The sequence below is a fragment of the Oryza sativa genome, chromosome 3 (assembly GCF_034140825.1).
Source record: "Oryza sativa Japonica Group chromosome 3, ASM3414082v1".
NCBI classification, from domain to species: Eukaryota; Viridiplantae; Streptophyta; class Magnoliopsida; order Poales; family Poaceae; genus Oryza; species Oryza sativa.
Genome location: NC_089037.1, coordinates 27,514,511 through 27,586,114, shown reverse-complemented (window position 1 = coordinate 27,586,114; position 71,604 = coordinate 27,514,511). Strand labels below are relative to the sequence as shown.

Here is a 71,604-nt window from a genome sequence, read left to right as displayed (position 1 = left end):
GCCAGCAGAGCTTAATGCGTCTTAAAGCTGTGCCTGCTTTGGGCGTTAATATCGTTTTCGGGTGCGATTAGGAACTTATTCTGTGGGTGGGCTGTTGCTATCGCCACGTCGAAAGCTTTGCTGCCTCAAATCGTGTTTTAGGACTCGGTACTATTGACGCCTTTCAGATAATCCGAAAGAAAGAAATATGTCCTCTGGCCGAGAAAATATATACAGGTCTGTTTAGATTAATTTGCTGTGGCAAATTATTTTGGCAAAAATTTTGGTGGAAAAAGATTTGGCATTGAAGTTTTGCTAGTTGGTGTGTAAATACATGGTAGAGTTTTGCCGACTTTTGCTACTAGTGTTTAGATCCATTTTGACAAAAGGTGCTCTAAAACAGCAAAACTTTTACTATTTTAGAATAACTAAACAGGGGGGCATAGTGAAAATCACGTATGTAGTAAAAATTATCGTAAGATATAATAGACGTATGTGATTTATCTACATTACTATAAGTTCTACTGTGGTAAAATTTTTACCCATATTAACGTGAGCCAATTCTTATCATTCATTTTTTTTCATCTTACAATAATTTCCACTACATATTTTCTCCCTAGACCTTATTGGTTTGCGATGCTAACATGCATGGCCCACCTAGTCACCCGCTGTCTCGATGGGTTTGGCCCAATTAAAACAAGCCCATTTGGTATCCATTTCACCTCCTTTTCTCCCGAAGATTTTTCTTTCCATTTTGTTCTAGCGAAGAAAAAAATACTAAAAATAGATTAATCCATATCCAAATGTATAATAATATATTTGGATTCATAGTATTAGATTGCGTAAAATATAATACTAGATTGCTACTCCGGTTGTCCCGGAAAAAAACTCCTAGCTAGCATCCCAAGACAACAACAAGAGTAGAAAAGATCGAAACGTTCCTTATTAGTAGAAATTTAGAATTGGTGGATGAGGGATATGGACAGTGGTGGTGCCAAGATTTATGGAAGACTAGAGCTGGATAGAGCGGTACCATGTGATCGTGGGTTCATTCCCCACGGACGGTGCCAGCTGTTGTCGATTAGACAATATATAGCGTCTGCCGAAAGACAATATTCACTCAAATATTTGGAAAATATGAATGGTAAATGTATTGATTTCTTAATAATTGGATCCCCTATTACACATCCATTGGGGTCTATTTATAGTTTTATAGTCCAGGTTTATAATCCTAAGGTTGTTGGTTACTCGGGAATTGACTTGGCTTCTCTTATGATAGGGACGTTTATAGGGGTAATAATTGTCTTTTGTCCCAGTTTACAGGCCCATGGGCCCTAAAGGCCCCTCACTAGGCCGTTTATTAGGTTCGCAGGGCGAAAGCCTCTACGAAGAGCTCATCCTCCTTCGTCGTATGGTGTTCCTTTGTCCCATGCTTGGCGAAGGTCTTTTGCTCTGTTATTCCATGGGCGCTAAGCCACTAGTCGCTTGCCTTCATTACTTATGCGGGCTTCGCCCTTCAACGTCTGGCTTCGTGACTTGACAGGTGTTTCGGTAGTCTGATCAAAGGTACTCACAACATGCCTCCAACAGTTGGTTGAAGACATTCATGACATGTCCCTGACAGTTAGTTTTCTATAAGATTTATATGGTGATTTAATAAAATATAGTCGAGATTTTAGAGGCATGAAGCTATCCTAGGTCTACCTCTGACCCTGGGTATATGGAAGGGATATATTTTCTCGATTTATAAAGGTATGTACTCTCTCCATTTAAAAAACAGTTATGGATTTGAATCTGAAAAATGTGTAAAAGGATAGAAATCGGTCTATTTTAAGATGAAATTTAAACTGTACGAGTTTTTTTTTTTTAGGAAGCGTAAGCAGTTAAGCTGATGTGGATGCAGAGTTGCAGACAGTCACAAGCAGGCGGAGGTTGGTTTCTTGGTTTCAGTGGAGAGATTGACAGGTGGTAGGAGTAGAAAGGATAGGTGTGGTGTAGGAGTACGGGCGGAAGGCGGCGAGGACAGCAGGAACGAGGCCGGCCAAATTCCCCCAGGGGGGGGGGGACCGTGGTTTGGACTTTTTAAAGTACCTATCATAACTATCTATCATATCGGATGTTTAGATGCTACTCTCTTCATCCATAAAAGTTAAACATATTTTACATTTGAGTTTTTCTAAATAAGTTGATTTATAGTTCTTATGCATTCAAAACTTAAATAGAGAGATAAATTAAATATTTGATTAGAACGTAAGGAGTCATCTAAATACTTATTGATTGCATGCTTGCATTCACTTCTTGAGTTTGTAATATCCAAGATGATTTAATTTCTCCTTGGTCGTAATGATAAAAGTAATATGTGTAAATTTTGTGGATGGAGTAATTTGGAGTATTAAACATAGACTAATTATAAAACTCATTCTATAACTTTGGACTAATTCGTGAGACGAATCTATTGAGCCTAATTAATCCATGATTAGCCTATGTGATGCTACAGTAAACATTTGCTAATTATGAATTAATTGGGTTTAAAAAATTCGTCTCGCGAATTAGCTCTCATCTATGCAATTAGTTTTATCAATAATCTATATTTAATACTTTAAATTAGTGTTAAATATCCGATGTGAGACAGACTAAAATTTAATCCTTGTGTCCAAACACCACCTCAGTGCCCGTTGCTGTACGCCGTGAGCCATCAGATCACCGCCCCAAAACTATGAGCGCCTTTGCGCCTTTCGCCCGGGCCGGCGTACGCACGCCGACGCAGCTTTTGCACAACCACAACACTGCTGCTGACATGTTCTATGCTACTGTTCTACCTTGTGCTAAGCATGGGCCATTAGTTTAGCTCTACTACTTCAGTTACTATTACTACTGCTGTTAGTTTGTTACTGTACTAGTACTACTCCCCCCATGCTGTGCCTGTATGGTCAAAGAAAGGCTTGCTGGTTACCACAGGTGCCAGCATCATTCGCTTCAGAAATCAGTGTGTGTTTTTTCATAGAAATGGAATGTCAGGGAATCAGGGATACACCGTTCAAAGGGACCAAAACACACACACACACACACGCACGCACAAACACACAACACCGCTCCTCTGAGTTCTATCCTGCTCCCATTGAGCTGTGTGTCCATGGCTCTCATTGGAACTTTCAGCTAGCAATAAATTTACACAACAAGAAATGGAAAGGCCCCGTCCTCCCCAACGAGAGGCAAGGAGAGGACTGTCGTCTTGGTTTTGGTTGGAGGCTGGCACAACTCTCACACTCACAGTCACAGGCTTCACGAATCACGACCATGAGCTATACAGTACTGGTACTTGCACTAGGGCCCAGTTTAGTTTCTAAAAAGTTTTTCTCAAAAACATCTCATCGAATCTTTAGACACATGCATGAAACATTAAATATAAATAAAAACAAAAACTAATTGCACAGTTAGGTCGTGGCCCCCTGTATCTGTCTCTCAAAACACACAGAAACCACTAGGTGTGCTATGGTTTATTGGTTTAGAGCCTCTTTGAATCGTATGATTGAAAAAACAGAGGAATAGAAAAAATATAGAATTCTGATAGGAATACAAGTGTAAAACAGAGAACACAAAGAAAATACAGGAATGATCGTTTGATTGGACCGCAGGAAAAACACAAGAATCAGATAAAAAGAGATAGATTGAAGGGAAGTTTTCCAAGAGGTTAGAGTGGATGCTAAATTTTCTACGTTTTTCCTCTAGAATCGTGGGAATAGGAAAGTTTCCTACGTTTTTTCTTTTCTCTTCCTACAAATCAAAGACATGAATAGTGTAGGGTTTCAATTCCTTTGCTTTTCCTCTATTTATCCTCCAATTCAAAGGGGTTATGTTTAGTTTCTGAAATTGGGAAGAAGTTTGGGAAAAGTTGGTAGTTTGGAAAAAAAAGTTGGGAGTTTATGTAAGTAGGAAAGTTTTAAATGTGATGTAATGTGATGAAAGTTGGGAGTTTGGGAGAAGTTTGGTGCGAAGGCCTTAACAGGGTTAGTAAAAATGTAAAATGCAGGAGCAGAAGCCATGGAGGACCTTGTCCTGTGCTGTGCAAGAAGCTGGCTGTGCATAGAAAATTGGAGTAGCAGTAGCATAGCACCTGTGCTCCCTTGTGCTGTTCCTCTGAAGAGGGGCAGTGATGAGAGATTTTGGGGGGCCTCCACTACTCTATAGTCAAGCTTTGAACTCAAAATATTGCAAGGTGCATCGTGCATGGATACATATATACTACAGTAGTATTTGCCAGTACTCTCTACTAGGCGTACTACGGAGTACTATACTGTAGTATCCGTGAAGATAACATTTTTATGCTGTTCCTTGTAATCTACTCAAGTAGTTCAGTAAACAGGGGAACCAGCGCTTCTACCAAATCACCCTTGCTCTGAACTGTCGCGAAAGCTTGAAATTATCTGATGCATCGAGTAGACCATTGCAGCGTGTGCTGTACTCCGATGTAATGTTATCCATTCGGAGTACTACTATCAGTGTTCCGTACTGTGTCTTAAGCCTAACCATGAGAGTGTGTTTTGCTGCAGCTTTATATGGTCGCTGCCACTGCCACTATAGCTGATTCCCCTGATCCGTCTTCAGGTGCCATCCAATCAAACAAAGCCTATATGTTTAGATACAAAGTTTGAATCCAAACTTCAGTCCTTTTCCATCACATCAACCAGATTACACACACAACTTTCCAGTCACATCATCTTCAATTTCAACCAAAATTCAAACTTTATACTGAACTAAACACAGCCAAAGTTGAAGGTATGTTTGAAGAGTTTCACAGCTACGGTTTCTCCTAGAATTAGAGGGTGTTTTGGTGAAACACCCCCTTAAAATCTTGCTAAACAGTTTAATTTTTTTTCAAATTGAGAAGCTATGGTTGTACAATCTAAAACATAAATCAAAATTTAGAAGTTAAAGAAACCCAGATTTTATATATTTTCAAAAGTTGACTAACAACCAGTTACTTCCAAAATCTCCCGAGCCCCATTGGTTGCCCTAATAAACCAAAACTGAAACTAAAATTTGAATTTTCAATTCTCAACATGGTTTCTTTTCTAGCTTTGATTTTTAAGTTGTTAAGAACACACATATAAATATTTTACCTATACATTATTTTTTATTTTTTAATAAGCCGTTTTTGTTCTACTAGAGAATATATATGGGCGACAGATGAGATCCCCCTTCTCTCAAATGCCAGCTGACCTGCTTCAAGATTTGTACAGAAACCCTGATCCCCCGAATGTGTAACATCTGATGATACTAAGTTGGTTTTTTTATAGAACGGAAGGGAAGGAGTAACTTGTTCTGTTTACAGCGCCGTCAGTAGCCAATAAAACGCCAGCGACCGCGACGCATCGTGCCTTCTCCGTTGGTTTTACTCCTTCGCCTCGCACCGCACCGCATGCGGCGAGCGCGACACAGGACACACTCGGACGCTCGCTACTCCTCTCCGCTCCGGGCGGATGGATGGCTGCGCTACCCAACAAGTAACAGCCATCGTCCGTCCCTGGGGACCCCGACCGCAGAGCAGACGCCCTCCTCCTCCCTCTCCTCTCCCCACCCATGGTGTTATGAGGAGAAGAATACTATGATCCTCTTCTTGGCTTCTTCTTGCATCCCCTCCTCCTCACATGCCAACAACAACAACCCTTCCTCCTCCTCCATTCGCCACCCCTCCTGCTTCCATCCATGGACGCCACTCCCGTCTTCTTGATTGCTGATTAGTCAGCTGCCTGCGCTGCGTTCTCCTTGTGCTTGTGTGCGTGTGAGAGAGTGTTCGAGCGAAGGAGAGGAGGAGGGGAGGCAATGGCGGCGGCGAGGAGGCTGTCGGAGCTGCTGCAGGAGCAGCAGGAGCCGTTCCTCATCGAGGCCGCCAAGATCAGGCGGCTGCGGCGCGGCGGCGGCCGCGGTGGAGGTGGAGGTGGAGCGTGCTGCCCCGTGGCCGCGTGCAGGAGGCTGCTCAGGCTCTGCAACCACGGGTTCAAGAAGAGGCGAGGCTGCGGCGGCGTCGGCGGCGGCGGCGGTGTCGGCGGGGGCGGCGTCAGGGGGCTGAGGTCGGCGCTGAGCAAGGCGCTGTGCGGCAAGGCCGTGAGGAGGGTGCTCCGCTGGGACAGCCTTGGCTGCTTCCCCGGCGGCGTCGACCGCGAGTTCCGCCGGCTGCGGCGGTCCACCGGCGACAGCGGCGAGTGCGACCCCCGCGCCATGGACTTCAGCGGCCACAGCAACGACGAGCGGCCGCCGGGGAGGTGGAAGGCGCCCGGCATTGGCATGGACATGGACGTCGACGAGTCGTCGCGGCAGCTCAGCCCGGTCTCCGTCCTCGACCTGCACTCCGACGACGGCGACTCTCCTGTGCACTGCCGCTGTAAGTTCTCTGACCTCTACAGTGCCCTCTGCACTCTGCACTACTACGCTTTACCATTTTACCAACCCGTCAGTACTTTTGATTAGGCATTCAATGTGTCTTAACATTTCGATTTACCCCCCATGTTTATTACTCTTACCACCTTAATCAACATTTTCCCCTCTCTCTCTCCAGCAACAATGGTTAAAATTAACCTTTACTACAAATGCTACTTATTAACATGTTAACTGCACATTTAATGTGTCACCATTGCCATTAACCCGATGTTTATCAGTACTCCATCTTAAGATTCATCTTTCCCATCTTAACACTCCATTTCTATTATCACAGGGGAGGATGCAAAGCCCTCGACCTCAGGGAGCTCGCCACCATCCGAGGGCTTCATCGGCGCCACCTCACCATGCTTCACCTACAACATCCATGGCAAGATCATCCCAATGGAGGTAGAAGAAGACGAAGAAGAAGGCGACGAGGAGGAGGAGGAGATGGCCAGAGCCGGCAAGTCCATCGAGCAGCAGATCTCCTCGTGGGAGAGGATCGCAGAGGACATCTCCAACATCCCGAGAATGGTGGAGATGGACTTCTCCCAGTCGATACAACAATGGGGCGAGCTCAAGCTCGAGGCAGCCATGGAGATCGGCACGAGGATAGAGACCCTAATCTTTGATGAGATCAGGAGAGAAACCGTCTGTGACATGCTTGCTTCACACTGTACATTGGCAGCTGCAACATCTTGTTGACCACAGAAAAGAGAGAGAGAGAGAGAGATAGTAGTATGTGGACTGAGGAGGAGGAGAGGGGGGTGTGGTTAAAAAAAATGGAGGATCTGTATAATTTGAGAGGGTTCATGTGGAATTCATTTTTTTCCCTAACTCCAAAGTCTTGGTCCCATTGTTGTCCCGAGCTCCATGTTTTTCATTCTGCAAATATTATATATATATCTTTAGATGATGGCAAATATTAGTATATGGATTGAAAAAGGACGGATTTTTATTCTTTCTTAAAAGAGCAGCAGTTAAGAGGCCTAACAAACACTAAAAATATATCAAGAGATGTGTAGACTTTTACATGCCTGAAAACTCTCTGAACAAGAACACTACAGATGAGTGCTTGTCTTGACAAAGAAAGTGGGGCTTGTCTGTCCATTTACTCTCATTGTAAATTCACCAGGAAACACGCCATTATTCCAGGTAAACAGAAGGAGACAAATCTGTGGTCTCAAAAGTCACAGGACCAAAGCTTTGCATTGCATGGACATATAGACATATGGTCATATAGTATAAAAGCAAAGCTTAGCCTTTTTCATTAAGTGATCAGTTTTTGTCCATTTCACAAAACTAACAACCTAAACTGCACATTTGGAATCTGAACACTGCATTGAAAACAGGTGTGGCTTCCAATGGAGACTCTGTCTGTAGGGAAAGCCAAGTCCTCTGCTAAAGGACAGGGCATCATGTATAGGATACCCTTTGCTGCTACTAGTTGATGTCTTAATTAGTGGGGGTCAAAGAAGCAGCCAATGCTGCTGGCACTGACAGTACCTTCTTTGCATCTCCCCATGGCATAATATACTGCTAATTAGCTCTTAGATTAAGGAGACTGGTACTAGGTGCACCCTTGTACTGCTGCTTAACTAAAGGTTTAAGATGCAACTGAAATGATTCCGCATTTCCACTAGGGAGGAGCTAGAGAATTCTCTCACAAGATTAGACCAAAGAAAGTAGTAGTAGGCCACAACGTGTGGACTAGTGCTCACAATTACGCCACACTGGAAGAAAAAAACGTGACTTAAAATATGATGAAGAGATCGTGCGTGGTTGCTCCAGGTAAGGAGTACAATATGAAGAATACAAACTTAGGAGAGTTGAGTGGTATCAGGGTTTTGCTTTCACTGAAGTAATCTGAAATCGGCCGATCGAGCTTGTCTCTTGTTGATCAGGAGGAGGTTGGTAGGACAGAAACCTGAGAGAGATCGATCATAGCCAAAACAAATCGGCAGTTAGAGGGGAAGGGGGCAATGCAAGAGCCGCTCCGATCGCCGTCGCCGTCGCCATCGCCGTGCACATGCACACTGCACTGCTCGGCCCTGCGAAAAATTCAGAGAACCAAACAGAAAAAAAAAAAGAAAAATACGTTTGCATCTACCACCAGTCTCTGTCTTGTGCCATGAATCTCTCAGCAGCTATACGGGCAAGCGCAATGTTAGTTGCCGACTTCGGCAATGCTGTGGGCCAAGGGATTAAACGGTATTAAACCATCGCACCCTTCACATTGTTTATACGCGTTGGAGAGGAATAAGGTGGGCCCAGCTAAATAAAAAAATCACCGATAGTAAAATTCCCGTGACTGCTGCGTGACTCCTTCTCGCGAGTTATGTCAGAAACATTGTTTATCTCTTGTTCATCAGTAGTAGCTGTATGACCAGGTTTTAACTCTTTGCTACTCTCACAATGCTTTCTACTAGGTAGGAAGAGAGCATGTATTGCTTATTACCGGCTAAAAAGCGACAATGTGGATGCCGTACGAGAGTAAAATGCGTGTGCGTCGCGGAGGTAGCTGAGCAGAGTGAGGAGAAGCGGAGTGGAGTGTGAAGTGGGGCCCAGGTGGCAGCCAGCGTGGCGGGGGCCATGTGGGCACAATAAATGGCCCGGCGGTGAGGCAGATTGCGCGGTTGCGTCGCACAAGGCTGCTACTGAAGTGATGCCCCACCCAACCGCCGCTAGTGTCCGTCCTCGTCCTCTCTCTCTCTCTCTCTCCTGTGGCTGTGGGGCCCGTCCGCCCATGCACTATGCCTTGTACGTCCACGGTACAATTATGTGGTCTCTACACTCGTCCGGTTCTCCGGCCCCTTCCCTTCCCTTGTGGCCGCTTTGTCACTCTTTCTCCAAACTCCAAGTGGAATCCATCCAGTGGAACAATGGAAGGGATCGAGTTTAACTGCTTTGAGTGGTGATAGGGAAATCATACTTAATACTATACTATGTTGATAAACAGGGAGGATCGATAGAAAGAGATCATTTTGATTAGACAAATTTTACTACAGCACATCTAAAGTTTATAGTCTTCGCTAAAAGACACCGTAAAACGTGAAACAATTGGTAGACACCCCTAAAAAATTACTCTCTCCGTTTCAGGTTATAAGACGTTTTGACTTTGGTCAAAGCTAAACTACTTTAAATTTGACTAAGTTTATAAACAAATATATTAATATTTATAATACCAAATAAGTTTCATTACATAAATAATTAAATATATTTTCATAATAAATTTATCTTGGGTTGAAAATGTTTTTTTTCTACAGACTTAGTCAAACTTAAAGCAGTTTGACTTTGACCAAAGTCAAAACGTCTTATAACCTGAAATGGAAGGAGTAGTAATAGCTATGGGACACCGAGGCTATTATTATTTTTTGGTCCAAATAAAAAGAGAAACATTTAGAAAAAAAACAATTTTGCCTCTAGGGCCATATGCTTCTAACCTAACTGGGTCTGATTAAAAAATAGGGTTTGGAGAGGGGATCAGGGATGAAGATTGGCCTAATTCTTGTTGAAACCAAACCCAGTCGTCTTACAAGCATTTGGCCCCATCGGTACATTTGTCTTTTCCACATTGTTTCTCTCTTCATTTGAACCAAATATAATAAAATAATGGTTTCGTTGTCCCACCGCTATTACCATTTTTTGGGTGCCCGCCAGTCGTGTCATGTTTCTGTGCGATGTTATTTTAGCAAATACCACAAACTAAAGCTGCGTTTGGAAGTAAGGGTTGGGAACCCTCACTCCCCAGCACGAAAAACGGAGCAGCGATTAGCAAGTGATTAATTAAGTATTTGCTATTTTTTTAAAAAAATGGATTAATATGATTTTTTAAGCAACTTTCGTATAGAAACTTTTTTTAAAAAAATACACCGTTTAACAGTTTAAAAAGTGTGCGCGCGGAAAACAAGAGGAGGAGTTGGGAACATGTCCTTGCGAACTCAGCCGAAGTGTCAGTAGTAAATTTTGCATTATCCTGCATTACCACGAAGTGTGACTATACAGGCCTATAAAAATGGTGCATTCTTAGTAGAGCTAAAAAAAAAAGAAAATTGATTTCACCCACGTGAGTTGAATTGTTATCAAGTTTCTAAAGGTCACTCTATAAATAATGGAGGAGACTATACTTAACAACAGTAAATTGATTCCGAACAAAGCGGGCATCCATTAGCTGAACACCGGCCAAAAAGAGAAGCAGTGCACCCATAATTGAAGAGTATCCCGCACGCCCCGGATAATAATGTCTTAGGACCAAAATCATAATTGAATAACAATGTCCAGAGAGGAGAAAATCTCGTATGTCTTCTTCCCTGGGCATTTAAACATAAGCCAACAAAAATGTGTGTGTATATGCATAGATCAAAATGGTCCAAATCTATTTGTGAAGGATATGTAACGGCCAACGGGGCCGTTGCATGCAACAGCAGCATGTGCTCCAATAGTTTGCAACATGTACCAGCAGTTATTAGGTTTAGGCACCGCCTGTTGCCTTGTTGTCGTCGAACGGTACAGCGCTAGTACGTCCACACATTTTGTAGTTTGTCAAGGCAGGATTAAATTAAACCACTAAAATTGCAAAGGTTAATATTTTTAATGTGAAATGCTAAGTTAAGAGCCCTTTGATTGGTAGGGAAAATACATGACATTTATAATCCTTTCAAATAAGTAAGGATGGGGACCTGAACACTGCTGGAGAAACCATCTTTGATCGGTCGACCAAATTTCATAATAGTCCTGGTTGTATTAAAAATCGGGACTAAAAATATCTTTAGTCCCGGTTTTAAAGCTCCAGGGGTACTTTTCAATCTTTAGTACCGGGACTAAAGATCTATTTGTAGTCCCGGTTGATAACACCAACCGAAAAAAAAGATCGCCATAAACTTTACTCCCGGTTGGTGTTACCAACCGGGACTAAAGATCTATTTGTAGTCCCGGTTGGTAACACCAACCGGGAAAAAAGATCGACGCGGAGATCGGAGAGGCCTACGCGATCGGATCGAGGTATCTCCTCCTCTCCTCAACCTTATCTCCTCCTCTCCTTTTAACTCTCTCCTCAACCTTATCTATTCCTCTCCTTCTCCTCTCTACACAACAACGGTGGGGCGAGGAGATGCCAGGCCGGCGCGAGGGCGGCGGGGCACGGAGGGCGGCGCGTGGCCGCCGGCGGCGGCCTGCGGCGGTGGCCTGGCGGCCGGCACGAGGGCGGCGCGGCGCGCGGCGAGGCAGTGGCCGCCGGCGGCAGCCTACGGCTGGGGCCTGGCGGCCGGCGCGAGGGCAGCGCGGCGCGCGGCGAGGCGGTGGCCGCCGGCGGCGGCCGTTGAGGCGGCAGCCTGTGGCGGCAAGGCACGGATGGCCGGCCGGCCGGCACGTCGAGGCGGCGCCTAGCAGTTTTTTCTTTCTTTTTTTTTGAGAATCTGAGCTGAGATTGTTGTGAGATGTATTTTATTTGTGTGTGATATGAATATGTATTTTGTAGAAGTTGTGATGTAATTTTTTTTAAGATTTTGTGATGTATTTGAGATGATCAATTTGTGGATTTGAAGGAAATTTGAGGATGATTGTTTTGGGATTTTGGGGACGGGATAGGGTTAGGGTGAAATCAATATATTAAAAATAATGAAGAGAAGAAAATAATAAAAAAGCAACCGGATCTGCCTCTTTAGTACTAACCGGGACTAAAGATAAAAGTATCTTTAGTCCCGGTTGGTAACACCAATCGGGACTAAAAATCGATTTTTACTCCCGGTTATCTCACCCGGGACTAAATATAGCGATCTTTAGTCCCGGATTCGTAGTCCCGGTTGGAAAACCGGGACTATATAGGGGTTACGAACCAGGAGTAAAAACCACTTCTCCACCAGTGGAACAATCCTACCAAATTCCTATGAAATGACTTAAACAAATGAGAAAAGTTAGGCCTGGTTTAGTTCCCAAAATTTTTTTCACAAAAACATCACATCGAATCTTTGGATATATGCATGGAGCATTAAATATAGATAAAAACAAAAACTAATTGCACAGTTTGCATGAAAATCGCGAGGCGAATCTTTTGAGCTTAATTAGTCCATGATTAGCCATAAGTGATACAGTAATCCACATGTGCTAATGACGGCTTAATTATACTCGAAAGATTCGTCTCGCGGTTTTCAGGTGAGTTATGAAATTAGTTTTTTCATTCGTGTCCGAAACCATTTCTGACATCTGGTCAAACATCCGATGTGACACCTAAAAATTTTCTTTTCACGAACTAAACAAGCCATGTGAGGTACAACCGCGCGCTCACAGAAAAAACTTTTTGAGTCTTTAATTATCTCTCTAATTTCTATGTTTTTCTTATGATCTATCCGAATGTCCATTTCTTTGTTTTATCTATGTTTTATGATCCACTTGCATTCCTGTTTAAACCTTATAAATCTTATTTCTATCTGTGCGCTTTCTCAATCTCTCGTTTCAAACTTCAAAGTACCCTAACTTGCCGTGGATAGCCGCTGTATGCATGTTGGAATTTTGAGTACTTTTATTCAGGTAAACAACAGTGACCAAGTCAGGAGCTTAGCTGTTGCATGTACAACGTATGCATGCAGCTTTTCGGCCATTAATTCGACCGAGATGTTTGCTGGTTTGACACTGTGGTGATATAGCTAGATTGCTGGAAGAGAGACTGTTTATGATGTGGCCTTTGTCCTTGGTATATGTTTTTTTGGTGAAAGATTTGGTGGTACAAATTAAGACTCCATTTGGAAGGCATAAATTAATTTCATAAAGAAATAGTACGTGCAAGGCCTAGTTCTTAATAGATGACGGATGGAAATGAAACCGAGTTTAGATAACCGTTTCGATGGCGCAAATGAATAAAATAAATACTATATATTTTTTAAAAATGATTATATATATTTTTTAAAGATACTTTGGTGAAGAAAGTTTTTGTAAAAATCGCACGGTTTAGAAGATTGGGAAGCATATATACCCCCAATAATCCATAAGCCAAAAAGAACGGGACTAAATTGTTGTAGCAAACAACCTGACAAATTTTATTCTTCAATTTTTATTTTTATCTAATTTTCTAGGGAGTGGGTATATAGGGTTGTAGGAGGAACAATTAAAGAAAAGAATGAGTATTTAGAGAGACAAGGATCAAAATTACACATTTTTTTAGCGGACTAAATTACAGATACCTAATATAGGACAGAAACATATTGTTATGATGAAAATGCCTTTCACCCTACCCGATACTAGGTAACTTAGATTTCTCAACTAATCAACTAGTCATGGGGCACACACTACTGTTTGAGATAGTACTGGATGTTGCCTAATTGCCAGTTATATGATACTCGAAGACAAAGAGAAGGATTGAATGTGTGTGAATTATGCATCGAGCAGCTTGTGTGATTGGTGAAGGACATCCACTTGACCACTCCTAATTTCATTTCTTTATTCGAACACGGATCCTATATCTGAATATCTAAAAATCTAATAGCAATCAAACATATCACTCATCTGCAGTGAAGCAGCCAGCAAGCTGCAAGCCTGCCTGCCTCCATCCAATCTGCTTGGCTGCATTGCATTGCATGGTTCCAGGCTTCCAGCCAGAGCCTTGGATGCTCTCAGGCTAAAACACAATAGACACCATCTTGTCCTGTTGCGCCATCCGGCTGTGCACGTGCAGACACGAGAGCGACAAAGCAAACCAAGTGCCACGCCATAAACAAAAAAGCAAAGCTGTCGTGTAGTTTATAGCTGGCTCTCTCTCTGTGTGTGTTCAGCGGCCAACGACACTGCGTCGTCGTTCTGAATTTCTGATACTATCGCTGCTTGTACGTACTTCGTATTTCTGATGGCAACCGTGTCGCCGTCTGGTTCTATCTCTCTCTGTTTTCTTTTTTTTTCTTTTGAAGAGTTTGATTCTTAACTTAGCACTACGTACCAGTGCCTTTTTAATTAATTTCGTCGTCTGCACATGAGTAGATCCTCCATCTGTTTGTGTGTTGACCGAATTTAGTTTTATATTTGCACCGTGCCTTTTAAAAACAAAGCAAGACAAGGAGAAATGGAACCGAGTGGCTGTGTACTAGAGTATATATCTATCTGCACTTGCTTTTGTTTGTATACGCTAGCTCTTAGAAACTCCTTAATGAAACCTATAACTCGACTTAGGTGTGGGGTAGCGAGCTTTTCAGTTTGCAAGGCTTGCCGATCTGGTTGACCCGTGCTCAAGCAAGGTTGGTGATCGTGAAGTCGGAGCTGCGGTATCGGCGGGGCGCGACGTGCGGCAACGATAACATGATCCCTTTTCTGTTGTGCTTCGGCGTGGGTCGGGTCATTGACATGACTTGGCGTTTCTTAGTGAAGTCGGAGTCGCCCGATCACGTGAGTGATGGTGTGATGACGATAACGTCATGTCTTTGCCAATGTGGGAGTCTTGTTTTCTTCAAGTTTGCTGCAAGTTTGCTGCTTGGTCTTATCGTTCTTCTGTTGAGCAACGTTTGTTGTGTGTTTTGCTTGGTTGTCCTTTTCTGTTGCCGTGATTGTTTAGGCTAGTTGGAGAGTCTGTGTAGTTGTGGTTTTCGTTTAGTTTTTTCTAATTAAAATGGGATATTCTTCTTTGTATAAAACGTCGGCAATGCACTGGTAGAGGAACCATCTTTGATCGGTCTGGCAAAATCCACAATAGTCCCGGTTCCAAAAAGAACCAGAACTAAATATTGTTTTTAGTCCCGGTTATAAAAATTTTGAACCGGGACTAAAGATGATATTTAGTCCCGGTTCATCCCCTGTCAGATGCAAGTCAGGGGACCGAGGATCTTTAGTCTCGGTTGGTGTTAATAACCAGGACTAAAGATCACCACTTTAGTCACGGTTGGTATTACCAACCGTGACTAAAATTGAACACGTAGTATATAATCCCTATCTGTTATCCTCTCCTCCACAGTTACAACTTAGCGGATCGAATCTCTCCCTCTCTCCTCATATCTCACCTCTCTAACTCTCTTCCTCATCCCCTCTCCTCCACCTCCTCCCCTTCTCATCCGGCGGGCCGGTGGGCATCGGGGCCACGCGCGGCGGCGGGCGGCGGGGTGCAGGCCGACGGGGCCGCGCCCGGCGGCGGGTGGTGGGTTCCGTGGCGGCAGCCACGGCCGGCGGGGCCACGCCCGGCGGTCGTGGCGAGCGGCGACAGCGACATCGTATTTTCTTTTTTTTTAAATTTGTGATTCACTGAGATGTAAAAATTTGTGATTCATTATTTGGATCTGTGATGTATTTGAGTAATTTTTTAGGATTTTGTGATGTATTTGATTTGTGTGTATAAGTAACTTTATGATTTGTGATGTGGATTTGGTGATGTGAATTTGGGATGTTACTTTGATTTGGGGATTTGGGGATTTGCCTACTTGATTCGGGAGAAAATAAAAAGGAAAAAAAAAGAAAAGGGGACCATCTGGTACTGTCGTTATTGTCTCTTTAGTCCCGGTTGGTAACATCAACCGGCTGGATCCTTACTCCTGGTTGGAAAATCGGGAATAAAGGGGTTCCCAACTGAGAGTAAAGATGGTTTCTACACCAGTGATGGTATGACTGTTCGGAAAAAAAAAAAAAGAAACCTGTAACTCGAACAGAAGCCGTCGAGTTGTCTCTACATCTAAGTGGTTATCAAACCTAAAAAATCTACCAAATTTTGAAAAGGTTCTAAACTAAACACATTTAAGCCCGAAATGTGCCAATATTTGATAGCGTTCAAAGTGTCAACAAATAAACCAGCCCGAAAAAAATATTTTCACTACGTAAGAGTCCAGAGTGAGGCTCTCCGTCAGTGAGTTCAATTTTGGTCCCTAATCTGTTCTATACTGTATTTCCAATCACCAGAAAATAAATATCTTATGGAAGTATTAGTATCAGGACAGGCAAACTCGAACAATTTTGTTATATATTTGTCAACAAATTTTCTCCCAAAAATTTGACAGATATAATTACAGTACAATCATAGTGTAGCTACACTGTAACTTGCATGTAATTATACTGTAACTATAATGTAACTTGTATGTAACTTTAAAAAATCTCTCCGTAACATCTTATTTCAGTAAAATGGAGGTCGTGGGACAAATTCTTTCACATGTGTGTGCTACGATTTTTTTCCTCACCAGAACAAATCTTGTAATAGATCTAACGATTCAAAATTACGTGAAATTTACGTACAAGTTACACTGTAGTTATATGCAAGTTACAGTGTAATTACACTACGATTGTATTATAATTACATCTGTTAAATTATTAGGAGAAAATTTATCGACAAATGTATAGGTGGTCCCAATACGAATATGGATCCTCTCTCTTTCTCTCTACGTCGTGAACCAGTAGATGGGCTGGCGCGAATAGGCCTTTCAGCACGAAAGAACATACGGCCCAGAACACTGTGAGCCCATGATGAGTCCTGCGCGGAAGTGAGGGAGCTGGCTGAATCCGGGAGAAGCCCACCGTGCACCAGTCGACACGGCCCTGGTCTAAATGGGCTAAATCACGGGCAGATGCATCTCTACATATTTAAAAGGAGGAATAAATTCACTTAGGACCCTCGTCTTTGACGTTAAGTTTGACTCACGTCCTGAAACCACAATATAAAATATTACATACGAGGTCCCTTAACTTGTCAATGAATCCGATTTTCGTCCCTCAACCGAAAAACCAGACGCAACAGGTCCCTCAACTATCAAAACCGGTGCAGATTACATCCCTCGGCAGTTTTGAGAGTGGTTTTGGCTGACGTGGTGCCTACGTGGCTAATTTGACTCAGTCTTCATCTGACGTGGCATTGACGTGGCGCTTACGTGGCAATTCGATCCGGAAAAATAATAAAACCGGTAGGACCCACATGTCAGTTTCACACACAAATTAATAAAAAGAGAGAATCCACTCAGTACCATTGAGTTTTCTTCACTTCTACAATCTACCACTGACTTTGTTAAGTTGAATAATATGCCATTGTGTTTTCATGAACCTCTACTGCGTGCCATCGCCGTCCATGAGCCGTTAGTTGGCACCCGTTTGATGAAGTGAAAAATTTTTTAATGACTAAAATACCCTTTGACTAACATACACTAACACTTCTTGACTGAAAACCCTAGACGTGCACCCAAAACGATTTGCTCAGTATAAGGCGGCGCCGACTCCCATCGATGGAACGCCAGCCGCCCAAGTCCCCGACGCGCGGCCAAACGCCCGGCTCCCCATCGACGACACGCAGTCGAGCGCAGGGCTCCTCATCGACGCGCGGCGGCGGTCGGTCGCCGGGCTCCCCATCGACGCGCGGCCGGGCGCAGGGCTTCCCATTGACGCATAGCGCATACTCCAGCGCCGCCATGGCCGCGTGCGGCTGTTCCGATGTACCTGCGGATGGATTAGCTCGCCGAGTTTTCTGGATAACGGGAATCATCCATTTTAATAGCTCGATCGTTTTTACCTCCGGACTCCGGTGTATGCGACCGCGTCGCCATACGGTCCTGCGTCATCCTTCCGTCACCAGTTTCTTGCCGATGAGGAAGTGACATCACGCGTGTATATATATATATATATACGCTCCCGATATACGTGGCCGTATATATATACGCCGGGATATAGTAGGTGACCAACGTACGCAACTGCTGGCCATCGGCCCATATGCATGCAGCCCACACGAGCTGCTTGTATGTTTCTTCTCCCTTACAAAAAAAAAAACATGTATAATGAGTTAGGGGCAAATATGTCTTTTTACAGCTGACGGCGATGACACACAGTAGAGATTTAAGAAAACACGATGGTATATTATTTAACTTGATAAAGTTAGTGGTAGATTGTAGAAGTGGGGAAAACTCAGTGGTACTGAGTGGATTCTCCCTAATAAAAATGGTGGGGCCCCACGTATCATGCTCACCCCTCCTCTTCTTCTTCCTCCTCTCTCTCCCCAATCCCCATCTCTCCTCTCTTCGTCTCTCTCCTCTGCTCTCTCCAGGCGACGGAGAGGTAGCGGCACGTGGCGGCCAGCGGCCGGCGGGAGAGGAGGAAGCGGTGCGCAGCGGCGGAGGCAGGGCTCTGGCGGTTGTGGGCGGAAGAGGAATCGGCGACGGGAGGTGGCTCTGGCTGCGGCGGTCGCGGTCGCTGCACGTGCTCGACCCCTTCGCGGCCGCTGCCGCGGCCGCCGCTGCCGAGGCTCTGTCCGGGGAGGCCGCCATCGCCGCGGTCGGAGCGGCGGCGGAGGAGGCAACCCCGACGCTGATCGACGACTCCCCTCAGCAAGCTCAACAACCACCTTGATAAGATGCTGAAGTAAGATTTCTTATGTTATGGCAAAAACTGAAAATTGATTCCACAACGCTTGATGCATTCCTAAAAAAATGTATTTTCTGTTGTTGAAATCGATCATATTTTTAATAAATTTTTGGTTCTGGTATGTTATGTTCCTTTTGAACAGAGACATGGAGGAATCATGGCTGGGGCCATGGTAATGCCTTCTCTTGGGGTACGAATGTACGATTTAACTGACCAACACATTGAGGCAGCTCTGACAAACCTGATTGCTGGTCTGGAATCAGAATACAAATTTGAAGTAAATCCAGTGCTCATCAAGGTCATCCTTGGTGTTGCTATGTCAGTGGATGAAGTGCAGGACTGTGTTTCTCAACTTATATCGTGTAAAGGCTATTTTGGCCGAGGAGGGTGTTGTGGGAAAGACAGACTTAGAGCCTTCTCTTCTTGCTGTATTGAGTCTGAAGCTCTGGAGACAGTCGAATGCTTAATAAAAAGTACAATGAATGAGCTGAGTGAACCAGTTGATAGAGATCCAGTCATTTTTGTTCTCGAGGAACCTGCTGCGGCCACGGCCACGACCACGATGACACTTCCGCTCCCGAGATACCGCCACGTAGCGAGCCCTCCGCCTCCAGTCCACGCCGGGGTCGCGGGCTTGGGCGACGAGCAGCAATTGGAGCAGCTGGCGAGGGTGCTCTCCTCGCTGGGTACAAACGAGATGGCCTTCGCGGCGCCGCTCCTCGCCAACTCAGCGTTGCTCGCGGTGTGGACAGGGTCGATCACCGTCTTCGCGGCTCCCGACGTCTTCCTCCGCTCCTCTTGCACCATGTGCTCGCGCTGCCATGTCCTACTGGAGCACATCGCCCTGGGAGAGAGGAGGAAGAATAGGAAGGGTGAGTTCTACTGACATGTGGGGCTCACGTGGGTCCCCCATTTTTATTATTTATGTGTGAGACTGACACATGGGTCCCATGGGTTTTATTATTTTTTCGGATCGAATTGCCACGTAAGCGCCACGTCAATGCCACATCAGATGAAGACCGAGTTAAATTAGCCACGTAGGCACCACGTCAGCCAAAACCACTCTCAAAACCGCCGAGGGATCTAATCTGCACCGGTTTTGATAGTTGAGGGACCCGTTGTGTCTGGTTTTCCGGATGAGGGACGAAAATCGGATTCGTTGAAAAGTTAAGGGACCTCATATGAACTTATTCCTATTTCAAAGGAGGAATAAATTCACTTAGGACCCTCGTCTTTGACGTTAAGTTTGACTCACGTCCAGAAACCACAATATAAAATATTACACATTCCTCAAATTTCAAAACATGTGTAAGTTAGGTTCCAAAATGGTTTGGATGTCAGTTTTAGCTAATGTGGCACTTACGTACGTCGCTAGTTTGACTTGGTTCTTGTCTTATGTGGCGTTGATACGATAGTAGAAGCAAAATAAGAATATTTAAAAAATTAAATAAAATATGTGGGACCATATGTTAGTCAAATAAAAAGATAAAGAAATACTAGGATGCACATGTAAGTAGGTCCCATCCTCCACCTCACCCTCCTCTCTATCTTTTTCGGCCGATGACGCATCTTTCCACTTCTCCTTCTCACTCCTAACATTTCCTCCTCCCTCCTTGAGATCGCTCGGTGGTTGGACACTGCTGCTGCCTCCGTCGATCATGGAGGTCGAGCACCAACGATGGTTGTTCCCCTGCTAGGGACGAACTCAATGACGACGCAACTGCTAGGGACGAGGGTCTCGAAGACGATGTTGTCCTACTTGCCAGTGGTGTCTGTGACCTTGTCAAGGCCTACGATGTCCATCTGCTTGTTTCTCCTAGCGGCGGTCGGACCGTCCTTAGCCGTCTACCCCAGCACGAGGTTTACGCCCAACTATATCGTGGTTCTGGATTTCTCGGTAGGAACCGATGGTTTAGGGCAGGTTTCAAAAATTCCATATCGGTTCTATCAAAAACCAACTACAATATTATTTCGCCAATTTTTTTTTGATGTTTTTCAACTTTTTGTGAATTTGGCAATATTCGTACACATTTGACTAATTTTTATTAAGAACGAATAATTAAGGATCAAAATTTCGGAAATTTTGACCATGTCGATACCCTCGATAGAAATGGTGGAAACAGAAGATTGAACCCATGTTTAGGGTTGTTTCTTTAGGCGATTTGGCGAGCAAGGCAACATCCTGTTGCTCGCCGGTGTTGGATCTGACCGTGAGGAGGCAAAATATTGGTTGTTGAGAAGGGCCAGCTCGGCCTCACAGTCGATTTGTTTGCCTTGGGTTGAGGCTGCGGTGGCGATTGCTGAGACGCTTCTTGATTTGAGCTCATTCTTGAGTTTTTGCGTGGTGATGCTTTAATAATTTAATCCGTCGCCATTCAATTCTTCCGTATCTTTTTTTTTCCCTAAATCCGCGTTCTTACTGTCGTGGTTCTCTTGTGCTGTTTGAGATGATCAGCACCGCCTTGAACGACCGTTGCAGGCTTGTTGCATCAAGATTTGCTCATCTCGTTGTACGCAAAGTGCTTAAAATGTGGGCACCCTCACCCTATATAAACACACACATACACATAAGTATTAAAAAAACATATATATGAAACTAAAGTGGGAAAAATTAAACTTGCAACCACTTCTCAAGCCTTTCGTGCAACATCGACTACTACTACTATTAGGCTATGTTCTTTTCTCCAACAAAAGTTGGATAAGCTTCTAGATACTCGTGGCACGCTTTTCAAACTGCTAAACGGTATGTTTCGTACGAAAACTTTCTATATGAAAGTTGTTCTAAAATACTCCGTATCAGATTAATCCATTTTTTAAGTTTCTAATAATTAAAACTCAATTAATCACACGTTATTACCATCTCGTTTTGCGTGAAACATTTAATCTTTATCTTTATTTTTATATTTATCTTCAGAAGATTTAAACACCACCTTAGTATTTGGTGATTCACCAAAAGGATAAGAAAACAAGAGAGATTTTATAGCAGGTGAAGTCTTTGGTGATCGATTCACGAGCATACGAACATAACGAGCTTTAATTTGTTCCGGTCAAAAAAAATAAAAATAAAACGGTAATACTTTAATCTATTTACAGTAAACCATAAGGCCAGAAAAATGGCGTGATCAACTTGATTCAATCGTCGTTCAGGGCTTGAGGAGGCATCGTCTTAGCCAGCCTCACCACGCTCTGCACCACACCGCCGGGCCCCTTGCACGACAGCCCGAGCCCGAGCCCGGACCCAAGCCCAAGCCCGAGCCCGAGCAGCTTGCTCCCACCCTTGGGCGTCCCCCTGTTCCCGCGCTCGGTGCACGCCAGGAACGCCGCGAGGAACGGGTCCTCCTCCGGCCGCACGGCGGCAGCGGCGCCGCCGCCTCGCCGGCCGCCCCGACCCGCCGCCCCCGGCGGCGGACGCACTCGTATACTGTGCGGCACCGCCTCCTTCTTCGCCGGCGGCAGCTTCTCGGCTTCTCCCGCCGCCGTCGTGGCGGTGCCCTGCAGCAGCTTCGACACCCCCGGCTCGTGCTCCCACGCGAACGCCACCGCGCCGCCGCTCGCCGGCGCCGGCGCCGCCACTGCTCCCGCCGGCTTCATCTCACACGTACTCTCCGGGCTCTACCTAGCTAGAGATCTCAACCAGCTTATATATAATCGTGGATGGTTTTTGGAGACGGTGGTCAGAGCTAGCAGCCTAGCATGCATCTTTGTTGTTCTTGCTTCAGTTTTTATAGCAGCAGCAGCAGCAGATAAATCGATGGAGACGTCAGGTTGGGCAAAGGTAAGGGGGATCGTCGTTTGATCGCTCATCGCTGACGTGGACATGTAACAATGGTGGCTTAGGGCTATTTCTTTTCTCCAACTCTCGGCTTCCTCATTTTTCGTTATTATATGTTTTTTAAACTATTAAATGGTATAATTTTTACGAAAAAATTTAATATAAAAGTTGTTAAAAAATTAAATAAATACACTTTTCAATTTTATAATTATTAAAATATGCTAATGAGTTTTCTTATTTTGTGTGCGATAAAAGTTTCTCTCTAAAGATGGATATCGAACGCAGCCTTAGACTTGACCATCATCTCTTCTCTCTTCTTCTCTCTCACCTTGTCGTCAGTATTTTCCTTTGGGCATGGCAGCTGGAACGGACACACGCAAGCCCGGCCGGCAGCTAACTGCAAGTGGTTGCGATGCAGCTTCGTATCGTCGACGTATGAGTAGTTTTTTTCTCTCCGTGTACAGATACAGTCGATGGAATCTGTTTCGGATCATATCGTCATCATGTAGCTGGTAAATTTCTTTGTCATCGATCGACGACCCCTGCCTTGATTAACGGATGAATGAATTTAATTGTTTCCTAATTCCTATTTGTTACTACGTATAGGAGTGAATTTCACTTTGAGCACTGATGTTTTTCTTTGTACCATAATTTAACCATTTTTTTAAAAAAAATTCGAACGAGATAGTCTTATACTCCCTCCGTCCCATAATATAGGGGATTTTGGTAGGGATGTGATACATCTGTACTACGAATCTGGATAGAGAGCCTATTCATAGTACTAAGATATATCAAATCCCACCAAAATTTTTTATATTATAAGACGGAGGATGTATTTGTTTGTACTTTATACCACCCTAACTATTTCCTTAAGCATATGAATGACTTTGAGTATACATGCTCCTACTTGTAAATAAACTCTCAAAGTCACAGTTGTATGTACTACTCCTTTAATATATGATAAATTAGATGTAGATAAAATTGAAGTGTTAATATTGGTCTAAAATGCTACAAAGATAAAATTATCCGTTTCAAAGTGAAAATATTGAGTAAAAAATATAAAAAAAAACATCGATAATAAGTGGCGGACGTAGGATTTCAACGATGGAGCTACAGAGTTATAGACTACGGACTGTGTACGTAATACTAAGGAAACTACTTCCTTCGTTTCACAATGTAAGTCATTCTAGCATTTTCCACATTCATATTGATGTTAACGAATCTAGATAGATATATATGTCTAGATTTATTAACATTAATATGAATGTAGAAAATGCTAGAATGACTTACATTGTGAAACGGAAGGAGTACTTGGTATTCCAATGCATTTTAGAAAGCTTGGTAACAAAGACTGGAAGGTTATTGAACAAAGAATTGAGAAAAAAACTTAGTAGTTGGAAAGGTAAGTATATGTCTGTTGGTGGTAGATTGGTGTTGATTAATTCTGTACTTTTAAGTTTACCTATGTTTATGATTTCCTTTTTTGAGATACCGAAAGGGGTGCTTCAAAAAATTAATTATTATAGATCTCGTTTTTTTGGCAAGGAGATGATCATAAGAAAAAATACATACTTACTAGGTGGGATATCATCTGCCAGCCCAAAGATCAGGGTGGTTTAGGGTTCATAATTTGGAAATACAAATAAATGTCTTTTGAGCAAATGGTTGTTTAAGTTAATTAATAAACAAGGGGTTTGGCAAGACTTATTGAGGAGGAAATATCTTCATAATAAGTCTATTACCCAAGTTGATAAGAAGTAAGGTGACTCTCATTTTTGGTCTAGTCTCATGAAAGCTAAGGGTACTTTCTTAGACATGGGTTCCTGGATTGTGAATAATGGAGAACAAACTAGATTTTGGGAAGATAAATGGTTATGTAACTTAGCCTTTAAAGATAAGTATCCTTCTTTATATGCCATTGTCCGAAGGAAAGGTTTTTCAATTGCTAGTGTTTATGAGATCTGTTCAACTTAATGTTTCTTTTAGGAGAGCTTCAATTGGTCAGAATCTTATTTTTGACATGAGTTGTGTACTTCTATTGTACATATCCAGTTGAACCATTCTTCTGATTGTTTTAGATGGAACTTTAATCAGAATGGAAGGTTCTTGGTTAGGTCAATGTATCTTACTTTAATTAATAATGGCTATATTGAGATAAATAAAATAATTTGGAAGCTTAAGATGCCGCTTAAGATTAAAATCTTCATATGGTACTTACTTAAAGGGGTTGTATTAATCAAAGACAATTTAGCAAGACGGAATTGGAATGGGAGTTTAAGATGTTTTTTTTATGAAAAATGAGAATATTCAACATCTTTTCATGGATTGCCATTATGCAAAGTTTATATGGAGAGCAATGCAGTATTCTTTTGGTCTATGCCCTCCTAGTAGTATATCACATATTTTTTATGGTTGGCTTTTGAGGGTGGACAAGAAAAAGAGTAAGCTTATACTTGTGGGAGCCTCTGCAATATGTTGGGTTCTGTGGTTGAGCAGGAATAATTTGGTTTTTGACAAATCACCATCTATTACATATATGCAGGTAATTTTCAGAGCAGAATATTGGTTCCGGTGTTGGGCTCAGCTACAAAGGTGTGATGAAGATGGCGAGTTAATGAAGGTTGCATGCCGTAGGCTTGAGACGACAGTTATGTAACTTTTTGCCAATTATGGTTGGAGATTCACAAATAGACTTCGATAACGTGTTCTCCTTATCTTAGATGGGTTTTTTTTTTATTTTAAGTGCGTGTTCTCAATGTTTTGTTGAACTACACTCATTTTCAGTGTTCTCCTTATCTTAGATGGGTTTTTTTATTTTAAGTGCGTGTTCTCAATGTTTTGTTGAACTACACTCTTTTTCAGTGCAACTTTATAATAATTAATTGTAGCTCGTTTTGAGTAAAGGCCGAGATATTCTATTTTATTAGTAAAAAAAAAGTGGTTCGAAGTGAAATTCACCTAATAAACTCCATCGACTGCGTCGTAATCCAAAACGAGGTAATAAAAAGGTGACTAAAATCAAATCCGTTTTTCTTCATATGCTGATAACTTTAGCGATATCTCTGTCGTGTTCGGCGTACGAGCTGCCGTGATGACCGATGAAATTAATGTGGTTAATGTGTCTAATACACATGGCAGGCATGCATGCAGCTTATTGCCTGCAGCCTCGCGGTCAAGTGTTTGCACACGTGAAGGTACATATGTTATCACGACATTGACGCTAGGCTACAGCACAGGAGTCAATACCCCAAAAACACACACATGAAGAAACTTGACAAGCTTTTGGTCACATTAATTAATTAGAGCACAGACAAAACTGTCTAATACAGTGCTCGATCGATCGTCACAGGCCATGAAACAATGGAGAAGACACAGTGGTCAAATTAATGAAATGGAATTCCAATTGTCCCCTGGACATCTAGCTTCAGAATTTTTGCATCAGGAAGAACACAAATTGGCGATGGATGAACCGAACAGTTTGGCAAATTGTTTCTTCAGAGGTTGGCCGGGTTGAGAGCTGGAAGATTTGCTCTGCACAACAGGGACAGGTAGGCTGATTTATCGATCTGACAGTGACTTTGTTTGGCTACGCTAAACCTAACCTAGCTTAGTTCGATTGCAACAAGTATTAGCAGTGGTAAAATTCAGATTTGTTTCCACGCATAACCTGACATATCCGGAAGAACTGGTCAGATATCGATCCAAGGGCACGCAGACAAATCTTTCGCTTTTATGATTCATGAATGCGTTTTTGCCCTGCAAGATCGGCCGGGGAAATCCCCCCACGGTGAGAAATCCAATCAGATTACCATTGTGTTTATTTCGATCAGGGGGCGACCTGATGGCGACTCGATTCTTTAGACAGTTCTGACGAAAGTTCAGTAATCCTCATCTCTACCACTTTCTACTAATTTAAAAGCGTAGTCGTTCTCCTTTCGTCTCCTTCTCACCGTGCTCGGATGTCGTGTAACTATTGTAGGATCCAATACTTTCATCTTAGCCTACCCATCCAATCAATCTCCAATTATATTTGTATATAGCTTGTGTTTTATCTTTAATCCACCCATCCAACCAATCTCCACTCATATAGACTTGGACTATGGGTGAAATCGGTCACGGAAATTCCCGATCGACCGAGTGCCGTTTCCGTATATGGTGTACCGTTTCTGACCGTACCGTTTTTGGCTATTTTTAAATTTTGTTTTTTCACAATTCTTTCTGCATCGTATTAATGTCAATACCGAGTAGTTTAAATGATAAATATGGTCAATTACCGGCCGATTGAGCATCGTTTCCGAAGAGATGCTACCGATTCCGATCGTTTCCGACCGTTTTAACCCCTAACTTGGACAAATTTTCTAAGGGGAAAAAGTCCACTTTGACTCCCTTAAAAATAGGCCGAATCTAATTCATACCCCTCAACAAGAAAACCGGACAGGAACACTCCCCGAACTATTGAAACCAGCGCAATTTTACTCCCTGAGCGGTTTTGGATGGTGGTTTTGCTGATGTGGAGCTGACGTGGCAGGGTTGACCGGGTCTTCATCTCAGGTGGTGCTTGCGTAGCATTACAATTTACGAAAGAGTAAAGTTCATCACCGGTCTCTAAACTTGTACCGTTGTGTCATCCCGGTCCCTAAACTCGCAAATCGACCATTCAGGTCTTCAAACTTGTCCGACTGTGTCATCCCGGCCCCTAAACTTGCAGATCACTCGTTTAGGTCCTCCAACTTGTTCAGTTGTGTTACCCCGGTCCCTAAACAGGACGGTCTAAGAACTTTATATAAAAAATAATTCATAACTTTTTCATGTGAACTCTAATGAAGACAAACTTTATATCAAAATTGTAGCCCTTGACGCAACCTATAACTTTGTAGTTGAAAAGTTTTTGAATTAAAACTGTTTAGGGTCCCAAAATATTGTTGCATGTTTATAGATTTTGAAATTTTAATTTTAAAATTACATTTTGGGACAAAAAATGACTTAAAATAAAAAAAAATTCAACTACAAAGTTGTAGATCGCATCGAGGGCTACAAGTTTAATATAAAGTTTGTCTTCATTAGATTTCACATGAAAAAGTTATGAATTATTTTTAAATATAAAGTCTTTAGACCGTCATATTTGACCCAGATGATATTCAAATCCAAGTTTAGAGACCGGGGTGACACAACTAAACGATTTGGAGAACTTAAACGAGTGATCTGCAAGTTTAGAGATCGGGATGACACAGTCGAACAAATTTAAGGGCCTGAACGGTCGATTTGCGAGTTTAGGGACAGGGATAACACAGCGGTACAAGTTTAAAGACCGGTGATGAACTTTACTCTTTAAGAAATATATGTGGGACCCATTGTCATTTACACACAAAATATTGTGGGCCCTACTGACATATGGTCGTCCTCTGTCTCCAACTCTTCTTCCTCCTCCCTCTCTCTCTCCCTCTTATCTTTCTCATTTCTTTTCCCCTTCGACCGTGGCGGTAGTGAGCGGGACGACGGGTGTTGGAGCGGCGGCGCTGGCAAGCGGGCGAAGGCTGGAGCAGCAGCGGCGCTGGCGAGCGGGCGAATGCTCCAGCGGCGTGGAGAGGGGTGTCCCTTGTACAGCCTCCCTGCAGCTGAAATGAGCCGCGATGATTGCTCACGCTGAAATGCACACGCAAACTCCCATTCTACGAATGCACGCGTCCATCTCCTTCGTGCCTCACCGTGTTGGGCTTGCCGTTGGGCGTTGGGAGTCCACAGAGCTGGACGTGTCGTTGGCGAACGAGCACGTCCGCGCCGACAACCTGAGGTGATGCTCCGGGATGCGTACACGCACTTGGCGGCGGACAGCGTGTCGTGCTCTTGGGATTTTGGGAGCTCTTCATGAGCCGCGATGATGCGCACCTCGTCGACGCCGAGGGAGACGAGAGGTCAACGATGGAGTCTTTTACCTCTATGCCACTAAAAATGTTGTTGCTTATCTGTGTGTCACAAAAAAATTTGGAGTCACCTATATGCCATGAGGCTAACTTTCGTTGACCCGTGTGCCATTCCGTCCATCTTCTGTTAGAACTTAACGGTTCCATATATCTGACATATGAGACCCATGTATGAAAATGACTAATTTGCCCCTGCTCTATTTTCAGCTCTACTCTCATTCTCTCTTCTCCTGCTCTCTCCCTGTTTTTGCCGCACGCCAGCCGCACCCTAACCCTAGCCGCACGCCGCTGCCGCCGCCTGGCCTCGCCGTAGCCATCGCCGCCGCCTAGCCTCGCCGGCGCCCCATCGGCCCGTCGCCCCGTCGCCCCAGGCCGGCACGCCCCGTCGCCGCGCGCCCAGGCTGGCGCGGCCTTGCGCCCTCGCCCCCAGGCCGGCGCCCCCTGCCTCCAAGCCGCCTCCAGGCCAGCTCCCGCCCCCCGTCTAATTTTTTCCCTATTTTTTCCACCATTTTCTAATTTATCCCACATTTTCCTTTTTTTTCCTGGATTTTTAAACATTTTTAAAACTTATTCTCACTTATTCTGGTTTTTAACTTTTTTAAAAATTTATTTTCCATTTTTTTATTTTTAACGCCTTTTCTAAATTATTTTTCACTTTTCTGATTTTTAAACCATTATTGTACACAAGGGCAAAATTGTCTTTACACAGCCCATAACATCTCTGTTATGTCTCCATCCATCTAAAATGGTACACGGATCAACGAAAATTAGACTCATGATATACAAGTAACTTCAAATTTTTTTCTGGCACACAGGTAAACAGCAATTTTTTTAATAGCATATGGGTAAAAGACTCTCAACGAGGGCGGCCGCTGCCTGCTCCAGCTCAAGCGAGATTGTCTCACCCGCACGCACGGCCACGCCGAGGACAGCAGTGAGTTCAAGTTTCAAGGACTCCACGGCACGTACCACGTCGACTTCGTCACGCCCACCAGCAAGATCTCTCCCGGGAGTTCACGGGACAGCCTCCATGCTCCTCGGCTCCTCGCCGTGACGACGGGGTCCCCAGCGCGTCAGCCGTGGTCATGCTAGGCCTCGACGGCCTGGGCATCGAAGTGCTCTACCTCAAGTTACTGCACGACGACGATGGCTTGGGGAGTTCGCGGCGGCCGACGACGTGCTCTGGCGCGGGCCCGGGTGCGTGCAACAATTCTAGGTGGAGTGCACGGAGCAGTGTCCGCCACGTGGCCGGTACCGGTATGCCGCTGCCGCTCCGGCTGAAGGGGAAAAGAAAAGAGAGAGATAAGGGAGAGAGGGAGGAGGAAGAAGGGTTAGAGAGACAGAGGATGCCATGTGGGTCCATATGTTAGTGTGGCCCATAATATTTTTTTAATAATAAATGGGTCCCACATATATATTTTAAGTTTTAATACCATATGGGACAAAGACCAGGTCAACCCTACCATGTGAGCGCCACGTCAGCAAAACCACCATCCAAAATCGCTGAGGGAGTCAAGTTGCACTGATTTCAATAGTTCGGGGAGTTTTCCTGTCCGGTTTTGTTGTTGAGGGGTACGAATTAGATTCAGCTTATTTTTAAGGGAGTCAAAGTAGACTTTTTCCTTTCTAAGGCAAGCAAAAATGGCGAGATTGGGTTCCTGTGGGCCTCAGTAATGGGCCGTGGCCCACTATCAGGACTAACGAGGTTGGCCCGGCCAGCAGATCCCCGCGTCGAATCCCAGGAATGGACGGCCGAGATCTCATCTCCCACAAGCCCTAACCCTAACGAAGTACTAGCAGTATTAACAAGCGGCGAGCGCTCGAGCTGGGTGCGCGAGCGGTTGGCGGCGACGGCCGGCGGCCGGCGGCGAGGTCGAGCGAGGAGGCGGGCCGGCGAGGCGCGCGGTACTTTGTGCCTCGAAACGAGTGGGCCTTTATTTTTTTTTTGGTTCTGTTTCGGCTCGTCGCGGATTTCGCACGGTTTGCTTCGTTCTTGGTGATTTTCTTGAAGCGTCGTCTTCTCCAATCGATCGCTTCCTGTAGCTTCTCCACCCTTCTTCTGTGGTGGATACAGATTTGTTCTTGGAAGCGGCTGGGATTTCGGTTAACGATGCCATTGGTTTCTATTCTAACATATGCTTTCTCTTGTCTCTTGTGTCTCTTGTGTGTTCAGATTGGGCTTGTTGGTGTCGGATTTGATTGTGGTTTCGTGGCTGTGATGACAATCAAACCTCGTTTCTCGATGCTGAGACTTGATTTGTTCAAGGACCAGAACTGTGCTGACCTTAATTTGTGCGTGTCTGAGCCACCCCAAACACACCATGTCCGAATCGATTTCTGCGAAAGTTAGTATGTCTGCACGATGCCACTCGATGCTACTACTAGTATTTAGGTGTCTTTATTAGCTTTTTCCTCTTCTATGTTTATTGGCTGTTTCTTGCATTTGCGTTGTTGTAGTGTGGCTGTGAGGACTAACTACTTTGTTTCTCGATGCTGACTTGATTCAATCAATCAAGGACCAAAAAAATTTGATGACCTTTGTGCGTGTCTGAGCCACTGCAACTCAGTTTTTTCAGTCTTCGCTTGTGTGAAGATATCATCTTGCCTTCCGTGTTTTGAGCCTGAACGATAAAGAAGAGATGTTTCTTGGTGCTGATTCGACTCATTTTAGGATGGAATTTTGACGAGGCTCATGCGTGTCTGAAGTCTGAACCATTGTAAAACTTGGATGTAGTTGTTGTTTTAGGTGTCTGAAGTCTGAACCATTGTAAAACTTGGACGTAGTTGTTGTTTTTTTTCCTAAAAAAAGAGAACTTTTTTCTCTCGTTTTTTCTCTGCTGTATTTGAATTTGTTCATTTTTTCCAGCTGTTGTACACTTGTACTTCATATTGGGATACTGAATGTTAGGTGCGATCAATGTAGTAGTGCTTGCATGTTTGACAAACTCATGGACATTAACTCAAGTTATCTAAAACATTGAGATCCTTGGAATAGTTATGCTGGAACTATTGCATGGAAATTTTACAACTCGCTATATGCTAGAAGCGAATCCCCGTAGTTCATTTTCCTCAATCAGCCCAGTAGATTTCTAGCTAATGGTATCTGATAAGGGGCAAATTGTTTTTTCAAGGATACAGCTGAATTCATAAGAACTGAAAATCGCAATTAGCTGGTATTACATTGCAGAAGCTTGAGAACAGAAAGAAGGGAATAACATGCATGGGTAACGCCAATACTAAAGCTATCCCATGGTGAGCTCATTAACGACTTGATCTCCATTTCCTGAAGATTCACATTGCATGATCCTCGAGGTTCAGTAACCAACCATATGGCCTTGCTTCTGGTTTCATGATTGAATCGTCAGGATTTTTGGAGTTTGTCAAGATCTCACCTAGAGGTCCACCTTGAGGCATCTCCCAAGAACTTGAGATGCTATCCTCTTGCATTTGTGCCATATTAGGTGCATGGCAGCTGACGCGTGGGTCCTCTGGCGAGGAATAGAAAGTTGATGGAACTGTCATGACATTGGAATCTTTGCTTTTCTGAAACTCCATTTTCTCGTCCTTAGGCAAGCTGAAATTCTGAAGGACTGACTGAAGGCATCCACGATCATGCATCTTGGTGAAAGGAATGCTTTTGTTGTTCTGCTGGTTGCTGCTCTCCCAAGGCTTCAACATGGTATTTGAAGAAATCGATTCACTGTCTCCTGCTGTATTGAACTTCTCCGGTTTGTTCTGTTGCTTCAACTGAGAGAACAGGGACAATGTTGGCTGTTGATTCGTTAAATTTAGCAGTGGGCCATTGTTTTCTTCAGCAGCTTTGTTTCCTTTCTCTTTGTTCGCCATTGTCCTGCAAATGTGTACAGGTCTTCAAATTAAATGATTATTACTTTCTATTAAAACTGAAATAATCTAGTTGTTTTCCTTTGTCCCTGACTATATTGCAGCATTTGTATTCCATTCTTTATAAGAGATTTTTTTCCACCAGAACCACAACGATTACCTTCTATCATGAAAATGTACCAGAAAATCTTAAACCATCAATAGGATATGCAAAAATGGTGGAAAAAAATACTGTGATTCAGTCTGTAGCACTAAAATACTTGCACGTTGAGAATATTAAACCAAGTTTAAGGATGTATTAACCTGTTCAAACTATCTGTCCAATAGCTGATACTGCGTGGCTTCATTTCATTAACTTTTGCCTTCTTGAAGCTGCCCTGCCCGACAGAAGATGGCAATGAGCCAGCACACGGTGTCTCTTTCACAGTCTTTCTACTTTGGTTTTCCACAGGCTTTCTTGAACGGTGGCGGTTTCTGTTGATGTGCCTCTCACAATACTTGTGGTCGGCCATGGCCTCCTTTGAACACCGCCATTTCTTGCCATCTGTTCGACGGCATCTTCCAGGTTCTGGGTCAGAGTCTGCATTTGGGAAGCCTTGATAGAGAGGCCTCCAGCTCACTGCAGTACAATAAGTATGTCATGTTTCCATTTGATTTACATATCACGTTGCCTTTTGTCATAATAAACCTGAACTGGTGAGAACTGAGAACGTAACATTGATACAGCTTGTATGCAGCTCCTTTTTGTTAATAACATGCTCACTTGTACACTCAGATTTGCAATATTCAGTTTGTGAAAGCAGTATTCTTTACATACACCTAACTGACACACATATTGGTGTATGTAATGTATGTATGTAACTTGATGATCGTACGTTTCAAGTTGATGTAAAATACTGCATTTCTATTTTGCTCATTTATACTTAACATGTGTTTCATGTATATGCAGTAACATAAGTAAACAGTTTTTTTTCTGTTCTACCCAGGATATGAAAATGTGAGTTTTCAGGTTTAAAGCATCAAGATATTTGGGTTTGAATACATACTTCTGTTAGCTGATGATCTGAAGCTTTTGCTGATTGAAATGAGCAGGCTGGAAGGTATAGGGGCCTTTGCATTGAGATACTTGTAAATGAGAGCCTGGTGCTCCAGCTCCATCCACTGTGAGGGAGTGAAAGGCCTCTTGGTCCTAGACAACAAGAACCTCTGCTCATTTTCCCTCCCAAAATCCAAACCTGGATAAGTCAAGGAAAAACATTTTAGTGTGGTCAATAATATATTCGAAAGAATCAAAAACCTTATCTTGAGATAGATATGGATATGGTTAAGGCATGCACCGGCCAGAGTCAAGACAAAAGTGTAAAGTTAAAATAAAGCAATGAAATGAAACAGCCTTAGGTTTGGGAAGGGGGCCCCAGGGTTTGTGCTCATCCCCATGACTCGTTCTGTAGCACTCATGAGAGCTCATCAAGTTCAATAAATGTATCACTTGATTTATCTTTTCTGACTTTTTTTCCCTCTCATTTGTGCAGGTGAACAGAAAAAAACACTGTCCATCATGAGTTGCAGAGAAATACACAGATCAATGGCCTTACATACATACATGCACACATGATCTTTGCTTCTAACCTATTGCAAGTTAATAACATGGAAGTGTGTATGTATGTGGTGATGAGCAAGGCCAGACCTGATGGCAATGTGTGAGCAGCCTTGGCGAATCTGAGCATCTTCTGTTCATCAAGAAAGGGGGAAGGGTATGATGCAGCAGCAGCCTGGGTGAAGCTACCAGCAGCAGCTCTCTTGATGAGGCTCAGATCACCCTCCTTGGTGGATGGCACTGTGAGTCCTTGCAAGCCCAACACCTCTCCAAGCTCCATGGCAGCAGCAGAGAAGTCAGCAAACATCTTGGAAGGACAGGAGGAGGGGAGAGGAGGAAGAAGAAGAAGAGGAGGGGGTGAGCATTGCTGGGGACAGTCACAGTGAGGCTGAGGTTGAGAGTGAGGAGGGTGTAGTGTGTGCTTTCTAGTAGGAGGCAGGAAGTGTGTGGTGATATATTATGGGATGGTGGCTCTTTGGGAGACTAGAGGTAGGGCTAGGTGGTGGCCCTTAAATAGCAGGAGTCCTTTCATTCTTTTAGTGGAGTAACTTTTTTTGCTGTCATTTCTTTATTTTATTTTTATTTTATTGATTTTTTGGGCTCAATGTTTCTGTGAAGTGATACTGCTGGGTACTGATGGGGAGGAGTAATTGGTTCATAAAAAGGTAGTAGTAGCAGCAGCATGTTTATTCTCTTCTTTTCTAATTAAGGTCTGGTTTAGTTTTCCAACTTTTTATTCAAACTTTTAACTTTTCTATCACATTAAAACTTTCCTACACACAAACTTCTAACTTTTCCGTCACATCGTTACAATTTCAATCAAACTTTTAATTTTGGTGTGAACTAAACACACTCTAATATATAAATTTTATCTTGGTTTTCATTGGGAAGTTTTTCAAACTGTTTAATGGTGTATTGCTTCAATATATCAAATAGAATCATTTTTTTATTTTATGATAATTGAAACTTAATTAAACGTACGCTAATGATTTTCTCATTCTGTGTGGATACTTAATCTCCATCCTTGTCGTACTCCCTTCGTCCTAAAAAAAAGCTAACCTAGTATTAAATATGATGTTTTCTATTATCTGTCCAGATTCATTGTACTAGAAAACATCTCATCCAATATTTGTTGTACTAGGAAATATCTCATTCAATATTAGGTTGGTTTTTTGTGGGACGAAGGGAGTAGGTTTGAACACAAGCCTCAAGATCAAAATGTGATTGAGAGCAATGTATGTACTGTTCCACAAAAGCGGAGGGAGATTTTGCGGCCAAATTGATTGGGGGCAATTACGTGAGCTGTAGGGGCAAATCAATAACTACATGGCTGTACACATCGCTCAGAATTAACCCTCTATGCAGTACTACTACTACACTTCCAATAAGTGCAGTGCACCCTTGTGTTCTCTTGCAAGTAAATATGCTCGAAATGAATGGTCGAGCTTCATGTGATGGTCAGAGGCTCTTCTCTCTTGCTCCCTCCCTGAAGGAATTGTTTAGTTTTTATGTAGGAGTATTTATTGTGTTTTTTTGAAGTCACACACACTTCAGTGCTTTTGCCATGTCCCAGGACAGACAAATTTGATTATTCAATTTAGCAATATCTGTACTTCGCGCCAAGAAGAAGCTCAATATAACGCAGAGTTTCACTGTGCTCTAAGGTATACTCCTACGTCGCAAAGAAACTAAATTCAGTACAATTTTATTTTTTTGTGAACCATTATCTGTGTGTATAAAATAGTGTGATTCCGTGTTTTTTACCACAACACCAAGGATGGTAGGACGTCCAACCAAAGCGCTGTGCTCACCACAACACCAGCAGTGAGTGACTAGTGAGGCAGACAAGTAGCAGCAGAGCTAGTACCCCTGGCATCGACGCGATTGAGCCTCTCATCGTTTTCGTATTAATTTTTCAGTCGTAACTAAATTCTGAATTATAAAAACTTAAATTTTTTAGTTATTTCAACGTAGTTAGTTTTTAAACCGTTAGTGACACGCACATAAAAGTTCTACCCATAAATTTATTCCACAGCGATAGTGAGTTTGCTCTTTTTTATAATGCTTCCGTCCTAAAAAAACATTAACTTTTAGGGATAAATCAAGATAAGCATTTGTCTAAAATTCATCCTCTATTTTATTTACTTATATTCAGTTTACTTTCTCCGTACCAAAATAAATAAACTTAGCACATAACGTGATACATTATAGTACTAAAGAATTTGAATAAACATGTAGCCCCATTCTTTTCTTCAACTCCAAACTTTAACTTTTTCGTTTTTCGTTTTTCATTAGCATGCTTTTCAAACTGTTAAATAATACTTTTTTTCTCTTAAGAAGATGAGATCGAACATACTCTCTCCGTTTCAGATTATAAGATGTTTTGACTTTGGTCAAAGTCAAATAGCTTTAAGTTTGACTAAGCTTATAAACAAATATAGTAATATTTACATTACCAAATTAATTTTATTAAATTAATAATTAAATATATTTTTATAATAAATTTATCTTGAGTCGAAAATATTATTATTTTTTTTCTATAAACTTGGTCAAACTTAAAACAGTTTAACTTTGATCAAAGTCAAAACATCTTCTAACCCAAAACATAGGGAGTATTAGATTTTTATTTTTAATTTTGAGATGGAGGAAATATGTGTGTTGTTGGATGGGGGGTGGACTCAGACTCTGCATCGCCAAGTACGGTAGGGCGTAGGCGAGGGGGCGCCCCCGGTGAGACGCGAAGAAGCTGATAGTCGGCTGGTGGCGCTGCGCGCGGTCACGAGGTTGAGATGACGCCTTTCATTCATTGCCGGCAGCCGCCCGTGGCCGTCGTCCGTCGCGCGCCCTCGCCCGCCTTCATTCATGCGCGTCCAAGCAACAAGATACTGCGACACCGTGCTACCACCACCACTACAGGCTCACATCACAGCAACATGCTGCTACTGGAGGTACGTAGTACCAAGCACACACATCTCTGATAGGATTTTATACTCTCTCTCTCTCTCTCTCTCTCTCTCTCTGTGTGTTCTACCTGAGGTGTGGAGTGAGTGAGTGAGTGAGTGAGCAGCTGGCAAATCTGGCATGCATCATGTGAGTGGAAACAGGGGGGGTTTAATTGGGTCCCCGATCCCCACACTCAGATACGTAATCTACGTGTACGGGGCTGCATTCTCCTCGCTCCAATGGGTGTACGTCCGTGCTTGATGATGTTACTCATCGGGGGACCAACAACTGAAGAAAAGCTCACTACAGATTTTACAGGCCAAACTATCGTGCCGGAAATTGTGTGCGCCGGTATTTTGAACTACAGTTACGTTAAAGGAGTAAAATTTCAGAAAACTACGGATCTAGTTGATATTATTCTACCTGTGTACTATAATAATTGTATTTTTAGAATTTGAATTAATTTGTTCTAAAAAATAGTTGTCACACTAGAGTAGTAATGATCTCATTAATAATTTCTTGTGCGAGACAGGGTTCACCGGCAGGTCCCAGCGCGATGTGCTTCCCATAGCGACAAACTTGTTTTTTTATTTAAAAAAAAGAGCAAATTTTGTTCAAAATTTATCACTAAAAAATTCCAACATTTTGGTCTCCCAAAATAATGTCGCATGTATTCTAATATTGTTGACCATGGTATAGGGTGGTATTGTTAAAGAGACAATGTTGTCCAAGAGGAACAACCTATGTGTATATATGGATGCCGGGAGGATGCCAGCATGCACATGATTGCATCAAAGGCGGTATGCAAGTGGCTGCCGTACAATGCGTACCAAACACAAGGCAGACCAGTGGTTCACGTTCACCTTTTTTTCCTCCTCTCTTCCATGCTAGTGTATGCGACCTGCTACAACTGAAATTTTTACATTTTAGTTTTTTTTGAAAACTTATTTTACAAATAGACCCTTAGAAAAACTTAAACCGGAAATGGTCCTTTTTGGGGCGCCAGAGTGGCTGGCGCCGTACCCCAACATGGCGGCGCCAGCCACACTGGCGCCATGCCCGTGCCACCGTGGCACTAGGGCTGTCATGGAGGTGCTGACTGGGCAGAATGGGGGTGCCAGCCACACTGGCGCCGCCCCTCCTAGCATGGCGCCAGCATGGCTGGCGCGCCCCTCCTCTGTGGGCCGACCCCTTAAACCCCGTGGGCCCCACCACCTATCTACTCCCCACTCCCATTTTCGCCCGAGCACCAGCCCGAGCTGAGCAGCAGCAGCTCTCCCCCTCTCTCTCCCCCTCACCTCCCCACCTCAAATCCACTCCATTTGAACTCGTTTTTCGCGGGATTTTTTGTGGAAATCGAAGAGAAAGGTAGACTCCTTCATTCACCCCTCTTTTTTTTCGCTTTTATTGGTTGAATTTGTAGATCGGTGGGTAATCCTAGAACCCCTTTTTTACCCAAATTTGTGATTTTTAGCATTTGTTCTTAGGATTGGCTTGTTGTAGTGCTACATGTTTGCAATGTACTCATTGGTGTCACGATTTTTTTAACCATATATGTGGTAATGTTAATTTTTGGATGGTTTGGTTGGATGGATGGATGAAAAATTATAGTTGAGGCATGAAAGTAATTTTAATTTGATGGACTTGATGCTATAGTCTATAGGTTAAACTTTTAACCATTAATTATATGAAGGTGAGCAAATTTTGGTTGCATTATATAAATTGATTATAGTTAACTAGAACTAGGTTGGGTTGTATGACGGAGTATTTGTAATATTTCGATGTGTAATGCACTAGTAAACTTGTTGATAGTTGTAGGTGGATTAAATATTTTTTTGGAGTAGTAGCTTTGGGACAATTTAAGTTATGCATTGGTTATAATATGTCGGTTTGGACTACGTTTAGGAATGAAGATTTAATTTTTGTTGCAAAGTTACATTTGATTTTTTGGTGTAGATGGATAGACTTGTTCGTGTTTACTACGGTGGTAGAGTGGTGGAACCTTATGTTGGTGCACATGTTGAGTTTGAGGATATGTCATTGAAGACCATTTTGTTTCCTACCCACCCAACTCTAGATGAACTAAGGTCACGAGTGAAAGAAGTTCTTGGATGGACGAGGATAATGTGGAGATTCGTTTTTATGGGAGATACGATGTTGGTCAAGGGCATAAGTATATATTAAATGTGATAGGTCAGTTGGAATGGGAAGTTTACTTTGATTTGGTAAAAGAGTCTCAGTTTAGATCTCTAGAGGTGTTTGCATCAAAGTTAGTTCGTACCGTAGAAAATTTGGATCTAAACAAATCTCCTTCTTATCATTACGTTGAGAAGAATTTTGTGACATATTATTCTCGTCGTGGAGGGGGTACAAGTAAGACTGAGTTGGTACGGGAAGACTTGGAGGGGGAAGGAGAGAAGAAGAGACCTTTGCTTGGAAATGATTTATGGGAGGCAGGACCATCAAAGAGACATTGCGGTAGTGATGATGTGGATGCAGCGAGGGAGATGAAAAGGGAGTTAGTACAAGAGGGGCTTGATCTAAGTGAACATTTGTCGGTGAGTGTTCATTGGTCGTCGTACGGAGTCAACCCTGAATACCCGACAGAAGTAGCAGGCCAATATGTGAATCCAGATGATTACTTTGATGTCGAATTGAGTGGTGGTCACGATTCTGTCTCAGTAGAAGTCAATAGAGATGATGTGGACGAGGAGGCAAGTGTTGAGCAATATGATGTTGAATTTGCTGAAGACTCTGATGATGACCGTCCATTCCCTCCACTTACTAATAATGACAAGTTAGCATTAGAGGAATGTCGTGCGTTTGAGAAGGTGTTTGGGAGGAAGCCGGACATTCCTGAGTTTAGGGACCTAACACATGCCCATGGTGCACTACTAGATGGCGGCATCAACCGAGATCAGTTGCCAGAACCATTCCAAGTGGATGGTCTCAGAAAGGGTTTAGAGTTCCCATCCATGGTCGCATTGAAGCTATGGCTTCAGGAGTACGCCATCGTGCACCATCGTCCATACCGTGTTGTCAATTCTGCCGCAAATAAGAGGTACACTGTTAAATGTGAAAACCCACGGTGCAAATGGAAGGTCCATGCAACTAAGAGGTCTAGTGGCACGTGGAGGATATCACGGGTAGGTAAAGAACATAGTTGTGCTACTGCCGAAGGTTCAGGGAGCCACCGGCAGCTGACATCAAAGTTCATAGCAAATAGGTTATGCAATGCCATAAAACTACAACCTACACTCTCTGCTTCTGCGTTAGCTTTGTATATATTTGAAGTTTTCCAGTATAGGGTGAAGTATGGCAAGGTTTGGAGGGCACGAGAGGAGGCTATGAAGCTCATTTACGGTGAATGGAGTGAAGCGTATGTCCGTTTGCCCACTTTGCTGCAAGCCATTAAGCAGAGGAATCCCAGTATGGTCTACCACATCGATACTCATCCTGATAGGGTTGTCAACGTTGATGGAGTGACCAAGAAAATTTTTATGCGTGCATTCTGGTGCTTTGGTCCTTCCATTGAGGCTTTTAAGCATTGTAGGCCAGTACTAGCTATAGATGCAACCTTCCTAACTGGAAAATACGGTAGTGCCTTGATGACTGCATTATTAGCTGATGCGGAGGACCAACTTGTACCTTTAGCTTTTGCCTTGGTGGAGAAAGAGAATTCACGAGACTGGTGCTGGTTTATCGATCTTGTCCGACGGGTTGTGGTTGGGCCGCATAGGGAGGTTTGTATTATCTCAGATCGACATGCTGGTATAATGAATGCCATGACGACTCCTGTTCCAGGATTGCCACCGGTTCACCACCGATGGTGCATGAGGCACTTCAGTGCTAATTTCCACAAGGCCGGTGCGGACAAGCACCAGACAAAAGAGCTCCTAAGGATATGTCAGATTGACGAGAAGTGGATATTTGAGAGGGATGTTGAGGCACTAAGGCAGCGTATTCCCGAAGGTCCTCGTAAATGGCTTGAAGATGAGTTGTTGGATAAAGATAAGTGGTCTCGTGCATACGATAGAAATGGCCTCCGGTGGGGTTACATGATAACCAACATGGCCGAACAGTTCAATAGCGTGCTAGTTGGTGTTCGTAAGCTTCCAGTGACGGCCATAGTTTCATTTACGTTCATGAAGTGCAATGACTAGTTTGTGAACAGACATGATGAAGCTTTGAAGCGAGTCCAGTTAGGGCAGCGTTGGTCCACCAAGGTTGATAGTAAGATGAAGGTGCAAAAAAGTAAGGCGAACAAACACACTGCAAGGTGTTTCGATAAGCAGAAAAAGACATACGAGGTCACAGAGAGGGGTGGTATAACGCGTGGTGGTGTTAGATTTGGCGCAAGAGCCTTCAAAGTTGAAGGTGAGGGGAACTCATGTTCTTGCCAAAGGCCATTGCTCTACCATATGCCTTGCTCACATCTTATACACGTTTATCTGATTCATGCAATTGATGAGGAATCTCCCAACCGAATGCCGTATCAGTTCTCTTCAAGAGCCGTTGTGAACACATGGGCAAGTCGCTTTGAGCCATACCTCGACCCCACACAGTGGCCACCGTACGATGGTGAAGAATTTGTTGCTGACCCAAATTTGAATATTAAAACAAGAGGGAACAGGAGATCGAAACAATTCAAGAACGAAATGGACTCGGGTCTGGGTGGTTCTGGAAGGAAACCACCTTCATGCGTTCAACTTGATGCTGCGCCGGTGCAAAATAGATGCTCGTTGTGTCACTAGGAGGGTCACAAGAAAACTAAGTGTCCTAAGCGTCCAAAAATAAGAAGTCCAAAAAAAATATAAGTGCTAGGGAGGTAAATATTTTGTTTTCCTACTCATGTTCTCGCATTCATTTTCTGTTAATATATGTCACATTGGTAACTAACGGTGAATTTATTACTTTTTCATGTAGGATGGCCGAGGAGAGACAACCGCCGACTTACCCAGCCTTGGAGGCGTACTACGAGGCCCGTCATCGCGGGGCTGCGATCGAGGCGGGGAGGGTATGAATCGGCATTGATTCACTTGTGCATAAGTATCGGTAGCGTGTATTTGACATTATATTAACTAATTGATTTACAATTGCTAATGCAGGTACTTCAACCGCTCCGAGTCAGTGCTCATGCCCCCCCAGTGTTCGACGATAGGTACATCCCGTACCTAAGGGTGGCCGGGTTGCTCGGGGTGGCCTTGGTCGTGAGCAGAGGAATGCCAGTGTTCAATGCTCCTGCGTTGATAGCACTTGTGGACAGATGGAGGCCTGAGACACACAGCTTCCACCTCCCCAGTGGTGAGATGACCATCACTCTACAGGATGTGGCTATGATCTTGGCCCTCCCATTACGGGGGCATGCCGTGACGGGCAGGACAGAGACTCCTGGATGGCGTGCACAAGTGGAGCAGCTGTTTGGCATTACACTGAACATTGAGCAGGGGCAAGGGGGGAAGAAGAAGCAGAATGGAATACCCCTGTCTTGGCTGAGTCAGAACTTCTCACATCTTCACGACGACGCTGAGCCATGGCGTGTTGAGTGTTATGCCCGTGCATACATCTTGCACTTGTTGGGAGGGGTTCTGTTTCCTAATGCTGGGGGTGACATTGCTTCGGCGATATGGATTCCTTTGGTCGCCAACCTTGGTGATCTAGGCCGTTTTAGTTGGGGCTCAGCAGTGTTGGCGTGGACATATAGACAGCTCTGTGAGGCCTGTTGTCGTCAGGCACCATCATCCAACATGAGTGGTTGTGTGCTATTGATTCAGCTGTGGATGTGGTTAAGACTACCGGTTGGAAGGCCTAAGTAGAGGCAAAGCTTCACTCCTTGGCCCTACAATGAGCCCGACATGGAGAAGACAGTGGTCTACCTTTTTGAGAGTACTGCCACTGCACATGCTCACCGGGATGTGGCATACAAGCATTATGTCAATGAGATGGACTGATTACAGCCTCAACATGTAAGTACTTCCAATATCACTTCTAGTTAGACATTTACTTCTTTAATTGAGATACTAACCAACGACATCTCTTCAACTTTTGCAGATTGAGTGGTTACCATACCACACAAATGAGGCTTCAAGCCTGACCCTGAACTCGATGTGCAATCGAGACTCTGACTATTTCATGTACCAGTGCCCATTGATTTGTTTCTGGGCAGTTGAGTACCACCTTCCGCACCGTGTCATGCGACAGTTCGGGAAGAAACAAGACTGGCCGGTTGAGGACATCTCAACTGGAGTTGAATTACACAAGTAAATATTTCTTATCTTTGTTTGCTTTCATTGTCAATGTTCAATTTTGTACCATTTAACCCTTGTCGATGCTCACTATTGTTTCATCACCTTCTACTTGTCTAGGTATGACAGGGTGAGAACAAAGAAGGTGAAAGACTGGGGGCTAGAGCATAATAGATATATTGATGAATAGATGACAGCTGGAAGGAACGACAGGTACATCGAGACTATACACCAAAATCATCTTTTCTCAGAGTACCTTCGTTGGCTGCATAGGACATATAGACTGTTCCTCCGCCCTACTTGGACGGAAGCCGACATAGAGGATGACCGCGACTCCGATGAGGGGCGGAATCCCTATGATGTCCGGACTAGAGTTGGATATCAAATGGAGCACGCCCCACTTAGAGACAGAGTCGTAAGTTTTCTTGCATTTGTCAAAGTTATTTCCATTTGCACCCTAGACCCTAACATATATCTTCTCACGCTTTCAGTAGAGAGAACTCCTCAGGAGTGTGAATGAAATGGGGCATGCCCTCCAAGCTCCGAGGGGTGGTGAGGACACGGAGAACACACTCCGCAATGTTTTAGAGGTAAAATTTATTTAGCACTTTGCATTACCTGAGTTATGCCTAACAAACTTCTTTTTTTTTTGAAATGCAGAAAGTTCGTCAAAGGTGCCAGAAACTTGCAGCAAGATTAGGTTGCAGGTCGGTTGGATTGGACGACGTGTACCAACCGCGGAGACTACCACCACCACTACCTCAATCCGCGCGTCCAAGTACCGCTCGACACTCCATCAGGATAGAAGAGCGTGAAGAAGTTGGTGACTCGTCGTCGTCACGCATTCCGCAAGGGAGGGGAAAGGGGAAGGCGCCGGCTCCACCTAGCGACGACGATGACGACGACGACGAGGAGGATGAGGACTACGTCGCACCAGACGCTGAGGAGATAGACATGTCACAGCTTCCCGACGCGCCTCAGGGGACGCAACCCACGCAATACAACTTGCGATCCACTCGGGCAGCGAAAAAGAGGTAAAATGAGCTTACCATTCTCAAATGTTATTTGATTTCCCTCATTTTGTTTTTAAAATGTTTTAAAAATTGGATTTTCAAATGTAGGTACACTCCGGGCTCGCAAGCTATTCGACGCCAACGGAAGAAGTGATTTGTATGAAGTTAATCTATTTGTTGGTAGTATGACATATGTGGTGCACTATGTGATATAAAATATGATGGACTATGTGAGGACTATGTGATGGACTTTTGACATTGTTTCATGTGTGGAATATTGGATGGACTTTTGGCATTGTTTGATGTGTGGAATATGTGATGGACTTTTGGCATTGTTTGATGTGTAGAATATGTGATGGACTATGTGAGGACTATGTGATGGACTTTTGGCATTGTGATTTGTGCAATTGGAACTTGTTTTAGTCCGTACGAATCTGTGAATTGTGATTTGAATTGCGAACTGTGAATTGGCATATTTGTGCAATATGGATCTTCAATTTGCAGAGAGGCAGAGGGCGGCGCCAACCACCCTGGCGCCGCGGTTGGGGAGGGCGGCGCCAGCCAGTGCCGCGAGGCAGAAGGGTTTCGGGCTGGGGGGAGGGCGGCGCCAGCTACCCTGGCGCCGTGGTCCATGAGGGCGGCGCCAGCCGAGGCCCGGAGGCAGAAGGGCTTCGATGGGGGGAGGAGGGGGGCGCCAGCCGTTGCCCGGAGGCAGAAGCGAAAATTTTGAGGGGGGAGAAAGTTGGTGGGGCCCGCAGAGGAGGGGCGCGCCAGCCATGCTGGCGTCGTGGTATGAGTGGCGGCGCCACTCTGGCTGGCGCCCCCTTCGGCCTAGTCAGCACCTCCATGACAGCCCTACTGCCACGGTGGCACGGGCACGACGCCAGTGTGGCTGGCGCCGCCATGTTGGGGTACGGCGCCAGCCACTCTGGCGTCCCAAAAAGGACCATTTCCGGTTTAAGTTTTTTCAGGGGTCTATTTGCAAAATAAGTTTTCAAAAAGGACCAAAATGTAAAAATTTCAGCCTGCTACAATGGCTCAGCATTCATTTTCTCTTGTGTTTTTACATCTTGCATGAGGCCTTCTTCCAATACGATTAGAACCTTCACATCTCCTTTGAAAATTATTTGAAGAAGAAAGAAATTGGCCATTGTGGTGAATCTCATACTTTCAATTCCTCGCATCACTTGAAGTGATGCGAATGTCCACCCATTTCGTTCCATTTTAGCTACCAATCAGGTGACTAATATTTCTCCACTCCTAGCCTGTGGATGCTAATAATTTGACAATCAGAGAATCGTCTTTAACCTCCAGTAGGTAAATGGGATGGAGGAAAACTGTCAGCAGAAAATTTAATAATAAAAGTATCACCTATATCGACGGTGCCGTGTTACTGGCCAAATCCGCATGGATTAGGTTAATTATCGCGGTTGGGGCGAGAAGCGGAGGAGTGTCGGGTAGAGGTGGAGGCTTCATAGGGATGCCGTAGGATCGGAGGTGAAAGCCCAATGGTAGGTGGTAGTTGTGACAGGGTGATGAGGTAGCAGTGGTGCCTCTCGGCCGCAGGACAAGAGAGGATGAATACGGGATAGCGTTGGTGGTGGTTAGGATGATGGGTGTTGTTGTTCGGTGCAACGGAGACATTGATAGAGATGCAACGCGAAGAATCTAGTCAGATTTGAACAAGAAGAGCTAATAAAATAAGGACGGCTGAGTAGGAGGAGTGAGGGAGGGAGGCGACGGCTAGTAGGCCTCACCGACACCAACGAGGCACATTATTCGCTATTGATAGATATGAGAGATTGAGGCTAATATCCTTGTATGATTCTTGAAGTGATCTTATCTATCGAAAACATCAAAAATATATGACTAGGCCTGTTCAAAACTGAGTTTAAAATGAAGATTAAGTGCGCATGCAAAACGAGAAAATCATTAGCGTTTAATTATTTAATTATTTTAAACTTAAAAATAGATTTATTCAATATTTTAAAATAACTTCACATAAAAAAATCATACAAAACACGTTATTTAGTGGTTTGAAAAACCTTCTTAATCGAGAAAAAAATATACATCTTAATCGAAAAAACTATATATATCAGGTGATTGTTGAACAGCTGGCCCTCTCCTCATAATTTTGTTCGCACGGTCAGTACGTTTTTTTTCAACGCTACAACACTGTATATATACGTGTTCTACGCTTGCCATGAATTTCTCCCAAGTTACTGTATAATTAAAGCATCACGAACAGTCCCATGTCATATACTCAACCGGGCCCCGTCAACAGTGAGCTCTATCCGTGGCGTTTGCCCCCACCGGACGACCGACCGGGCCCATACATAATCCACCCGTGCATTTAACTCTCTCTCTCTCAGTCGACTCACGCATACTCCTACAGCAGGTCAGCAGCAGAGTTAATCCAGGGAAAGCATCAAGCGAAAGCGGCAAAGCTGCCGTACGCCGAATGTTTTTTTCCGCCCACGCGCGCATGGAATTCTTTTTAATACTCTGTTTAGAGGAATCGTTCCGTATAATCCATTTAACTGTTTAGTAATGAGATCAATATGATGCTACAGAAAGAAAATCAAATTCATACTGTATCGTCTCAGAATAAGTTTAATTTCCGTCTCTCCTATTTATCTAAAAAATAAGTCCATTTTCTAGAAATTATTGTGTTAAAGTCTATGAAAGTAGATGGCATTGGAAATTAATAAAGTAGCTAGGAAATAATTGCATTTAGATTTAATTAAATGTGGGTATTTAATTAGTCTTTTTAGCTTTTTAATGCTATGTATAAGATGAGTGAAAATAAACTTATTTCAAAATCGGTGGAGTATATATAAGTAGAACTATAAACAATCCTACTTTACAAAAACGATAAGCTTATTTGGTTTATTGCCATACCAGAATATTGACAATGCTAAAAGATAAGCAAATTTTAGTAGTGCCAAATGTTTTAGCAACTTACGTATCTTATTGACATATTTTGTTAGCAAACTAAACAATAGCCAAACTACTATTCAAAATATCAACAATTCGGTAGACAGGGCATATTTTGGCATCAAATTTTCGCGACCCTTTGATCTCATCCCCTCCCGCGCGCGCGACGCGATATGCTTTGCTACGTGGGGGGCGGGGCGGTGAACCGGTTTGGGGGGGGGGGGGATCCACACCGTAGCGTAGCATCGGCGTACGTGCTTTTACTGAGACGGGCCCCGTACGACGACGTCTCTGGCCCGTGTGTGCCGCGTCGCGGGACATGAGAGATTTGATGGGGGAGCGAGACGCTCTCTCTATCGTTCTCGTCGTCTCGTGCATGTAGTGGCGTCGCACGGCATATGTCTGGGAGATTACGCGCTAGCCATCCGTAGCTAGCTCCTGCATGCCCCGGCATGTCCGGCAGGCCCCGGACATGTACACTACTGCAGCAGCTAATATACACGCTCGACATGGCTCCTTTCCCATTGGTCTCCGTGTACCGTGTACGTATGCGTGCATGTGCAACCGTACATGCGTATATATATTTACGTAGTGGAGTACTACGCTAGATACTACTCCTAGGTACTAGAACAGTATATATGTTGTTGTACAGACAGGGCCATATATAGGGGCCATCAATGTGATTTGATGATTCATGTGCGAGTAGAGAGGAGTATATGCATGGTGGTGGTACTGGTAAAATGGCGCAGGGGTACGTACGCGGCGTACGTGCCACCACATGTGTGTACAGCGTTGTACGTACTAGTACTCCACAACCAAGTTCCAATCGCGACTGTGTCATTGCGATTGTGTCTGTTGCGGGTTGGCAACCCATCATGCGTACAAAAGAGCCTTCCGCTCATTGGCTCTTTGGCAGTAAACAGCACTCCCCCTGTCCCCCAAAAAAAAAAAAACCTAGACATGCATAGATGTGATATATCCTAGGAGCCTATGTCGAGATTTATTGAACAACTCCCTCCGTCCCATAATAAAGGGTTTTTGGTTGATGTGACATATCCTAGTACAATTAATCTTGACAGACCGAACTCAAAATATCTTATGAGTATTATGTAACGGAGGGAGTAGGATATATCACATCCATGCTAAATTTGTTTTTTTTCTACAGAGGAAGTACCTCTCAGGCTGTGTTCTTTACTTGGTATTGGGAATTAATTACTCTCGCAATCAAAACGGAACGACTAATTAGCGCATAGTTTTTTTAAATAGATTAATATGATTTCTTAAAGCAATTTTCTTATATATATATATATATATTTATTTATTTAAAAAAACTTACCGTTTAGTAGTTTTAAAAATATATAAAAAATGAGATAAGTGAGTTGGGAACTTCAACAAAAGAGCTCAGCCTGATCACCGCATTTACCGATAGCAATTACCCACGCAGGAGGTGGACGCTTAGGCCATATTTTTCGGTTTTCATGATTTGTGTCGATATACGCATGGTTAGTGAAATTTCTCATGAATATATATTACCTTCTTCTCCAAATATTTGACGTTTGTTTGTTCAATTTTAAATTAACCAACGTTAAAAAAAAAGAAATGGAGGGAGTACAATTTATGGGCGTTAGACCGTACCTTATTCAGCACAGCTGGCTGCAGCCTCAAAGTCATATACTTCCTCCGTTTCACAATGTAAGTCATTCTAACATTTTTCATATTCATATAGATGTTAATGAATCTAGATAGATATATATGTCTAAATTCATTAACATCAATATGAACGTGGGAAATGCTAGAATGATTTACATTGTGAAACGGAGGGAGTAGTAATAATTAACCATCAGTCATTCGTGCAAGCCTTGTGTCCAAAGACTTCTGGTTCATTTTCTAAGCTGACATATGAGTGAGAGATCGTCTACCTCCTTACTGTTTGACTGTTTTGTTCAAGATGAATGATGTAAAGGGGCTGTTATATTCTTAAAGTTGTTTGGTTGAGTTTGGTAGAAACGAGACGATGACTAGAGAGAATATTCCCTCAAGACTCAGCACAGGTTAATCCTAAAATAAAATTTGACGGACCAATCCATCTCACCGCCTCACTCTCATTAACATACAGGTCATACCCACCCATCCTTAAAAAAATGGACCATTCCATTTTATCCCTTAAAAACAAAAATGGCTTCAATCTATTATGTCTTGTCCTCGAACCAAACACTGCTTAAAGTTTTGAGATACGAGTTTGCGAGGTTTTATATAAGATAACAATAATCAAAGTTGTAGGTGCTGACTAGCAAAAGCAATGAGGCTAAGGCAGAAATGATATTGTAGGAAAAAAAAGAAATTGTTGTGAGGAGGTAATTAATCAGCTTGAGAACACATGGATTTCCCATCGGAGTTAAAAAAACAAAATAAACACGAAATGTAATGGGGCGAGGAGCATAGGGAGGTCCAATGATGAAGCTAGCTAGTGGCGCTGTATAGTCCCATAGAACGCCCAAGAATTCGGTCGAGTTTAGAACTATTGTAGATGTACTTCCTAATATTATAAACATTTTATATGGATCATCTTTTGTTTTGACTTATTACATATAGAAGGATTATCATTGCTCTAGATCACAATTAGCTATGCCACTGGTGAGAGGTGGTGATGATCCTCATTGGTACTAGTTGGCCGCGTATTTTTCACCGGTTTTGTAGTTTTATCGTCAAACAAAATCATACTTTTAAATGGTTAGATGCAACTCTATGTATATAGAAAATATATGATAATGTAGATTTATATATGTCTTATGTTATCACAATGCAATTCATGCTTTGTTTTTCCAAGTGTCATTATGTATTGTTATAATATATGAATATGATTTTCATGGCAATATGGGTATTGTTGTATTTAGACAGTTTGCATCTCTCTACTTCACTCAAGTTTTATCTAAAAATGGATTCGGGTAATAATATCTAATAATCGTATGCTATCTTATCATGCATAATAAAACACAATACACATATTAAACAATAATCACATATTAAACAATAATTTGATTGTATTCGGAAAACATGGTGTTATGCACAAAATATGTATCAGTGCTATGTATAACTATGAGATGAAGCAAAAAGAGGTGAATGGATAACTAATAAATAATCGATTGAATTGGATGAATAAGTAGCTTCTTAATCTAACGGTTGTTATTTTTATATTAATATGATCTGATGGCTTAAAATTGTTGATGATATGGCTTCTTGCATATCTTATTGTATAGGAGTAAATGCTTTTTAGTGGGTACCAACTAGGAAGATAGGATTGTCGTGGTGCCATTAACGAGACCTAATTAAGGTGCATGCTACTTTGGAGGAAAAATAGCGTTAAGTACATGAGACAAGTGTCAGCAATTGAAAAATTGGAATTTCACTCCCTTCATCCCTGAAAGACCTTTTATGTTTTCCATCTCATCTCCTTGGATGGATTTTTCAGGATCGTTCACACTATCTGATAACGAACTAAAATGGCTCCTCAGAAAAGATTACTGTATTTCCTTTCTTAAAAGAAAGACATTACTTATTGCTTATTGAAAGGTTTAATCTATTATTATTATTATCTAAAACCTCAAAATACGATGTATGGTCGACGGTCCAAGGTCCATTGCCATCTTATGTGTACTGGTCTACTGGACTACTGGTACCGTGCTGGCAGAAGGTTAATGCGGCGCCGTAAGTTGCATGCCGAGCGTGGCCGTATATGATCTACTACTTACTATATGTTCGTATGGCATACTATTAGCGAGTGTAAATGCATGTCACGTTGGCCTGTAAGCCTGTTCCCTAGCATGGGGTTCGCCGAGGATTTTGTGCTATGCGGTTATAAATGATGCCACACGTGTACTTGAGCTCACTTCATCTGTCCCAAATATAAAAGTACTTTTAGAATTTCCTTTTTATGATTAAGAAGTAATATGAAATTAAACTAGTTCTATTCCAATCTGATCATTTCGTAAAACTTTTTAGGTCTTTCCGAAATGATTATCATCTTAATTATCGATATCTATTGTTTATTCATCTATAAGCAAATGGTATCGTTACATATCTGTTCATTTATTTATGCCAAAGTAAATGATATCGTAGCATGCCTCACATGCATGCAGTTGCACGTAATACAACATATTAATTGATGAGGTTTAATTTTAGAAGATATGGTGCTTCTTGTCTTGGTCTCGAATGATACCTTCTATAAATATGATGATTAAAATGAAAAATGAGAAAGTCAGAAGAGGGATTTAACAAGAGGTAATTATGATCAGCTAAGATAAGAAAATATAGATGTAGAGAAGTCGTTGTATTTGAGGATTAAATTTGAACGATATTTTTTTATCTGAAGCAGTATTAATGTAGAACCGCCTGGCGCCAGCAGTCCTAAACATATTTTGACTTTGTACCAGTAGGATCATCGAGTCAATGATGATATGGAAGTAAACTAATAACCAAAATTCTCCCTCGTAATTATTTTAAAATGATGGGAATGATACCTGTACGGCTGTACTATAACTCCATAGGGTACTGGCAGATAATAAATACATATGAGAGGAAATCGATCAATAGTGCACTTTTTGGACAAACATCAGTTATTGTAAATATGTTATTTATTGACAGGTATTTTAAGTACTACCTTAGGGAGTATATTGCAAGAAAAATCTAATTTACTCTCTCAAACAATTTCGCTATAGCAGTTAACACCCTAAACATTTTTTTGACTCGTTCTACATCCCGAAACATTGAAAATGGTTCACCTTCCTCCTAATGATATGCATGTTTATTGTTTCTCTCTATATGTCATATTTTACGCTAAATTTTGGTTGAATTGATAGATGCATTATAACTTACCCATAATATTTTAAAGATTTTTTTATCTACTTTTAAATAGGTAGGAAACACTAAAACTAGTTAAATATTGAGGTTTAAAATAGTAATGAAATTTTTGAAAATATTTTGCAACTTTGATAATTGTGTCATCTATGGCTCTAAAAATTTTAGTTCAAAATACGACTCGTATGAGGAGAAACAAAGAAAAGAAATGCTAATGAGTGGTGTCGGAGCTCAAACTCCTCTAGCATGGAGAAGTGGCACTCTTTTGGGATTCGGCCAGGGAGCGGGTGTGTGGAAACGAGGTGATTGGCATCTCATGGATCATCAAGGGCTAAAAAAACAATGGTTTAGACAGGTTTGGGATGATCGGAAGTGTAACACACTACTTCTGTGTTCTTAGCTAGATGATGATGATGATGATGTTTACAGAGAATTTCTTGAGGGTTATTTGTGTCTGCTAGGGGATGAGCTCTTGCTCTCTAAGTTGCAGCTTGAGTTGAACTAAGTCTAACCCAATTGAACATTCCCCCTTTCTCAGTGGTATTGGTCATCTTTTTATATGTCATGGGGATACCACAGTGCCCATACATGTGTGCACAAGTGGGACCCAACCCACAAGTGGTGGTATGCTTGGCCTTGTCACATGATAGTTGGGGGCCGGGCACTATTGGCCCTAAACTTGCATTTCAGTCATGTTGGTGGGGCATAGAGCGGCTTCTCTCCACCCCATTAGGCCAGTCCCAACCCAATGACTAGGACGGTGTCCATAGCATAAATAAGCTGTCATCTAGGATGTAAGATGATGTGGCAAGTGATTAAATGAGGAAAGAGAAGAAAACCAGGTCTTGCATGAGACATGGTTCTACACAACATCCAAGACATCATGTGAGATAAGTAGCATTAAATTTAAGTATGGAACATTGGTGTTTGCATTGAAAGAGTAGTTTCTTGATGATGTGAAGGTTTATAGAAACCATATCTAGTGTCTTGGGTTGGGACTGGTCTTACTCCTTCCTTCGACGCGTGGCTTAGGGTAGGTGATGTGGATACCTTGGTGGTTGTTGGGTCAGCGCACCAGCCTCGAAGGCTAGGTGGAGCCGTACCGTGGTGTCCTAGGGTTGGTGTATGTCACCTCGCATTGAATATGAGACTTGATTGAGTCAATGCATTGCATCTACCTCGAGCACATAGGGAAAGGTGGAAGATGTCCCTAAGCATAGCCCATGGGGGGCAAAGCTTGGGGACGGATGTGCCCCGAGCACAGCCCACTGGGAGCCGCACTCATGGGCGGACCTGCCTTGAGCACAACCCACGGGGAGCTACACCTGGGGACAGATGTGCCCCGAGCACAGCCCAGGGCCCGGGCCTAGGGGCGGATGTGCCTCGAGCACAACCCACGAGGTGTCGGGCCTAGAGGCGGATGCGCCCTGAGCACAGTCCACATGGGGCTGCGCTTGGGGAAAGGCGACAAATGTGCCTCAAGCATAGCCCATGGAGGGCTACACCTGGTGGCGAATTTTCCCCAAGCACAGGTCATGGGAGGTCGTGTTAGGGAGCAGTGGCAAATACGACCCGAGTAGCTGGCGATTGGGACCTTGGTTTCTATTTCTCCGACAAACAGTAAAATGAATTGTTTTCAATTGTTCAAGGTGTTAATTGCTCCAATAAAATAGTTCAAGACTTCACGGGAGTAAAATGGACCTTTATCAGTATACTTGTTTTGTTGATGGAGGATTGCCCTACATTCCTTCATTTGTATCTCAAATGTAAGTTGTTTATATCTTTGTATTCTCTAGCTCTATGTAGTAGGGATGAAAACAGAGCGGATAGTTTCCATCCGCTCCGGACAAAAACGGATACGGATACCTTTCGGATCGGAAATTTCTCGGATAGTTCGGATACGGATACGAATACGGATATTTTCTCCCGGGTATGGTATCGGGGTTTCCGTCGGATATAGATAATAATTCGGATATTCGGTGAACAGTGCTATTCGGATATCCACAGAAGCCACGAGACATACCCCCATTTCTTTCTAACTCTATAACCTTCAATATACCTTTATAGATTTTAATAGTAGTTTATCTCTTAACACTAGTCAATACTATTAATATTACTTAAATTTTAAAAATATTTATAAATTATACTTCATTTTGTATAAAATGAGCTAATTATATATGTTGATATTTATTTCTATTAGAAGTTGAGTTGGTTTTCGTGTTCCGAGAAAAAATATTTCCATATTCGTGTCCGATCATATTCGATTCTTATTCCTATTCGATTTTCAGTATTCGTTTTCGTATCCGGTAAAAAAATATAAAAACAAATATGGTATGAGCACTATCCATCCTTATCCGCTCCGTTTTCATCCCTACTAGTATGTAGGAGTACATAATATTACCGCATGGACAACACGAAAAGCAAGCATGTTTCGACATCTGCCGCACACAGAACCGATAAACCGTGAAAAAACAAATAAAACAACTAAAAATATTGATGGATAAAAATTTTAATTGATATTATTAACGGATAAAAATTAATGTTTAAAAAACAGACTAGATGAAAAAAAAACTACTCCTAAATGGCTAACTTCAACTCTATAAAACCATGTGGGACAATGAATGCCAAGTTACTGACTTCTTGTGCGTCCTGCTCGGCCCTCAGAGCTATAGCTAATTTGCCAGTATATATAGGAGCGCTCAATTCGATCCTGTAGACCGTAGATTGGCCGCACGAGGTACGTATACGCGGCTACGCGCGCGCTACAAATCGCACAAGCGATCGATCGTCTCATGCGTTGTGCGGTCGATCATCATGAGTAGTACTCCCTCCGTCACTTAATATAAGAGATTTTGATATTTTACTTGCACATTATGACCACTCGTCTTATTAAAAAAATTGTGTAAATATAAAAAACGAAAAATTGTGCTTAAAATACTTTAGATAATAAAGTAAGTCATAAATAAAATAAATAATAATTCTAAATTTTTTTAAATAAGACAAATGGTCAAACAGTACAAGTATAAAAATCAAAATCCCTTATATTAAGGGACAGAGGGAGTAGTAGTAACAAACAAGAGACAAATAGATCCTCACTCGCACGGATATACGCTCTCTACGTTATTCTGGGAACAGAGCAAAAAAATCCTGATGTTATAGGACAGTAATCAAATCCTTTAATTTTTTACTGCTGCTACTACTACTACGTATAGGATCCCGAGGAGATACGTACGTGTAGACGAGGACAAAAAATCTGGATGAACTGTAGTGGTACAAATTTTTTTTTGCCGGCGCCGTTCCACACACGGCCGTAGGTAGCACGACGCGATTAAAATTCTGATACGGGAACGGGAAGTCCGCGTGCGCCATTGCTCCCTCCTGACCAACAGGAATGGACCATATTGGTTTATTGTTTGGAGTACATATGATCCAGCGAATGCGAATTGGACCACGGTTTGTTTAATTGTTGGGACTACATTGGTCCAGCGAATTTCGGAGTTAATGCTTTTGCGGCAGCTCTATCTCGACTGGTTAGCTTGATAGATACTCCCGCCTCCGTTCACTTAATTTTGATCGTCGTATTTTGAGTTGACACTGAGTATCATAGTTGATCATTTGTATGAAAACCTCTAGTGCCTCACAGTTCCATGCCGAAAACTCGAATTAGAAACTGGAGCCAATTATTAGAGATGGTAGGTAAAATGACTGCGAATTACAAATCACGTCTTAATTTAAAACAAGAAAACTACTTCCTCATTCCATAAAAGTTACACATATTACTTTTACCATTAAGATAAAAATAAATTAACTCATTTTGCATATTTTGCATATTACTCTGATCCAAGAGTGCATACACGCAAGTAACCAATGAGAGTTATTATAGCTCCTTGGGTTTTGATCAAACATTTAATTTACCTCTTCATTTGAATCTTGGTGTAAAAAGACTACAAATAAAAACAACTTGTTTTAAAAAACTAAAATATGAAATAGGTATTACTCTTGTGAATGGATAGAAGTATTTAGAATGACATATCACATCTTGATTTAAAACAAGATAGCTATTTAGAATGATTTGATCATACGCTTAGACCACAACAATGGCAGACAACAACCAGGATGAAGGATGACGAAGAATGCTCTTCTGGATTTGTATCTCCTGCCGGCTACGCGCTATTATCACGGCATTCTTCCTCCTTTTCAGAGGAAAACAAAGGGTATTAAATCCCACCAGACCCAGCGCCGATGAGGCGTCGGCTCGCGCAGGTAGCCACGCCAGCTCAAAAATCTCCAGGAGCCGCAAATCTATCCCACCAGACCCAGCGCCGATGACGCGTCGGCTCGCGCAGGTAGCCACGCCAGCTCAAAAATCTCCAGGAGCCGCAAATCTCGGCAGGTTTGTATATAAGCGATTTGATGTTGTTCTGACCGGACGAGTAGTGCTCATGGAGCCGGGACTCGGGAGCGATTTCTCGCATGTGGCTCACTCATTGAAGACGCTCGTTCCCATCATATGAGTGAGATTTTTCCCAGATTTCGAGAAATATATAAGGCTGTCATGCTTTTTATTGTTACTGTGCAGACGCTTCGAGTGAGGCCAACATCACAAGAAAGCGAAGCCTTCCGAAGGAGCACCATTGACTCAGAGCGGCACTATTACCGCGTCAAAATCCCGGGATAACCAGTACAGTTTCATAACTACGCAATCCTACTGTCCCAGGACCAAGCAAAATCACACAACCCTTTGTCCCTCTCTACTACTGCACTACTATTCGTACCAGCTGTTCAAATGAACCAATTCAACCCCCGTTTCTATCTACGCTGAAGTACAGTATTACGTACTAATATAAACACATATTTGCACCCGGCACTTCCCCTCAGCCAAAAGAAAGGTATGGCACCGATTTTCTGGTTCAAAATGGGAAGTGACTGCGGCATGTGTCATTGTTCTTCAACATGTACGTCTGTCTCATCGTATATCTCCTCCTGTGCCATCATGAAAAATATGAATTAATGATATAATATTGCACAATGTCATTGTAACTACTCTTAATTTTAGAGCAGTTATGTAGGGCATTGAAGTTCAGCACATCTCATGGTTCAATGGTTGGACATATAAACATGAAAGTAACTACTTTATGAGTAGTATATGATTGGCTGATCATCCGCATCTTACTGTGTTGAATCGCCACTGAGCATGTGTTAAATAAACAAATAGAGTTGAACAAACGGACAGTTCTACAAACCTCTAATAAAAAGAGAATATTTGCAAACTACTAACCTGGAGCAGCTCTTCTATGACATCCTCCATAGTTATGATACCGACAGCTTCTTCATCTTCATTCAGTGTCGGCAATGGCTCTTCATGTATTTGAAGAACATCTGATTGATCTTTGGACCATTTTCTATTCCTGTTCCCTCTATTAGAATTCTGAGAGTTGGGGCAGCTCTTCCATCTTCTTAGTGGAGGAAGATTCTTCACAACCTTCTCACCATGCTTATCATCAATTGAGATCGCAACCTCTTTGTTCCACATGGAAAGAAAGAAAGAAAACAAGGAGAAAATGGTAAGATAAAAGGCTGTTATATATATGCCACATGCAAGCTACTGAGAAAGAAAATTGCCTTGGAGCTCACCAAGAGTTCCACCGTCGTTGGCAGGAGGTTCAGCTGCATAATTTGCATTGGTTTGTCTTATGACTACTGCCATGTGACTGTGGCCCTTCTGAAATTCATTTAGGATGTCATAGAGGGGCATGTCTTCTGAAACACTGACATTCAACAAGATGAAGGTTGCGTTAGCTGAAATGCTGAATCTTAAACTACCATACGTTCAAGTTCAATTATTCCATTTCAAGCATTTCATTAAGGTAAACAGGCACTTCAGGTAAATCTAGAAATTAGCTACTAACACTGTCATTTAGTAACTTGCTACTATTATTAGAGATACTGTTGCCATATTCTACCACGATCAAGCCTGCAATATGATAGGAAGAAAACAGAACTATCTCCTGGATTTCTATTATACACCATATCTGTTAACTTCTCCATTTTGCAATATAAATTAGTTCCCTTTTGTAGATGCCAGAATTCATTTCTACTACAAATTACAACAAAACTACGGATAAGTTAAGCATTTGCAGATGACCTAATTATATCAGCTGTTGCTTTGTGTTTGCAGTAAACCAGTGGTTAGCAGGCATTAATTTCATAGTGAGAGGAATATTCAGTTGTATTGAACAATTTCACCATTAAGATGTTGCACTGTTGGATAAAAGAACAATTTACAGTTTAATACCGTACCGAGGAATTTTGCGGATAGTTACGCTCTTTATAGGAATTTCATCATCAGGGTTGATGGATAATAAATTCTTCACCTGAAAATTGCTAATTTTAGGTGAGTACAACACAATTACATATCTGAAGTTGCCAGATAAATAAATTGCAAACCTAATGTAAATGTACTAGCAGCTCAAATCAAGATCCAGTGATCCACACCATAACATTAACCATGGATGCTTTCAAAGCATACAGATCGGTCATACAAGACACATAATGCTATCCATTTTTGTTGAAGAGCGCAGATCCACTGATCCACATCACAACATTATCTAATGCATGGATGCTCTCAAAACATACAGATCTGTCATACAAGACACATTACCGCTATGCATTTTGTTTGAAGATGGCACAGATGCAGGGTGTTGACTGTCCTGCCTGTTTTAAAATTTAAATGCACATTTACCAGCTGCAACTTATAACATGCTAATTTGAATGCCTCCTTCCTTCACAATTTATGCTCATTTACACAGCTAAGTACACTATAGAATTATCATTCTGCTGAGAAAATGTTGCGTGCTAGTTCATAATAAAAGAATTATCGTTGTGCTGAGAAAATGTTGCATGCCAGTTCATAATAAAACTACAACTAAAAAGAATCTACTCCAACTGGTGGCACTTCAATGGTTATACTCGATCCAGAGTTTGACAAACCATACGGTTTGATGTATTAAATTAAATAAGAAGCACATAAATCATATCTGGATGGTAATTAGTGATTTTGGGTTCTTTGCCAAATTTGTTAATCAAGTTCTGCTCAATCTAATGCTACAAGGCATTAACAGGTAGATGCCAAATATGAGAAAACTAAAAAAAAAGTTTCATCCAGACAAAACACAAGATACAATTTACAAGAATCGTATGATTGTTTTGAAAAGGAAGATAGCATTACCAATATCAATCCAATAATGTTTGTCTTCTTCTCATAATAAACCGGCACCCTGCTATGACCTTTGTCAAGGACTTTTTGCATTAGATCCCTGCACGAGAACATGAATGACAGGATTATGCAGTTGAGAAAAGAATATGGTAGGGCCAATTAAATCATGTGTAATTGTAACGCAACCAATACCTGTCAAGCTTTGCATTTATATCAATAGCAAATGTTTGACATAGGGGTGTCATAGCATCTTTAGCTTTCTTTTCAGTAAGCTCAAGAGCTCCAGCTATTATAGTAGTTTCATCGTGGGTTAACTCCCCACCTTTACCAGCCTGTTGAAATTGAAGTAAAACAGTTATAAAACAGATTTCCGTAACCTCAACACTCATGCAAAAACTAATAGGAAGATCAATAAACATGAATTCATTTTTTACATGACTAAGTCAATGATTGGTACAGGTAAGACCAACTAGCTCTCTAAGCCTGTCCAGTTTCAAGTGTGGACTGTGGACGGCCTGTAAGCAGAATACCAACCAAATGACCTGCTCCATTAGGACATCTAAGATCTATATTCTAACCGGGGTTGCAGACATGAGTATTTAATCACAACCTATGAAGTAAAACCATATCCTTCGTATAAAGCATGAAAGGTTAGGGGGAAAAAAAGCAAAGCATGTTTATCAGTAATATTCCAGCATGCCTATGCCCTCTGAGTCAAAATCCACTTAGGGTGAGGAAGGAATGCATCAGATTCCACTAAGTTCACTCTCCCTTTCCTTTTTATGTTTTGTATTTCTTTTGTTATTTCCTTGGAAGTGATATTGATAATAAATTACTTCAAAATAGCACATAGAATCTCCAAACCTAAGCTTTTGCACATCACACAACCCAACGAATCAGAACCCTGACTGTGGTAATTCATACGTAGATCGGATGATATACAGAGGTATTAACAATTTAACACCCGAAATTCTTAAAAAGTGGAGCTGTCTATGATCTACAATTTTGTGTAGTCTCACATACATAGGATAATAGCAATAATCTAATTTCTTCTTTAAGACACAATATTTCTGTTTACCTCATTTCCATGCAGGGTCACGAGTGTTTTTAGTTCAGCTCTACGGAAAAGAGCTGTATGACCTTTACCAAGCAGATGGTCCAGCAGCTGAAAAAGAAAAGTAAAAAAATGTTCAATACATGTGCATTCGAGGATACTAATGCTAAAAAAGAAAGTAAAATATATTTAATACATGTGCATTCGAGTATACTGATGTAATGATATTGCAGAGTCTGCGAGTATAATTACCTTGCTTATCGGATATGCAACAGGGAAGCAAACCCAAACGAGCACACGGACTAATGGAGCAACTGAGGCACCAATAGCCAGCCCATAGCGTGAACAGATGGATTGTGGTAATATCTGTTTATACCAGAACATAATATTAGCATGGGGTGCAAAAATATAGGCTTGTAGCTGAACATCATAGTAAAGTATATATAATTCACCTCACCGAACAGCAGGATCAATGTCACTGAGATCAAAATCGCACCCCAAGCAGTCACCAAGCTATCAAGGAATATGGGCAGAGCCTAGCAACATACAGAAGCATGCCATCACATGTTCATTCATCTGGAGAACCTTAAAGCTCTAACCGGTCTACAAATAGCTTGAAATAAAGCCAAATACCTCCATGGCTGCAGCATTGCAGATCAGAAGAGTACATAGCAGAAGGTGCTGGTTTTTCACAACAGGCAATATCTTAGCTGGAAAGAAAAGAGAAAAGTTAAGATGAGCAGTTTCACAAAAATATGAGAAGATTTGCATTTGACGCATGCCATTTTACATATTTAAAAAAAAAAGATGAAGCATATGCATTTCATTCAGCCAAATAAATAGCTCAAGAATGGATCGCCTAACATAGCAACAAAAGAAAACAAAAATTAGATGAGTACCAGGGTTTACTTTAGATTTTACAGGGTGTTTTTAATTTACTTTTTCTATGCCACTAGGTCTTACTTTCCGAAATAAGAAAGTGCAGAGCATGTCGCTATCCCCTAAAACAGCAGTAATACGACCACTTCCCAGGTGATCAAGCCAAACCTTCGCAACAAAAAGTACACAAAAATTTGTTGGGCCGCCTCTAAAATCGCATGGATTGATCAACCAAAAGTAGGCACAACCAAAAGTAGGCACAACGGGAAGGCCGCGTGTAGATTGCATGAATTGATCGCCCAAAAAAAAAATTATACGACCCATACGTTCCAATCACCCTCCCAACAACCGCTCTATTCGCCAAATTCATCACAAAACAACGTTCATGCATCGATTCATCGGTCCGACCGACGCCCGCGGGATGTTCGACGAAATGCCAAGCCCGGAAAAGTTGCAGCCAAATCCTACCAGAAACCCATCTAATCAGGCACGACACGCACACCAACGAACGCCGCCGCCCGTCGGAATACACCCAGGCGGCTGTCGGGCGGGGCGGGCACAGGGGAATGGCAGGGCGCGCACCTGCGTGCTTGCGGTCCTGGTCGGTGCCGGACTTGGCGAGGACCTCGAGGTCGACGAGGCTGAGGGACATGAGCCCCAGGGTGAGCCCCGACATGAGCCCCGCGAAGAGCACCAGCACCACGATGATCACCACGTGCTCGAAGAAGGCCGCCCCGCAGCAGTGGTACTCCACCGCCATCCGCCGCCGACGCCGACGCCACTCCCCCCCTACTACTCCCCTTCCCTTCCGCGCTCGCGACGCACCACCGCCTCCTCCTCCTCCGCCGCCTCCTCCTCTCTCCTCTCGCGCTCGCCGGAGCCCGCGGCTCCCGCGCTATTTAGCGGCGAGGGGGAGCGGGAGGGACGCCGCGTGGTGTGCGCTGCCCGAGCGAGCTGGGCGAGGCGAGATTTTGGAAGAGAAGAGAAGTAGAAGTGGAATCGAGAAGAGAGAGAGACGAGGCGATGCGTGGGCGCGGAGGCGAGGCGACGGGTGGCCATTGCCATGGGTGATGATGGGTGGTGGCTCTGACATGTGGGCCAAGTGGTGATTCCACTGGGTGTGTAGGGCCCACGCTGCAGTGGCTGTGGAGGTTGAGTTGGGTTGGGTTTGCGATTATCCCGGGGTTTCGGGGGTTGAAATTGCTGGAAGCACCTGCTTTGCTTGTGCAACCGTGGGCTGTCGGCATGTGCCGGTGTCTTCCGTGGGACCGGTCTATATGGACTATGGACGCCAACTTCGGGACCCTACTGCTCATTTGTCTCGCAAATCTCATCAATGGCTCCTCATGCAACTTCTTGTCCCTTTGGCTATTTTTTTAAAGCTATTTAAAAAGGAGTGCGAGTCATCTTATATCTAGCCTCTTCTCGTTTAGAATCTCATTTAAAAAAATATGTAAGGGCTTTTTTATGAAAATATATGGTAAAAACTACATATGTGGTGGACACTTAGAAACTACCGTTGAATCGAATAATAGACGTCCGAAATTTGTCCACGTCATCATCCGTGAGTAAAACTTTTACTCGTGATGACGTGGATGAATCTCGGACGTCTATTTTTCAATCCAACGGTAGTTTCCAAGTTTTCACCACATGCTTTCCCGTGTTTTAGGATGTTGATCCTATAGAATATAATTGTACGAAGCCCTTTGAAACGAATGATAATTTCATATCCATTCTCTTAAAATTTTATATGGAATTAATAATTCTAGAGCAATTTTGGAGGAAAATAAACATGGTTTTAAATCTCCGACTACAACTATTTGAGAATGGTTTTAGCTATTTTCTCTCATATATAATTTATCCGCTATGATTCTTTTTAGCCCACTGTAGTTGTTGCTATAGTTGTTTGAGAATATCATCAACCGCTAAATGTCTTAGCCGGCTATTTAAAACCATTGAAAATAAGCATAAGAATATACCTCATGCTTTTCTCTTCCCATGTCTTGAATTTTTTATATGTACTAATAAAACAATAGTTTTAAAACTTTCATGTGTTTCGAAATATAGTAGGAATGCAGATAATACAAAGATTTTTTTATCTGGTTTATTTTAACATTAGCTTTTAAACCGTTAATAATATAACTATGGTTTTCTTGCTTAGTTCATTTTCCCACGTATTGTCATCTACTAGATCAAATCAAACAATCAATCATAGCGTCAACCTTTTTTATGCACTCCATTTTTTTTCTCGGCGTGCATCCCCCTCTCACAAATAAATTACTCCTCTATTTTTAATAATTGGTACTCCCTCCGTTCTAAAATAAGAGTAATTTTACATTGTATATATTCAACATTTAACTATTATTTTATTTGATATTCTTTTATGATTACTATTTTTATTGTTATTTGATGATAAAACAGGAATAATATTTTACGTGTGACTGATTTTTTAAATTTTTCATAAAGTTTTTAAATAAGACAAACGGTTAAATGTTAAATACGGATAGCATGGCTATACTTATTTTATTTATTTTATTTTAAGACGGAGATAGTATAAGAGTAGACGGCCAGGTCCGGTACGGATCTACCCGCTTGATTGCTCGCATGGCCTTTAGCCAATGCTACTAGCTTGTGCCAAATATTTTTTTCACAAGGAAATCGGGGACGGGAGCACGTGTGTAGATTACTAGGGGTGGCGCGCGCCGTTGCCGCGCTGCCGGCAACAAGACAGGTAAAAAAACAGAGGTTACATGAAAGTTAGATATGTATAGAAAACAAGCATGCGAGAAATAAATTAAACAAAGGCAGGTAGTCATACATACATAAAATAAAAAAGAACACATTTTATTACAAATAAACCCTACGACCTCAGCAATAAATACTATATTTTGTGGTATAAATTTGGTTCTAGTCTGGATATAATAGTCATGGATTTGACTAAACATCTTGCAGAATATCACCAAAAAGATTATATTGACCAATGGAACAGAACTTGTCGCTTGCAGTTTTCAGTAAAGAAAATCTACAATTCTGAGCAGAAAACCCAAGGAAATTTAACACTTGAACCACATCAATGAAAAACTGATATAGAAACTTTGAAACCCACCTATGCAAGACCACCACGCCACCTTTTTTATAACTCTGCATGATCAAACTGTGGACAAATGCAATGCAGTATATTATAAACTGTCACATACAAGATAAATATGGTGCTGCATGGAATTAATCAATTACCATTAGGCTGGCCAGTAGCATCTAGCAAACAGAGGAACACATCTCTCTTATTTTCAGAGGAGTGTTGTTATTGCTATCAGTTAGTAAAACTCTGTCTAACAGCCCATATTTAGAGGGAAAAAAAGAAAGTGAAAAAGTCTTCTAGCTCTAGCCTTTCCTCTCTGACCAACTATTGTACATAGTGCATAAAAGGAGAAATCCAATAAAATATAATACATGTGCAACCCAACATCAGGATGGCCTCAATTCATTCATTGTGCCTTGTTTATATCATCTAACTCATCATATCCCTCAATTATTAACATCCATCATTGCAAAAAATACACCCATGTAAAAAAATTTACTGCACTCCTAGCACTGCAATCAACATACATGTGTACTGCATTTTGTTCTATAAATGGTGCTTCTTGTTGTAGAAATTGTTGTAGCATGTCCACTTTGTCAGTTGTGTGCTTCAAAATCTTTGGTGTTGGCATTTTCAGAAAATAAACATGAAGCACCATGGCCATGTGTAGATATAAGCAAAATAAGGGCAACAAATGATTAAAGATAGTTGTGGTTTGTAGAGTATAAAGGATTTAAGGTGGGGATTTCTACCAGATCATTTGAAGTGTGCATCTCGATTTCCTGAGTTTGTTGCCTGGTTAAAACAACAACAATTAGGCATGACATTCATGACTTGTTCCACTTTGTTTATTATATACTTTAAGCCCACCTGTAAGATCTGCAACAAATGAAAGCAGTCACTATACAACAATAATTAAATTCTGTAGAACAGAGATAACATATCTCAGAAAAATATAGTATTGTAGTGCCAGCTAATTAAGATGAGTTAATTAGGATGTTGATGGTACTAATAACAACGTACATGGTGATGTCTAAGTTGATTCTCTAATGTTTTCATGACCAAAGGCTGGCAGTGTTGTATTGGCACCGAAAGTTCTTGCTCTTAGTTTTGTACCATTCTTAGGCATTCCAATATCTTGCCAGTTATTTATCTGCACAAAAGGGGAAAGCATACAAGAAAATGCAGATAGAGAACATCAAAACGTGCACTTATGCTCAAGAAAATTATCACAGAACCTCATCTACTCACAGAATTAGTTTCACATTTAGGCTGTGTTTAGATCCAAAGTTTGGATCCAAACTGCAGTCCTTTTCCATCACATCAACCTGTCATACACACACAACTTTTCAGTCACATCATCTCCAATTTCAACCAAAATCCAAACTTTGCGCTGAACTAAACACAGCCTCAGGCTATAAAAGCTCGCTCTATGTTTTGTTTTTCCTATTGAGGTAGTAAAATGATTATTACAAATGAACTTTCCATCGTTGTAAGAAGATCCTGTGGCAATTTCTATTTATCCCTTGGTTGTTAGGCCAATTGAGCAAAAGAAGGCATAGGATAAAAGGTTTTGCAACATGAAAAAGGGATCAGTATAGCTGATCAACAATTGTTTGGGGCTGAACAGCCCTACCTACCTTCCCAAAGACATCGTCTTCTAATTATAGCCTCTGGCTAACCATAAGAATCTACAAAGGACATAATACTTTTTATGCATAAACATTCATGTTGAGTGTTCAACTGTTCACTAACCACCAAATCAAGATTCAGTTTCCTTTTAAATAAACAGATTATATCTAAACAGATTATATCTGTGTGCACCAAGGTAATCAAGAGGTCTAATGGCAAACAAAACCAGCAGTATCTACTGTTAGCCAATCTAAACTGCAGGAAAACACATTGGCGCATTGCCAAATACTTTTTGTGCGTAAACACATTCATGTCGAGTGTTCATCTGTAAAGTAGTCACCGAATCGAAATTTAGTTTTCTTTCAAATAAACAGATGATATCATGTGCACCAAGGTAATCAAGATGACTGATGGCAAACAAAACCAGCATCATCTACTGGTATACAATTGCCGCTAAGCTGTGGAGCTTCATTCGTGGCTCGTGTGAGAGGCAAAGCAACTATAGATGGTCGACCACCTAAAAGAATGAAGCAAACAAACGTATGAATCTCGGTAACTAAAGATTCACAAAGACCAAATCTAAAGAATGCAGTACATCAGTAACAGAGGTTGAAACAAAACAGAAAGCCAACCTCTTATGCTTTTTATCCTGAAATGATATGCTCAAGGAAATCTGAGTTATTTGCTAAGAACCTGCACAAATTCAGAAATACATGATAGTGAGAACCTGCAAGGCTGCAACACACATACAAAGGGAGAAAGAGAAAGCATGACAAAAAAGGAAAGGAGTGGTGGTAAGAGGCAAGCAGGCAGCCATCTGAAACATTGTCTGTGCCGCTGCCCACTGGTCACCGTCACATATGAGAACGACTTCATAACGGCGGCAACGACAGCAAGGGACTCAGATACACATGAATCCTGTATGGCTTTGGCAGTGGAGAGGCACATGGAGACGACCTTTTTTGGCCGCATACAATGCTACTCTTGCTTGATGCCGTCGCCGCCGGTCGGAGCGGCTTCAAGCTTCCGTGCAGCACCGTATTACTCATCTCGCCAAATCTAGCACGGTGTTGGAATACTCAGAGTAGCGTGCAACCAGACAGAGAGAACCGTCGCTGGATCGACGAACTCATCATTGACCGCCCAACACGCCAAATCGAGCTGTGCGGCACCGGATAGAGCACCTGGTCATGGAGCTCCAGCGCAACCGCCGAATCAAGGTACTCGTCGTTCGCTGACTGAGCGTCTCACCATTGAGCTCAAGCCAGCAACACCGATGACACGAAATGTCTGAGATTGGTGCCACATCGCCGCCGCCAAGATCAACAGATCCAGTGGCTCTGGATCTATCGCCGTCTCTAGATCAAAGAGAGAGAGAGAGAGGGAGGGGGAGGGGGGGAGGAAGGAGAGCAACAAGAAAGATGAGGGTGGGGAGCAGAGATTTCCCCATGGAGCTTACCGCGACACTGCCGATGAGCCTCATGTGCTAGCCCTGCCCTTGCCTCCGGGTGACCGGATCCGCCGGCAAGGAGGTCGTGGCTACCCGAATCCGGCGAGCACGGTCTACCCTCCGCCGGAACTGGCCTCGCGGTGGCAAGGGGGAGGTGCGGCGATTTGGCTGGGTGCAAGAAGAGTGGTCGGAGGCGGAGGCGGATGCGGCGGTGTGGTCTAGGGAGAGCGAGCGAGAAGAGAGAGGTGACGGAACGGCGGCGGCTAGGGTTTCGTGGGGTGAGGGACCGGGATAGGGATGCAAGTTGTTGCAGAAAACCCCCTTAGTTTCTATGTTTTCGAGCGCAGTCCTATTTTCTGTTTTTTGCTTCTTTGATTAGAATATTTCTTTTTTAGAGGTCCTATACGTAATAACGTAGAACGTAGAAACTGTATACCAGAGATCTAAAACCAAATTATCAATTAGTTTAAGGGCTTTTTTGCAAAATGATCAGCGTCAGGCAGGCATGGACGCACGATGGGCATCCAACGACGGAGGAAGCAAGCAACGCGCAGCCTCCAAATTCAGCTCCGGAGAAGGGCCGGACGACGTGTCACGCCCCGGCAAGGGCCACGCCAGCGGCAAACGCTGATTTGAGGCTCAATTCTCGGCAGCTTTGTATATAAGCGATTCGGCACACGGACGTGTACGTGGTTTGGTCCATGGACCGGCTCCACCGCCCAAGGTGTGCGGCGCGTCGCTTGCATGGGAGGCGCGTGTGCGTGAATCGGGGAGAATGGCATCTCATCTTTTCGCGGATCTGTGCTGGATCGATCCACCGTGTCTAGCATCAGCATCTGATGCTAGCTGATGCTACTAGCAGGCTGCTGGTTTTCCCATTTTCATACCTCACGGGTTCCCACTTCCCACAGCCCCACTGCATGGTAGGGTTGGTCACTTGGACTGTTCACTGATGGAGGGTGATTGCTAGACTGTGCTAGGGCAGCTTTGAATTATGAGAAACGGGTAGGAATTTACTTCTACAATTATGATATATTTTAGCACTATAAATTTAAATAGATAAGATGATTGCTAGCTTGTACTAGCGAGCTTTGGATTAAGAGGAACGGGTAGGAATTTACTTCTAGAATTATGGTATATTCTAGCACTATAAATTTAAATAGATATGAAGTAGAGGGTGTAATTTATAATAAAAAAAAGCTGATTTTAGCTTCTAGGGTTATTTTCTGAATTATAGCTAAAGCTTTTGAGAATCTAGATAAAAAGTTAATTTTTTTCAAGAGAGCTTTCAATTATACGAGAAGCTATAGTGCTATACTTGCTAGAAGGTAGATTATCGGTGAAGTTCACATTATAGGCTATTAGGGTGATGAGCTGGATGACTATTAGGCCGAAAGTATGGTAGGCCTTAATTCTTTTATTTTTTTGGTTAGAGGTGGAAAGTGTGAAATTATAAAGTAAATGTTTAAATACAGTCGTTATCCACTTGCCTCAAAACATGATGACTCTGTTATATTATTGGTTGATGTCCTGTGCTTTTGTTGTGAGATGTATTAATAAATACATGTAATATTATAGGAATAATCTATGGATACATGCCGAAATACCTGCAAAATGGTGTGAGAATGAGGATTTTGACATGCTTTCATGTTAAGCTCAAATTATAAAGAAAGCATAGATTGGATGATGCAGTACTATAGAAATGATGGATGAGGATGGTAATTTTGTGCTTGCCTGTTGAGCACAAGAATATAATAAATTATAGATGGCGTGTAATACTTGTATTAGTTTTAAGATGTTAAAGCGAGGAACTGCATCGTTCTGACTTCTGAGAAGGCCCCCGTTTCGCTCTAAGGGCAGCGGTGACACAGGTGGTGACCACCACCGCCTTCCTCCCTCCTCCGCCTCGCCGCCGCCCGCGCAGACCGCCGGAAACCACGCGGCTGAGAGGAAGGCGGCAACAGGGCCTTCCATCTCCCTCGAGGTCGCGGGTCGGTGCCTACGACCCCGACCAGATGGGGGTGACGACGGTGTGACGGCATCGGCGTCGGCGTCGGGTTGGGGGCATGGAGGCAGCTAGGTGTGGAACGGATGGGCGTGGAGGTGGTTGGGTGCGGGGGCGGCGGTGACGGCGCTAGATTTGGCGCCCCTCGCTACATCCGGCGGTCCGTGTCACGCCCAGAAATTCTCGAATAGAATTCCAAGCAGAATGTGCATTTAAACCTCCGTCCAGGACCGGCCGGGGTACACAAACAACAAAGTTGACATACATATCCACGTCTTACAAACTTTATAAAAGTCTTACATAAATGCAGCGGAAAAATAAAAGATAACTGGAGTTAAGCGTTGACTTGGATTGCAGCGGGAACACCACTCCACAGGCATCCTCGACGGCACGGACGAAGCCTACTCCTCGGAAAAACCACCATCTGACGCATACTCAAACTCTGGGGTTTTGGGGAAAATAAAGCAAGACTGAGTACTATCCACTGTACTCAGCAAGTCATACCGGAATAGGGGGTATGATGCAGGGTTTAATCAACGTATGGCTAGAGCGGTTCATTTGTATAAAGCGAGCATTTATAAACAGTAGTTAAAAGCAGTAAAACGGCTGTAATAATTAATCAATATTAACCATCCATTGTCCAACGCTACACCACGTTGCAACAGGCCCAACCATCCACCTGAACTAATCAGTTCCATCAGACTAAACTAGGGTGAGACTAATCACGGTGAATCTGGTCGACCGCCCATAACCGCGGGCACGGCTATTCGAATAGTTTTACTCTGATCAGAGGTGTACAACTGTACCCACAAGACACAGCCCCAAGACACGCTTCTGTGCGCCGACATGCCACCACGACATACCGAAAAGAGGCCGTAACAGGACCCTTCGCATAACCCCCTCTAGCCAAGCACACCACACCTCAGGTTTCACCCCCCGTCCCCAGCGGGCAACGGGCAGTCCCCTCTCGTGCCTAGGTGAATCCAGAAGCTACAGAGGCCGTCGCAGGGCCCGCCCCGCTCCATCACGCCCACCCTTGCCTGGGAGCGTCGGCTAGAGAAAAGCTACACTACAAGCCCAGCCGTTGCCCACGCTGGCTTGTGGTAAGTACGAGGAATTCTTCCAGGGTTTCCCGCGAACCGGTCCTTAATTGCCATGGGTGCGACTAGCAAAACCATGCACTCACAGCCCACCATTTAATATATTTTAATTAACCAACACCGGAGCAATGGCATTAACCAATATCATTACTAGAATCTGATATCTATGCATTAATGTATTTCCCCCACTGTGTGCTAGTTGAACCAAGCATGACTAAGCAATCCCTAGTCCAATATCTAGTCATGTTATATCCCCAAGCTAACAAAGGAGCATGGTACAAAAATAGTATGGCTGTAACAGTAGGTAAACATCCCATAGTGACATTATAAAATGATGCAGTATTTAAAGGAAAACGGTAGGGCATTTGCAATATAGGATCAACATGTTCAAGTGACAAGCATGACTTGCCTTGCTCTGCTGCTGGAGGAACCTCGGCGACTATTTCAAAGTACACCGGAGCGTCGGGAGAGCCGGAATCTAAGCGACATACAAAGCAAACAATACAAACAGGCTATAAGACTACTGAAACAGAGGACAAAACCATTTTTAATAGATTCTATGCATTTCTTTTGATTTACTGAGTCTTGAATGGGCTTAAACGGAGCACGGATGAATTAGATATGAATTTTAGAAGATTCACTGTGTTTTTACTATAAACAGAAAAATACTTAATTGATTTATTGCGCAATAATTAAAATCCCGGGGAGAGAGAGGGCGGCGCCGACATGCGGGCCCCGCATGGCAGTGACTCAGGGAGGGTGGTCCATGGTGGACCGGGTCTACGGACCGGGGAGGAGCGGCGCACCATGTGGTGCACACATGGCGCCGACGCGGCGCACACGCAGCGGCCACGTGGCAGCCACGCGGGCAGCCGGACCGACGGCCCCGATCTACCCTCGGGTAGATCGGACGGCGGCGGGGAGCTCGCGGCCAGCGCGCGCGGTCGGCTCAAGCCGACCCGGGACCATGGCGCGGCGGCGGCGCGGCACCGGTGGTGACCGGCGGACGGCGGCGACGATTCGGCAAACGGCGACGGCGCGACGACGGCTAAGCGGCGGCGCTACCAAGGAAAAGAGAGGAGGAAGAAGGAAGGGGAAGGAGGGGCGTCCTCACCGAAGGGGTCCGACCGGCGTGGAGGGAGACGATGGCGACCGGCGACGAGGAACGATGGAGGGAGGTCGACAAGCAGCGGACGGGGTCCGAGACGACCTAAGGAACGAAATGGGGAAGATTAGAGAGGGAGAGAGAGAGACCATAGAGGGCGGGAACGCCGGCCGAAGGCGGTGGCCATGGCGTCTCATACCGGCGCACGACGGGGATGGGGCTCCGGCGGCGAACCTCGATGGAGGAGGGGTGGACGAGGTGGACCT

At 43.0% G+C, this 71,604-nt stretch overlaps 3 protein-coding genes, 3 long non-coding RNA genes and 2 other non-coding genes across 8 annotated transcripts; 5 read left to right on the top strand and 3 right to left on the bottom strand.

Moving 5' to 3' along the window:
- The first annotated feature begins 5,528 nt into the window (after positions 1-5,528).
- LOC4333707 (uncharacterized) lies at positions 5,529-7,319 on the top strand. Its single transcript, XM_015774330.3, has 2 exons — positions 5,529-6,361; positions 6,692-7,319. The coding sequence occupies exons 1-2, from the start codon at positions 5,803-5,805 to the stop codon at positions 7,099-7,101; spliced, it is 969 nt and encodes a 322-aa protein (XP_015629816.1). The 5' UTR covers positions 5,529-5,802; the 3' UTR covers positions 7,102-7,319.
- A 10,991-nt stretch (positions 7,320-18,310) lies between these two features.
- LOC4333706 (uncharacterized) lies at positions 18,311-19,192 on the top strand. Its single transcript, XR_010739838.1, has 2 exons — positions 18,311-18,690; positions 18,836-19,192. It is a non-coding gene; the product is annotated as an uncharacterized lncRNA (long non-coding RNA).
- An 11,404-nt stretch (positions 19,193-30,596) lies between these two features.
- Positions 30,597-30,695, top strand: LOC112938447 (small nucleolar RNA snoR126). Its single transcript, XR_003241647.1, has one exon. It is a non-coding gene; the product is annotated as a small nucleolar RNA snoR126 (small nucleolar RNA).
- A 150-nt stretch (positions 30,696-30,845) lies between these two features.
- Positions 30,846-30,943, top strand: LOC112938446 (small nucleolar RNA snoR126). Its single transcript, XR_003241646.1, has one exon. It is a non-coding gene; the product is annotated as a small nucleolar RNA snoR126 (small nucleolar RNA).
- A 426-nt stretch (positions 30,944-31,369) lies between these two features.
- LOC4333705 (growth-regulating factor 9-like) lies at positions 31,370-34,253 on the bottom strand. Its single transcript, XM_066308973.1, has 4 exons — positions 33,917-34,253; positions 33,276-33,464; positions 32,533-32,848; positions 31,370-32,236 (listed from the first exon to the last, which is right to left on the bottom strand). The coding sequence occupies exons 1-4, from the start codon at positions 34,131-34,133 to the stop codon at positions 31,678-31,680; spliced, it is 1,281 nt and encodes a 426-aa protein (XP_066165070.1). The 5' UTR covers positions 34,134-34,253; the 3' UTR covers positions 31,370-31,677.
- LOC4333704 (uncharacterized) lies at positions 32,714-34,531 on the top strand. Its single transcript, XR_001544028.3, has 2 exons — positions 32,714-32,862; positions 33,762-34,531. It is a non-coding gene; the product is annotated as an uncharacterized lncRNA (long non-coding RNA).
- Positions 34,532-56,349: 21,818 nt separating this feature from the next.
- Positions 56,350-61,984, bottom strand: LOC4333703 (DUF21 domain-containing protein At2g14520). The gene is made up of 11 exons (XM_015772775.3): positions 61,550-61,984; positions 60,722-60,798; positions 60,541-60,624; positions 60,341-60,454; positions 60,113-60,199; positions 59,227-59,366; positions 59,047-59,134; positions 58,119-58,192; positions 57,453-57,586; positions 57,097-57,338; positions 56,350-56,801 (listed from the first exon to the last, which is right to left on the bottom strand). The coding sequence occupies exons 1-11, from the start codon at positions 61,725-61,727 to the stop codon at positions 56,757-56,759; spliced, it is 1,263 nt and encodes a 420-aa protein (XP_015628261.1). The 5' UTR covers positions 61,728-61,984; the 3' UTR covers positions 56,350-56,756.
- A 2,239-nt stretch (positions 61,985-64,223) lies between these two features.
- On the bottom strand, positions 64,224-67,434 carry LOC107280353 (uncharacterized). The gene is made up of 6 exons (XR_010739878.1): positions 67,138-67,434; positions 66,311-66,371; positions 65,298-66,195; positions 65,070-65,199; positions 64,799-64,925; positions 64,224-64,662 (listed from the first exon to the last, which is right to left on the bottom strand). It is a non-coding gene; the product is annotated as an uncharacterized lncRNA (long non-coding RNA).
- Between the last annotated feature and the right edge of the window lie 4,170 nt (positions 67,435-71,604).

Coding starts and splice junctions, on each gene's coding strand:
- LOC4333707 (XM_015774330.3), top strand. CDS start 5,803: ATGGCGGCGGCGAGGAGGCTGTCGGAGCTGCTGCAGGAGCAGCAGGAG. Junction 6,362..6,691: donor CTCTCCTGTGCACTGCCGCT/GTAAGTTCTCTG, acceptor CTATTATCACAG/GGGAGGATGCAAAGCCCTCG.
- LOC4333705 (XM_066308973.1), bottom strand. CDS start 34,133: ATGTTTGCTGACTTCTCTGCTGCTGCCATGGAGCTTGGAGAGGTGTTG. Junction 32,849..33,275: donor CAGATCATCAGCTAACAGAA/GTATGTATTCAA, acceptor ATTGTACTGCAG/TGAGCTGGAGGCCTCTCTAT. Junction 32,237..32,532: donor TGGACAGATAGTTTGAACAG/GTTAATACATCC, acceptor ACACATTTGCAG/GACAATGGCGAACAAAGAGA.
- LOC4333703 (XM_015772775.3), bottom strand. CDS start 61,727: ATGGCGGTGGAGTACCACTGCTGCGGGGCGGCCTTCTTCGAGCACGTG. Junction 58,193..59,046: donor ACATTATTGGATTGATATTG/GTAATGCTATCT, acceptor AGCAATTTTCAG/GTGAAGAATTTATTATCCAT. Junction 56,802..57,096: donor TCATAGAAGAGCTGCTCCAG/GTTAGTAGTTTG, acceptor ATGATGGCACAG/GAGGAGATATACGATGAGAC.